Source organism: Dreissena polymorpha, chromosome 16, assembly GCF_020536995.1.
Source record: "Dreissena polymorpha isolate Duluth1 chromosome 16, UMN_Dpol_1.0, whole genome shotgun sequence".
NCBI lineage: Eukaryota > Metazoa > Mollusca > Bivalvia > Myida > Dreissenidae > Dreissena > Dreissena polymorpha.
The window spans coordinates 10201122-10273210 of NC_068370.1; the positions used below are offsets into that span (position 1 = coordinate 10201122).

At 34.9% G+C, this 72089-nt stretch overlaps 1 protein-coding gene and 1 long non-coding RNA gene across 3 annotated transcripts; one reads left to right on the top strand and one right to left on the bottom strand.

Moving 5' to 3' along the window:
- Positions 1 to 10322: 10322 nt before the first annotated feature.
- LOC127861881 (uncharacterized peptidase C1-like protein F26E4.3) lies at positions 10323 to 28561 on the bottom strand. The gene is made up of 11 exons (XM_052400595.1): positions 27832 to 28561; positions 18435 to 18501; positions 16683 to 16799; positions 16322 to 16436; positions 15427 to 15544; positions 14485 to 14635; positions 13839 to 14001; positions 13055 to 13100; positions 11927 to 12053; positions 11550 to 11592; positions 10323 to 11166 (listed from the first exon to the last, which is right to left on the bottom strand). The coding sequence occupies exons 1-11, from the start codon at positions 28148 to 28150 to the stop codon at positions 10906 to 10908; spliced, it is 1527 nt and encodes a 508-aa protein (XP_052256555.1). The 5' UTR covers positions 28151 to 28561; the 3' UTR covers positions 10323 to 10905.
- A 1830-nt stretch (positions 28562 to 30391) lies between these two features.
- Positions 30392 to 32742, top strand: LOC127861901 (uncharacterized). 2 transcript variants are annotated; one of them, XR_008040358.1, is made up of 2 exons: positions 30392 to 30441; positions 31722 to 32742. It is a non-coding gene; the product is annotated as an uncharacterized LOC127861901 (long non-coding RNA). The 2 variants fall into 2 exon arrangements; XR_008040359.1 differs by having other exon boundaries at positions 30416 to 30589.
- The last annotated feature ends 39347 nt before the right edge of the window (positions 32743 to 72089 follow it).

Consider the following 72089-nt stretch of genomic DNA (forward strand, 5'->3'; position numbering starts at 1 on the left):
ATTATAAGCTTGTTAGCTGAAACATGTTTATCAGAAACTATTATATGAGATATATTTAAAGGAACGGCTGCTCGATGTATGACTATGAGCATTTTTTAAAATCACTTTTCTTTTGTTTGTGAATATAACTTGTGTTCTGTTCGGAATAAATAGAATGAAGTTTTTGTAGATAGATCTTCCACCTTTTTTCGGGCAGTAAAACTTATAAAGATCCCTTTTTTCTATAATTGTCTTTCAAACTCCAAAACTATAAAACAGCTCTTAAATCGGATATGTATCTCTTTGATTTGTTCATATGAGAAAACACATAGAGGAACTATCTCTTTCAGGAGAAAGCTGCTTGTGTCATTCATGGAAGACGCTAGTTTTAAGTATTGTAATTGTATACTTATGTCCAATAAGTTGTACGCGTTCGATATTATGCATTGGCAACATAAACTTGTATTTTGACTGAATCACAAATATTAATTGTTTTGTTATCAATGTAATGAATTATAGTACTAAATATATACTTCACCCCCATCAATCTATTTGTTATTGCTTTAATTAAAATATTTCTGTTCGCTCTAATGTTCAGTGGTAGCCTTTTGCTGACGAATACAATATTGCATTTGCAAGGACCTTGCACTGTCAAATAAAGTTTCCAGTTACAATTATCCAGGTAATTAAATTCATTGGTTTTCTGACACCACAATTCACGACGTGAATTCCATACCCACACATATTTGTCAATGCAATACAGTTGATTAATTGGCTTTACACTATGAAATCTTTTGACAACATATAAGTTCTTAATTTATTTCTCTTATCGTACGTTTGACATACGATATATTGGATAATAGATGAGATCTAAATGACAAAGTATTTTGCAGATAGCATCACATTTAAATACCTTTTGCTAAGTATGAATGGCCAGATATTATTACCAATTTATTTCCCTAGATAAAACTATATTATATTATGCTGTATTATATGTTGACTTGTTCAGATACGGTGAAAGCTAAACCAGTTTGAAGTAGTGCGATTATACACTGAATTTTACCCATTAAAGGAAGAACAAAATCTAAACATGTATTGAATCATCTGAATACCCATTTGCAGAATAAATGTTAAATTGATATTTTGTAATGGCTTGGAAACATAGATTATACGAGCTATTTGCCACTTCAAACTATAGACAAGCTTCGTATGTTTTATTAAAATTACCTTGCTTTTATTATTAACACAAATAGTCATTTGGTAAGAATACATCAATGAGATAAAAACTATCGGTTGTAGTGGGTGAACTTCCGTTCCGACATTGATAGTTGGAGATGTTTCTATAAAAATGCGTCTGTTTCTAACCACGGGTTACGAACGAAGACGAAACTCGGGAAACAAACGACATTTTAGTGCAACTTAAAGAGTTGGAATGGGAAAACACCGTACCATCCTCGAGAGGTACCGAAAGACATTTGACACAGACAGTTTACAAACATCACATTCACAATCAGTGGTTCAATGAAATATAAATGGGCCGTGCTTTGTGAAAAGGGGGTTTAATGCATGTGCGGAAAGTGTCGTCCCAGATTAGCCTGTGGTTTCCGCACAGGCTAATCAGGGACGACACTTTCCGCTTGTGTGATATTTTTCGTTTACAGAGAGTCTCTTAATAGCAAAAATCCACTTTAGGCGGAAAGTGTCGTCCCTCTTTAGCCTGTGCGGACATCACAGGCTGATCTGGAACGAGACTTTACCAACATGCATTAAACCCCATTTTCACGGAGCGTGGCTCAAATATAACAGGATATTCTAATACCCATAATTTATTATGTTTGTAAGCTTAGATTTCAAATATAAACCCCTCGAAAAAAAAGTTGCAAAAGGCAAATGTAATGATTGTTTCATGAACTTCTTTATTTAGATCTACATCTAAAAACCTGTTTATTTGATATACAAAGGCCGATGAATAAATCTTTCGACATTGTATACCTGCGTTGTGTGTAACCTCAAAGTTTCATTTCCGTTTAAACGAATTCTATGAATTTAATTATTTTGATATGCGTCCAAATTAGATCGAAATATATTTAATTAAATATTAGATGATGATAATGAAGAGATGGGGAGAAAATAAACGTGGCGAATAGGTTTCTAAATTTATGTGTTACTTCGTTGACAAGTTCAATCTGTAAATAAGAAACCCAAATCTATGGAATAAAATACATTACAATAAATTAAACGAATACATGAAGTGTGAAATTATTTCACGCACTTATATGGCATATCAATAACCCGGCAAATACAAATCAAGGTAATAGTGTCATAGAATCCTGCAGAAACTTGGGACGAATATTCACTAGATGCCTAGTCTGGGTTTTCATAGCATATTACGTTTGTCATAGTTAATGCACACATGTACAATACATAATGTTTGGGGTTTCCCAGCAATATGCTGTGTATAGGAATCTACCACGAATTTAAGCATAACAAGAAACTGAAGTACCGGTATTATATCAAAACAATACATCGCATATAACGGCGACATAACAGCTTTAAATAAAACGCACCATACATAACCACGGAAGCAAAGTGTATTGAAGAATCGTTCGCCGCGCACAAGCTCGACTGGAGATTCCTTAAAGAACTTACCTCGTATCTGGGGCGGTGGTATAGTTGGCCGCCGGCGGCAGACGTATTGAAAGTCCGGGCAACAGTCGCTGCGTTCCCTGTCACAGAAGTCGTCGCAGTAACAAAGCGTATCCAAGATGGGCACCGAACACTCGTCCCGTCGGTGCGAGCAGCACTGCGGTGACCTCTTGGCGCAGTATGGACCGGCGATATCCGGTCCCCATTCAACGGCGCGCTTTTGGCGGTTCAACCGTCCTTCGTTTGTCAATCGTTCCGAAAACGCCACTGTTATCTTTAAAAAGATAAACACATATATAACTCCACAACGAGTTTTTAAAGCCATTTTCGTGTGTGCTTTTTTCAAAATTAAACTGCAGCAGACAGAATCGTTTAACGTTGTTTTTCCTATGTAAACTTCCACTTATGTTATCCGAACACGATCATCAATAATATAACTTGAGCGCGAACATATCCACACGCGACTTATAGACTCTATTAAAAAAAAAGCACTATTTAAACGAATTGTTTTCTGAACGTTTTGGTTTCGCTTCATATAATCTGGCCATCAGTCCATTATCGTTCCGTTATACTTCCGTTATCGCCTTTACGTCTGCTTAACGTCAAAACACTACTATGCACTGTTTTCGTTTTCTAACGTACTTGTTATTGTTGTTATAATTCACCTATTCAGGTCCTTATCATTGCAAATATAATCCCTCCGAAATTCTCTTTCCTACGTTAATTCTGTACCGCGCTACCGCCTACTCCTCCCGACAAGAATGCTGTCAACGGGCGATTACATACGCTTCCAGAAAAATAAAATCACGCCCGTACATTCAGATTTTTTAAACAGCAATTTTATGTCCATTCGTTATTAAACGACCATACGACATTTGAAAGAGGAGCGCAATTTCCCGCTGATTTAACGCTATTAAGAAGACAGGTTTTATAATCCTGTTATGTAAACGCTTTATACAAACATAATCGTATATGTAATGAACCACATTACCATTGACATGTTTAAACATTTATACAGCAGGCTCTTATAAAAACTATCAGACCATTTCAGTATATGAACACTTTTATCATTTATTGGATTTTACATTTTGCTACTGTATTGTACTTGACGATGATACCCGAATCGCTCCTAAGTCCTAATACGTATCTGTGTCATAGCAACAACTTTACACCACTTATCACATCGTTTATCAATTTCACAAAAGCTCGCAATTTATGTACAAGCGCCGTTAAATCGTTGAATGACCATTATCTAATTTTGATAATTTTTCTTAAAAGCACATTGCCACTCAAAATCAACGAATATTTCGTACAATTTTTCGATAATTTAAGTAAAAACATAAAAAAATCAATGTTTTTTTAAAACTGAGTTGCGTCTGAACTTATAACAGCGAACACCTACAGTGCCTTCAGCACTTTGATTAATACCCTGTTCTAAACCCTGTCGGCTTGCTCCAACAGCATTACGAAGTTCGCCGTGACGTCATGGATATGGTGTCCGCCGGCGATCGGGAGGTCATAGGTTCGATCTCTACTAGGGGAGTGTTTTCTTGACTCGAAAACGTTTCTATAAGCCTGAGGCTTTCGATGCAATCGATATTAAATAAATAGGTTAAAACTAACCGCAAAACATTTGTTTAGTATGTCAAGCTTGTGATCTTAACCAAGAAAGCTTAACCCGTATATGCAAGGGGAATCGTTCAATTAAAGTGTCATTATTCGCTTCCGGTTTATATATCTTTATGCGCTGTTGCCGTCGTAGCCGAATACAATATTGCACATTTCAGCAGCATTTTTGTACTTATATACTTCATCAGATTTAAGCTCTATTTATTCCAAATGGGGGATACATGCGTACACATCTTTTTCATTACAAGGCTGTGATATATTGGTTTACATGTTGGCATTTTTTCAAAGCGATTAAGTTGTTAATTTATTACCCGTATTGTATGACATACGAATCAGTTGATGAAACATGTTGGACTTTGCATATCGATTATAGGAGATGTTTTCCGCCATGGTCCGTTTACGACTTACGGGCAACAGACAGGTAACAGACGTTACTTATTGCAGAAAAGCATTAGTGTCCGAAGAAAACAAAAATAAGTACACATGAGCGAATTGCAAAGAAAAATGTTATGTATGATATAGTAAAGGGCTATTCAAGTTAAAAAAGAAATGGTTAGATATGTAATACTGTTCTTTGCTCGTGCCTTTGCATGCAAACGAAAGACTCATAAACTATCGAAAACGTACAAAAAAAGCAAAGGCATTACCTAATAAACTGCTTACTGGAAAAAATACGATAAAATGTACATATACATAAAGGAGATTGTACATATTTTAAACTGACATATTTCAAAATGTATAATTTGATTGACAACTATGGCAATCAGGTAAAGAATCGAAAGCGAAATCATAACTATTAAACCCCATGACCTTTCGAATCGACACGTGTATACCATGTTACGGATATCCACGTGTATACCATGTTACGGATATCCACGTGTATACCAGGTTGCTGTATACACGTGTATACCTTATTGCTGATACATGTATCCATACAAGAGATCATTATCATGTTTGTTATATACATTACTTTTAACCATCGTTTTAAGGTATTTTTGAAACGGGATATATTGCAGGAATGTATAAATGTGTCTTGTTGTGAGAAAACTGGGCTTAATGCTTGTGCGTAAAGTGCCGTCCCAGATTAGCCTGTGCAGTCCGCACAGGCTAATCAGGGACGACACTTTCCGCTTTAATGGTATTTTTAGTTTCAAGGAAGTCCCTCCTTACCGAAAATCAAGTTTAGGCGGAAAGTGTCGTCCCTGATTAGCCTGTGCGAACTGCATAGGCTAATCTGGGACGACACTTTACGCACATGTATTATGCCAAGTTTTATCAGAACAATACTCATATATGAGCCTCGTTCTGGGAAAACCGGAGTTAAATAGATGTGCGTTAAGGGTCGTCCAACACAAGCCTGTTCAGTCCGTGTATTTGTTAAGGTACTTATTAGCTGATGCGGACTGCATATGTTATTCCCAGAGCGAAGTTCATAAGTATTAACATTGCGTGTCTTAGTACAGCTACATCTTCTACAAAATATACTTTAGCAAGAAGGCAGTCTTATGGACGAATAAAATAACATACTAACAAGCAAACAGTCAGATGGATGGATTAAGCGATAAACTGACAGATATATAAATTGTTGCAATTTTTTTACCATTTCATTTCGTATTTACAGATAAAAATATTTTGTTGTAGCCGACATAATTATACATTCATACGTGTTGAACTTGTATTAACCTCTTATTGAAAAGAAATAATATTTTAATTGAACAGATTTGCGCGTTATCCGACTTCATTAATCTCTAAGTTTTAAAATCAACTGGCAGGTGTGCGTGAAAGTTTTTGTAATGTAACATTCAAAGCGAACCCCCGTCGTAACGTAGGTGGTTAATTTGTAAAACTATGTGTACAACGTTTGATTTTCTTGTAGATTCATCGTAATTCCTTTTAGATCTAATTAATGCGATATAATTGAATGTATATCCATTCATTATCATTATAAAAAGTTGCCTACGTCAGATCAGATTACATTAATACTTATTTAGGGAATACAGTTTGCGCATTGATCATCCTTGATCTAATTTTTGTCTGCTAAGCAAAGCTGGGATCAAGCGTTTTTCAAGTATATAAAACAAATTAAACAACATGAAAATGCACAAAAAGAGTGTCGGCATTTTTATGTACACGTACATCATAACAGATTCTGTGTTAGTTTCGAGTCTTATAATATTCATGCCCCTGCCCAATGGTTATTGTGTTGGTCCGAGTCATCATAGGCATGTCAATATCATATCGTACTTGTGGTTTTTAGCATTACCATTTGGGCACGATGCATATACGAAATTCTTTTAAGGGTCCAGCGAATAAGCGCATAAAGAAGCGTGTCTTTGAAAACGTAGTAAGCATGCCGGGGGAGTATTTCTTTCAAAATATAGGTCACCTACTGCATTCACGTCTGCTCGACGTCCAAAGACCACTTTACGGATAGATCGTTTAGTATTATTATTATGTCATTCCCGCCCTTTTCAAGCTCAAAACTTGCCCTCCGAAATTCTTCATTCCACACCTTATGTGTAAACATTTTGGTCAAAGGTATTTAAAACTTACAGGTACACACATACGCAAACAGACACACATTTGTGCCAACACGCATTGACTTAGGCATACACACATTTTGAAATATACTTACAGGTATAATTTAAGCATGTGCGTACATTTTAAGTCTTTTGACGTGAATTCATATAAACGGGAACAATATGTTTGAATGGGTTAAAATTAGTGTTCATCGTTATAATTTTAAATAATCATACCGGTAAATTATCAAATTATTTGAGACTATTTGTTTTTTTTCAAATAATGAAGCTTTTTCTTTATTATGAGTAAATATGAATATGAATGCTTAATATACAATTGACTCATTTTAAAATTGGTCAAACAGAGTTGTCAATTAAATGACGACAGACATACATCTATGCCTAAAGACGTAAAAGTGTGCCAGTAGAAATGATTGTATGCCTTAATATAATTATATATGTTCATTTTAAGGCAGCTGTGTGTATAGCTTCTTTTTACCTAAATGATAGTAAGCAGGCGATTACATTCGATTTAAGACAACCTACTGATTAAATTACGCCAGTGCATAACGATGTTTGAAAATAGATTTAAGACCGCTTCTCTCTTAATTAAGCAGACGACACTTGGGAGGTATGAGCGACTTCCCGTTTATTTAACGCTTTGTTTGGGAACTGGTTCGTATTCCTTCTATGTAAACGCTTTATACAAACAATATCGTATTTGCTATGTACGACGTTACCCTTGAGAAATGTGAAGTGTATACAAAGGGCTTTTGTAAAAAAATGATGGACCGCTTCAACCAATAAAACGTTTATCATTAATTTGTTTATAAAACTCGCTAGTGAATCCGATCTGCCGATGATACCCTGCCCAATCGGTAGGCCGTTATGATTATAATACGTTATCTGTGTCAAAGCAAACACCCTACTACATTTTTCAGATAGTTAATTAAAATTAAAAAAGCCCACATCTATTTAGTGAATAATTTCCGTTACAAAAGTGTATGAAAATGTATAGAAGTCTTTAGTATAACGTGGGCGCCATTCGTTTTTTTAAAAAGGTTAACTGCTGTATAAAACGAACCGTCGCTTAAATAGCTTAACATGTATGTATTAAATAGCTTAATTAATAATTGAACATCCACAAATCCGGAAAGGACTTACCGATGTACCGAATGTTCTATCACGCGCAAATGCACACCACAGTTATGCTGGTCACCGAAAAAGTCTTTGAAAAATAATAAAAGCTGCGCAGTTTCGTTCATGTCTACTTAAATATGTGCAAACCAAATACAATTCATGTAAGTGCCAATGTACACGTGCATTTATGAAGCTTATATATGTTTTTTGTAGCTAAAATATATTAATGTATTATGAATATCGAAATAACTGCGATTTAAACAATATAACATTATCTGGCTTTTTTTTGTTATTTTTTTTATCTAATTCTCTATAGAATTATTCTAATATCATCAATTAAAAAAATGAACACTTTTTATCTTACATTTCTACTGCATGTATAAGCTGTGTATGTCCATCTTTTATGTCTTACACTAATTTTAATATGCCCTTTTCCACTGAATAGAAACACATTCATTACTTTCTACTCCGTAACAACCATTTCTAATTAAGTTTTGTGTTTTAATATAACCATCTATCCTGAAATGTTTACAATCTCAAATATTTGTATTCAAACGTAATTAATTTTATGTCACTTCCCTTGTCATCTCACCACCGACATTTGAAATTGTTGTTTCTTGAAATAATATTTTTTCAACAAAAGATCACCATTGGCGACCATCATGTGACAATCACTCTTGACGACCATCATGTGACAGTCACTCTTGGCGACCATCATGTTGCAATCACTCTTGACGACCATCATGTGACAATCACTCTTGGCGACCATCATGTTGCAATTACTCTTGACGACCATCATGTGACAATCACTCTTGGCGACCATCATGTGACAATCACTCTTGGCGACCATCATATGACAATCACTCTTGGCGACCATCATGTGACAATCACTTTTGGCGACCATCATATGACAATCACTCTTGGAGACCATCATGTGACAATCACTCTTTGCGACCATCATATGACAATCACTCTTGGCGACCATCATGTGACAATCACTCTTGGCGACCATCATATGACAATCACTCTTGGCGACCATCATGTGACAATCTATTTAAATAAGTTTTGAGTCATCCTCCATAGGACTATGTCAGGTAATGCATTTAAAAGATATGTACGTTTTTGCTTATTTACAAAATAGTTACATACCTCCAATTATGTAAATGTTATTCAATGAAGGTCACTAACTTGACGCGGGATATCAGCGCCTTAAAATTGACCACAGAAAAAACAGGACATTTCAAATAAAATTATATCTCAACTGGTTAAAAGTGATATTAGAAAACGAAGTAACATTTAGGTGAGAAAAAAATATTTTAAACAAAGAATGTGGATTGTATTTAAAGGGACCGTCAACCGCGATTGACGAAAAAAAAAAGAAAAGTTATAAAATACCGCATTTTTTACAATTATTAGTTTATATTGATTAAAATATCACGACTGGTATATTACATTACTTGAAAAAAATGCATAGTTTCAGTATATTCGGTAATACAATTTCGCGATGTAAAATCGAAAGTACATCGCGAAAATAGGTGACATAACGATATACACACTATAAATAACATAAGTAGATTTATCAATCTATTCATAAAATATATACAATTTACAACGCATGCACAATTTGCATTCCTGGGTTTACCAAGTGACGATGATGATCAATCTACTTGCGTTATTTATAGTTAACTAGTAGTTACCTGGTACCTGTACCCAGTAAAATTAATTACGAAATACAGGGGCGGCTCAAGGATTTCTGGTTAGGGGGGGGGGCGGGATATTGAAAGATTTGCTGGGGGTCCAGCTAGGGTCCCTGGTGGGTGCAGGGCAAAGCCCTGCTAGGGGGTTCAGGGCGGCGAAGCCTCCCGTAAGCTCCACGATTTTAGTGATTTTGAAGGCTTTGACAACCACTTTTCGAGCATGTCACGCCTTATATACTTTCATCAAAATACCTTCTTATAATGCCAATATAGTTCATAGTTTATAATTTAGGGGGTCCAGGTGGGCAAAGCCCTGCAGAAGCTCCACGATTTTAGTGATATTGAAGGCTTTGACAAGTTCAAATAGGTGATTTAGAGCTAGTTAAGTGTGAAACATCAAATGAATTGACTTTACTTTGGCGATTTTAGGGTGGGGGGGGGGGTGCGTACGCCGCGTTCGCCCCCCCCCCCTTCCCCCCTGGAGCCGCCTAGGGAATATACTGAATATATTAAAACTTAAGAAGTAATGTAATATACCAGTCGTGATATTTTAATCAATATAAACTAATAATTGTAAAAAATATGATATTTTAGAACTGTTCTTTTTTCGTCAATCGCGGTTGACGGTCCCTTTAAAATAAAACAAGTATGTAAAAAGCATTATTGCCATATTGCCAGATAAGCGAGAATGGTCACACTTTTAACATGTGCAGTAACTTATCCGTATATTTGGTCTATTCACATTCAGCGCACATATGATACAGTTTCGAGAAAAGATAAACCAAGGTGCTTTTTTTAGTTGTTGATACCTTTACAAGGGAAACAAATTTAATACCACTTAAAACCGTCCACTCCTTATAATGACATTTCCATATGCTACGCCCTGCCGCAAATGTAAAGCCGATTTCATGGTTTCTTTAAGGCACCGAATTTGCATTATGTGTCGTCAAATATCAATCATTCTATATATGCTTAAATACATTTCTTGTGATGTAGCATATAATTGCTTACTGACCATACGTTGTGGTAAAATGGACGTTGAGCATTTAATACATGAATCGGCGTGGAAACAACTGAGTTCATTCATATGCATTTCATGCGACACACACATACGGGTAATCCAGAACCATCCGTTTACAAATTCTGAAGTTTTGTTTTCAACCATGTCATTTAATAGTATGTTCTTTCTCCCTAAATCGATACTTGATGTAGTATTTGGTGTAATTCTTCTTTTTTCGCATCAATTTTAAGGATTACAATTTTAAAAAGTTATCACAAAATAAAATGAACACAGATTATGACTTTTGCTTCTTGCGTTTGTTCTGTCGTCTGCGATGACGTCTCAAGTGTCGTCTGCCTCTACTTCTTTCCAGTTCAGTGCGCGCCTGCAGACGTTCCGCGCGGAATACGTTGAGTAGTTCCCTCAGCACCGTATCCGCCTCCACCTTGCCCCAGACACCGAGCACGAAGGACTCGATCTCGCACTCGTTTGACCCCCTCACGATCCGGAAGTAGCCACCTTCGCCCCAGGCTGTGCCCCACGAGTTTGCGCACAGCTACGGAGAAAGGGAAACTTACAAAAATCTGAATTCATACCTCAACGCATTTACTGTAACCAGTTTTTTACTACCGGTTAATCATTTGCGTCCATTTTATCAATTAAAAATGTGTTCATGTTCCCATTTGTATTACTTCTATTTTACTAAAGTCGAATTCAATTTTGCAATAATGAAGATATTAAAGACATGGAACAGTTCCATATATTATTAAATGACGGACAAAATATATACCGAGCGCAAGCTATCTTATTGATCTCTATATTATATTAAGTAACAAAAAGCGAAAATAACGGGTATGCAAACATGGAACTTAAGAAAACATATGCTAAAGAAACACGTCAAAACTTATTGTCTGCATGATTTGTATGCACACAACTTACCCAGTATCTCACCAGGCGTTGACTTATCACCTCCTCGCCCCAACTGAAAAATAAATCATTCAATGGCCTTGTTAAATTTAAACGTTCAACCCATTTATGCCTAGTAGACTCTCACATCCTTCTAAATTGGATCAATTTATTTCCAAAATTAGGGATGTCTAGTATATTTTTTCTATATTTAAAATATTTCTTACAGAAATTCCTTTAAGCAAACATGCGGCGTCTCATCTGGGTCAACGCTGTTTGCCAATGCCTTTTTTCTAGACGCTAGGCATAAATGGGTTAAGTATTTTATGTTCAACACGATTAGGGCGAAAACTAAATGCAAAAACAATTGGATGCAATTCAAATCAACCAGTTGAGACGACAGCACATACCCGATGATCCTGACGGAATGGTACAGCATTCTATCGTCCTCCTGGAAGGCGGAGACCGAGCCCGTGCGTGAGTACTTGTAGACCCCAGACCGGTACATGAAGAAGTCGTCCTGAACACGGAACGTCGCTGTGGCAAAACACAATCATAGCTGTTTGTGTGTACATTGCAGTGTTTTCGTGTAGATAATAATAACAAGGCAGTACAAGAGACACCTAAATATCCCGCCAATATTATTTCGCCTTTGAAGTGTTGACCATGACTTTGGGTAAGCGTGATTGACTGATGAATTTCGGTCGTCTACTAAAAGGCATTCATTTGTTATGAGTATCCTTCAATAGGTAAAGCAGATACGAAGCATATAGGAAAGATAGTCTATACAATAACCTTCAAGTTTTACGCCGGTGTGACATACTCATGCCTTCTGGGCATCGTCTAAATGACTTCAACATGTTGGCGAAGTTTCGTGGAAATCCTCTAATGGTTATTGGGGAAATAGAGCGGATACCATCCGGCAGGCTCCAACTTTCGACCTTGAGGTCTGGCATAACTGACTTTTGATCTGGCACAACTGTCTCATGTCGTGTGTACATTGTCTCGATGGCTTTATCATTATAGCAAATGTTTAAAAGAGAAATGAAGCGTGACTGACTAAGAGGTTTCAGACATCGTCTCAGTGACCATAACATTGAAGCCAATTGTCATTGATATCTTTCAAAGAGTATATGAGATACGAAGCAGGGAAGAAAATGGAGGTTCAAATTTGTCCTGAAGTATTACCTTAACATTGACCACGCATGAGCGACTCATACCATCTACACATCGCCCAAGTGTCATTATGGCCTTAACATTTCAGACAATTTCCATGGGTATGCTTCAAATGATATAGACCATAAGGAGCAGACATGAAAGTGTTACGAAGAGACCGATGGACGAACGGCATGTTTAAATCCACATCCGCTTTACGGTAGGGACGTTAAAATGACAAAGTTTAACCAACGATAACTGTTAATGTGGACACCAAACGGTATTAACAGGTATATTGTCTAATTGTTTTTCCGAAGTAGAGGCAGATCTTTTATGTTACGCATACAGTCATTTAAGACATTCATACAGAAAATTATGTATACCTTGCACTGGTCCATTCATTTCTATTTCTGCCATGATATCTTTTACCTGTAAAATAATGTATCCAAATACTTTCATCAGCTATAAAATTCGCTTTTGTTACGTTTAACGCATTTAAATTATAATAGTTTTGAATTCAGATGCAAATAACTTTGCTTTCTATGTCACTTAATGTAAACCCGAACAATTAAACACTTTACAGATTGAATAGTAATTCCATACTACATTGTATTTATTCAATTATCTCAGTTAATACATAAGTTAATCCAAGCTATTCCTTATATCATCTCACTTAATCAAAAGTTATCCATTAAAGCCTCTCAGTTCATGGAGTAGTAATATTAAGTTATTCCTTTAATTATCTCAGTTAATATAAGTAATTTCAAGATATTCATTTATTTATCTCAGTTCATACAGTAGTTCTACGATATTCCTTTTATTATATAAGTCATGCATAAACTGAGTACTCCACCTTTTGCAAGCGAACGCTGGTGTGACATTGAATGCATTCTGATCAGGAGGTAAATACCTGTACCTTTTAATTAATTATATCCACGAGTTTTATCTTTTTACTCATTCACACCTTTCAATTTTAAAAGCTGGTTTCTTGTTAGTGTATATAAGTTCTATAGATTTTGATAAAAACATTAATGATTTATTCATCAGTCTATTTTCCAGTTAAGTTAGTCATCATGTGGGTAAGTCAACCGCCTTGCTTTTTTATTTAGGTCGTTTCTGTATCTAAATATAATAACGTATTAAAGATTAATTACACGCCGCGATTACCGATGACGAGATCTTGTATGGGGGCGTGGCCTCGTATATCAGCTTGTCCCGGGTCTGTCGGCCGGCCGGGCACCAACGATCCCGCTGCAGGTCACGTGCCAGACATGTGCCGTTCTTGCCGTTGACCCCGCTGGTGTAGGGGTAGCAGGCCTCCGTCGTCACCCTGGGGCACAGAACTTCATTTTGCATTTGGTGGAATTTGTATTGGCAAGTATTGCACGCGTAACTTAGAGCGTGTTGGCCGGAAAATGTCCCGGTCGGATGAAACCACTTTTATGTTATTTGACAAGGCGGGATATTCCCCTTTCACAGTTTTGCAGGGTCAAACAAACCTAATCAGACCCGTGTAAATCCCACTGCGAGTTCTATTATATAATTAATCCAGAAAGGCCTACATTTTTGTAAAAAAAAACACACTTTTCCTAACGAGACAAAAACAAAGCTGACATATTGGACAAAAGATTAAACCCAATTAAATTGCATCACATCACAGCCCTGACCTCAAAGAAATGAAAAAAACATCTTACTTGCATCTGTTAATAGTAAATTCACATGTTTCACTACATTATTTGGCATAATAAATACGTAACGCCTTTGCTTCTCATCTTCGACGGATACAATTAACAAAACACTGTAATTACGTTACCCTCGATGTCTCAGGAACCACCAGGCGCTATCAAGGTTACCGCCCAGACAACCGCCCTGGTTGTTATCACTACATGAGAGCAGATTCTGTGGGGACAGGTCCAACACCATGGCGCCCCGGGACTCAATGGACAGTCGATCAGCTGCCAGCGCTGCAACGGTATAAGGATAAATACGTTGTAGTCATGATGTTCGATCACTTGTTAACGTTATTATCATTTAAGGATTAATAAGTTTGTATCTATTATCTTCGATCATGTGTAAACTCAATTGCAATTTTTATACTAAAAGAACGTAAGGTTGATACTAGAGTCACCTTTTTATGCAGAAAACCCCAGTTTCATACACTGTTGAAAATTAACATAGTGGTTCATTTTGCCCGAAACGGACATATTTTACTACAAGTCTAAGAGGGATTTTGATTTTAAAATAACTGGAATAAAACTCGTTAAAGGTACTTGTTCACAGACAGGCAATTTGATTTTAGTAAGAAAAGTCATAGATGCAAAAATGAATAAGGTCCAACCAAATGAAATATCGCTCATGGAAAAAATAATGCTTCGTTTATTGATAAACATAAATCGAAAAAGACAGAATATGAAAATTGTAACGTTGTAATTAATCCTTGTTCAATACGAGCATTACTTAAGCAGCCTTTAAACTACTTTGCGACTGCAAATGCTTGAAAGACAGGTCGTAGCGCGCTTTAGTTTGCTCAGAATGGTCTCGGGTTCCAATCTTAGAATGAGACAAACATAAGCATACATTATTCGACTTTTTCATGTTATTACATGTAGTTTCATAATAAGTTTATGATAATATTTTTCCAATATAACAGGTTTCTTAGTTTTCTTATTATAACATGTAAGACATTTTCAGAATAAGATAACATGTAAACACGTCTCTTTCAGCAAAAATGATCGTATTTCTGTTGTTTCCTGACCGGTTGTAGAGAATGCCCAAGATGCTGCACAGTTGCCCTGGTCACGGACCCCGTGTACCCAGCCAGGCCACTTCTTCCGGGAGTCAAACTCCCGCGGCAGACTTTTATCGTTCAGTACCTGAAATGTGGACACAACAGAACAGGTTTGATTAATTTTACTAAAGTGACAAAGTTGTGTATCTTTCAGAGCGTGTTTTGTACTCAAAATAGTTTACAAAAATTTACCTATTATTCGTAGACTCTATTTGCACAACTTACGCTCTGAAATCGTGTCCTATATTTGTTTTCAGTTTAAATTGTGCACATATTTCACAGGTTTACAGTAAACTTAAACGTTCGTGCTGTCGAGCCATACCCCACATTAAATATGATGTCTGCATTAAAGTAAATAAGGACATGATGTAAAGTACTGTATAATTATCATCACCAAAATACGACACAAATCAACATCGATGTTTCTCCTGTTATATGCTTTTTTGCATCGAGTCAAACCACCATATAATAAAGCGCGTAAACCTAAATATTTGAACAATTATTTAATTTAGTGCATAGATAACAATTTTTTATGCTTGCCCTTAAGCGGCCCATCCACACACAATATCATTGTCAATTTCACTGACTCAATAATATTGACAGAATATTTTTTGCCCTTTAGCCATGTTGACTGTATGGAAATTTTGACGAGACTACATATAGAAATGTATAAATATTGATTAAATATTATTGAAAGGTGCAAAACACTCGTCAATACAATTGACAATCAGTCAATAAATATTTGAGATCTCTGATTTTCTTCAATACATTGACTCAATCTTCAATAACATCCATTCACTATCAATTTTATTAAAAATTGACAATTATATTGATTGTGGATGGGCTGCTTTAATCATCTAACCTCAATGTTCGACATGTTTATTACAGGTTCATCCGGTTTGTTGGTTCCCAGCCGGTATCGACGCCCCTCCTCGAGCGTGAGGCCCCAAAACTGAGAGTAATTGCTCGCCTGCCATCTGCAAAAGCAAACACATTACAGCAGTCACCTCCAAGGGTACTGTAATCTTCACAAGAACAACATTGCATGAAAGTTACATAAACAGCAAACTAGGAGCAAAAACAGTATGAAGCATATCTTAGTCGATATTTGGAATTCAGAAAAGGATCAATTGATGCTTTTTTACCAGGGTTATAGAACGACTTGCATGTTACGTTCTAATATGTCGGATACCATTATTAAGGTAACATGACGTAATACCTACCCGTATTTGTTTGGGTACTTGTTGACGGTGTCTATAACATCCTCTTGTATGAGACACACATTGTTTCCACATTGAAACGAGTACCCGTTGGTACTGGTGATGTCTCTTACACATCGACTGAAACATAGACCATAGACCACTTGTAGTATGTGTGCTTTTGATCATTAATATTATATACATTTGGACTAGTTTTAATGGACCGTGCTCTGTGAAAAAGGGGGTTTAATGCATGTGCGTAAAGTGCAGTCCCAGATTAGCCTGTGCAGTCCGCACATGCTAATCTGGGATGACACTTTCCGTTTAAAGAAAGTCGCTTCTCAGCAAAATCAAGTTTGGGCGAAAAGTGTCGTCCCTGATTAGCCTCCTGTGTGAACTGCACAATCTAATCTGGGTTGAAACTTTACGCACATGCATTAAACCCATTTTTCACAGAGCGAGGCTCAAATGTATAGTGCGTAATTAGTAGCCCCCTAGTGTCCGGGAAGGTTTACCAGTTTACCAGTTTATTTTTACACTCAGCACATTTACAAATGCGATATGAGGTACAATAATACAAATACAAATACAAGATACAGGACAGACTGCGGGTATACACAATTATTATGATGTGTGTGAATATTTATAATATACACAAACATCAACAGTAAACAAGCTTATGAACATATTAGAAATAATCTAATGCGATAATTATGCAAACAAAATATCAACAAAACATAGACAATAACTTGTTGTGTGCCGGTTGGCTAATGCATTCTGTTCAAACCTTCATTTAAGAACTTACCTAGATTCAATAGTATGTGATTGTTCTTTACGTTCATTAAGGCGTCAACACTTAGGCAATTACTCTTTATTATATATTTTCGAGGCATAAGTTTTTTTTTCGTGATTCGTTGAATACAGTGCATTTAAAGAGGTAATGATATTTGTCACCAACTTCGCGAGCGTTACATAAAGTGCATAGTCTATTACAACGTTCTATGTTTGACCATCTAAGTTTTTCAATTGGAAGTTGGAATCAGAAGGAATCAGCTTCCCTTCATATTAAATACTTCTGAGGTAAAATCTTAAAGAGGGTGTGAGATTGTTTAGATAATTTCTAACGCATGCACTGTCAACTATTTAAGGGACATGGGTCCGTCTGGATAAATCTCTATTAGAGAGTTAAAATGTCATTGTTTAAATGCCGCCTTAAAAAAAACTATTTAGTATTTCAAATGTCCAGAACGACATAAGTCTGACAGGAAAATACACTTATTTACAGGTCAAATGTGCGGAGGGGCAGACGCCCACCTAAATTATACACTATTGGACAGTTCATATGTCCGGAGGAGATGGAATATTGTCAAAAACTCGTTTTTTATTCAATCAAATATTCGAATAATCGCATCATACGTATAACAAAAATTGAACTCTGTTGCCTGGAAGACAAAGCATTTAAGCACCTTAAATCCAATGCCGTCTTGTACTTTTCACAGTGTGCTTACTGATAAAAAATGCATTTGCTGAACTTATTGTAATTGTCATCAACACATTTCAACACGCCTTATGGCATGGTAACGGTGAGATACAATTTAATGTATTCATGAATTTTAGCAAAAGTTTGCATCAAATTTCCATAATGCTATAGACATGGCATTAAATGAATTTATATTTAACTAATGCATGTATTATCTCGTCATTCGTAAAGTGTGTGTACGAGGTAATATTGTTTTACACATTTAATATTTTTTCGGTTATTATTATATAGCTCACCACAGGTTACAGTTAATCTTCACTTGCTCATTTTGTCGGTAGTATCTACCATTGTACTCGCAGGGAGCTGAAACGATATAAATGATGGATGTATGATAAGATCCTGTTCAATACAATTTTTCGATAACATGCCATATTTCTAAAGCATTATTTATTATATAACAAGTATTATTCACGCTACTTTTTTATATTCGTTGGACGCAATCAAAATAGATCTACTCGTTTTATCTTGTCAGCGTGTCGGCAGATTGCATGATATAAGACACTATGTGTGACGTGAGATGCAAATAAATGGACAGATTCGCATTGAATGGATTTAATGAGAGTAAGTTTTCTATAAACTGTTAATAATACTTCGTGTTATCAATGCAAAATTTGGAAAGGAAAATACACGTGAAACAATAATTTGTCTCGGATAAATGTTAAACATTGAGGGGGAAAAAAGCTTAATGTAAATAGATATAGCGTGAAATGGTAGCACAGACCGGTCTTTTGACTAAAAGATCTTTTCACGGAGAATAAACACATGTAAAGGTCGGGTAAATGCGACGTTGAGTCACCAGGATATATAATACCCTCATACACTTTCGCGCGTATCAATCAAGAAAACTGTATTATTTACTTAAATGTCAAATATGTATTTGCATTGTTAAGTCCAGTCGAAGAGATTTTTTCTACAAAATAAAATCGTAAAAACGTAAGCAATGTAAACTAAATAATATAATTTCTGGTTACAAGTATTGAAAGTCACATTCATTGGATTTAATTTAATAACATTTCATAAATTGAAATAAATTCCCATACATCTTTTCTTTTTCAAAAAACATTAATTGCTGTTTAATTATGAAGTATTTTCACTGCACTTCAGTTGTTAAGTGAAAAGTCTGTATAGTATGACATACAATACAGTTTATGCAAAAATTTGATCCCATCATTAAATGTCATTTTGGATAGTATTACATAAAATAATGTATGATTAGTATAAATACCAGATTCTTATTTATGATACGAAATGCTTTTTTCGTCAATTAAAGTTATTTACCAACTTTAACCCAGAGACATTGCTTCGTGTGTTTTGATCATTATTATCTTATAAATAAGAATTACATTATCAACAATTTCATATAACAATGTTTATAAATATATGTAAAGAATATGTAAATGAAACCTTATAAGACTGGTCAAAACATTATAACATGATTATATTCCATATTAAATCGTAATATATTTCAAAACAATTTAACCGGATGAAAAGTATCTTAACAGTTTATAAATTGACCTTTCTTGATATGTTAAGAATGCAAATTGATTTGCTGTGGTTGCTGTTCTGAACGAGAAGGTTTACATACTGCATCCCAGATTTTCCAGCCACAGTAACATTTCTGTAGGTTTTTATCAAGGTTGGCGCTGATTTGGAATTGTTGTATCACAAAGGAAAGAAATCCGAGATTATCTACAGCAGTATGTCTAATATGATGTTTACTGATCCTCTTTACTATGCCATCAACTAATCCGTGTTATATATATTTATATATCTTCCAGAATCAGACTCGGAAAAAACAATATTTTCTCTTCATTTCTTAAAGAATTGAACTTTTCATATTAATCAACTTTATACGAGTTTGCAAATAAATCCTCATTCATGTAAATTGATTGTGAGAAGCCACGTATTGTTGTGTCTAATGATTGCTATGTTGAATTGTTTGTGTATCCTCTTTATTCATATTTGAGGTATTGTTCTCCAAATGACGAAGAAATCAAGGCTGTTTCGTCTGTTTTTCATGGAATACAGCTCACTTCCATTTACTTTTATTTGTTTAAACTTAAATAAATCCCTTAAGGTATTGAATGATAACAGTAACACATATTCATACACGAACTAAAAGAATTAAATGTGAACCAAAGTATTGCCAGGTCTTATTTTTTTAAGAGTAACCAATAAACTAATTGGCTGCATCATTCAAAATCTTTATTGAAATAAGTTAACTTAAAAGAGGCGCATGCTATGTATATTTCCTCCTTATATATTCGATTATTAAAACTACACATTTCCATACGCATATTTCTTTAGAAAAACAAGAAAATATTTAGATCTTTAGATTGCAAATAAACAGATTTTCAAAGCATGCATCCGGTTAGTTTAGAACTCGCGATTACACAGTTATAGAACCTCAATTGACGATTGTAAAACGCTTGAGTTCTGCTATCGATACTGTGTGCATACGAAAAGTGAATCTATATAAATTTGTACTAACATTCATAACGATACTGCTACAGACAATAACTGCAGTAGCCTGCATGGGTGAATTCACACTGGATGATAGAATTCCCCCCAAAACGTCAAGGTCTTTTATATGAAAAGGGATATAATATATTGACCTGTTCTGCATATCTGAGAAATGTTTAATTAAAAAATAATATATATGTCAATTTAAATTACCATATTATAACTGCATTAAGATTGTCAAATAATGTGTATGGGTTACCATTTATGATCAAATAAAACAATTGAAGAATATATTGTGTAATCATAAACATAGACATGTTTATTAGGTAATATAGGCCACTGTCCCAAAATACAGCATTTACATGAAAATATGTCAAACAGAGTGATACATAATCATACATTTAAGAACATTTAAGTGTGTTGTTATACACTTTATTTATGTAAAACATTTAATATACTAATGCTAGAATAGAAAAAGTTTCTCAAATGATAACTCTATACACATGATTAAAAAGTAAGAAAGAGCATTACAACAATCTATTTCAAGTATGTTAGTTTAAGGTTTCTTTTCTTGTGACAATCGAGTTATGCAAAAACTTAGCGATATTTATAATATTTTGTTCATCTTTTAAGCATAAGATAGTATAAAACATTTGATGAGATCGGTTTCTTAACTAGTCAGATTTGAAGAATGTTTGCCTAAATGTTTCGTATTCATTAAAAAAGAAATGGTATTCATCTTCAAATACGTTTATATTATTTTTTACACACATAAATGGACAAAATCTTAAATGGTATCTATTGATAAGTGGCGACCTTTCTCAATCATGAGATCCTGTGCTGAGCAACGCAAACCTGACAAAGTTTTCCTTAAAACAAAAGACAAATTAATATTTAGATATGGTTCACAGTACAAATCGGTTTTTAAAAATCTATAATGCAATGCTTTAGGAGAATTATCAATTTTTGATTTCTATACTTGAAGATAACAATCTTTTATTCGTGTTTTGAACAGATGTATAAAATTGTCTTCATGCCCAACACCTTGAGCAAACCAAACATAACCAAATCCGTAACTAAATAGTAATTCTCTGATATATATCTAGCTCCTTCTACCTGCATCATCTAACTCTTTTAACATTTTTACGTGGATATCGAAATATACAAGCAATTGATTTTATACCTTACAGTGCTAACATTTCTTGAGTTTTTGACCAAAGAAGTTTTGGCGTAAAATGAACACCAAGATATTTATAAGATGAGACAATATCAATATTTTCTCCACAATATGTCCATTTTTCAGTTTGTTTAACAACACCACCAATTCTAAACACGATGATTTTTGTTTTATCAAGATCAATTTCCAAATCAACAGATTAACATAATTGTTCAATGGAATGTATTTGCCTTTGCGGACGTATGATGTTATCAGAGAAAATGGAAACATCGTCAGTAAACATTAAAGCAATTAACTCATTTTTTTATATTCAGAAACATATATACCATGATCACATTTTGAGTGCAGATATGAAAATTGAAAAAATTATGGGACTTGTCATACAGCCCTGCCTCGTTCCAATATAACACGGGAAAAATTCCGTCAATCTGTTATTAACCTTAACACATGATTTTAACTTTTGCTATACATCGGTTGAAGAATAACCAAAAAATTACCATTAACATTTTTTCTTGCAAAAGCATTCCACAATTTTTGATGTTGTATGCTATCAAATGCTTTTGCAAAATCTAGAAAAATACAATAAAAACGACCTTTTTTCTTAGATAAATATTTTTGACAGAGCGCCATTACTGTAAAAATGTTATCTGATGTTGTATATTGTTTTCTAAATTCTACCTGTGACTCATCTATAACACCAAAAGTGTCACACCATATGGTCAATCTATTACTTAATATATGTCAAAAGATTTTACATATGTTGTCTATAAGTGAGATACCACGGTAATTATTAGGCTCGGTAATAGATCCTTTTTTATGTAGTGGAGTAATTATACTCTCGCTCCAATTATTATGAAAAATACATGAATAAAAAATCTCAATAAAAAGTGGATTTAAAAAGGCAATATATAATTAATATTAAATTTATACATTTCAATACAAATTCCGTCAGGTCCCCCTGAACGATTTGATTTTAGTGACGTATGCTATCAATGATTTCTTGGTTACAAATGAGTGCGTTTAAACTACTACAATCGTATTGAATATTTTCAAAACTGATGTCATCTTGCTCTTGGGAATTGCTTTCTTTATTTATAAATAAATTTTAAATAATCATGCAATTGCGTTAGGTCTATACTCTTTTCTTGATGTTTACGGTTTCCTTTTAAAGTTTTCCAAAACATTTTAGAATTTTTTTCCGGGAACTTACTAGGTCATTTCGCTTTTTTTCAGATTATATGTCTTGTTTGTTTAAACATATAGATTTGAAAATATTTTTAGCCTTTTATGTCATTAGATCTTGTCTATCATTTGTAATTCTAAAATATCGTAAAGCTCGTGACTTTTCAATTTTAGCAATATGACATGCATGATCCCACCATTCAGGTTGTGAGGTAGTAAAATAAAATTTAGAATTTGACTTCATATTTTCCCAGTTTGAAATATATTTATATACGAACTTAAAGTACGATCGTTACGATTTCTTAATTTTTCTTAAAAAAAAACGGAAATTAATACAAAATTTATTATAAAAATCGTCTTTAAAATCATCGTTCCAAATAAACTGCTGCCATAAACGCACATTTGAATGGCAAATATTGCTTGTTGAATAATTTGTTTGTGTTGATTCAAAACATAATTGGCAAATAAGTGGAAAATGATCAGAGTTATCTTTATCCCTGATTTTAAAGTCAGGATTTATCTATACAGACTTGATGACGCAATCATATATTCAACGACACTTGCACCATTATTAGCAAAACAAGTAAAATTACCATCTTTATCACCAAAAAGACGACCATTTAAAATATGGATATCAAATGTACAACATAATTCTATAAGTGATAAACCAAAATTATTATAATGTTCATCTTTAGAATTTCTTCGAATTGCAAAATCATCAGATGGGTAATCAAAATCATTCCCAAATTAAAGAGTTGTACATATGTATATGTTGCAGCGGCGTATATCATCAGGCAGAATATGACCGAACCGTAGCTACATTGACATTTCGTGACAGAGAGAAAGCTATTTATTGACTGTCTATGAACGTAACTGTAAATATCACGCTATGACATTTCCAAACACTTGAAAGTCAACCTGTCATTTGGAAATTTCGGGATATGATTTGTTTAAAAAATACTTGCCGTGGTGAATATGACCGAACAAAAGCGGTAAAATCAGCTAAAAAAAAGCCCTGTAACTTGAAATTGCATGTTTTGCAATTTAACAATCGTGCAAATAAACCGCCGCCATATATCAAAAAAATGTCAAACAGGTCATGCACCGATTCAAAGTTGTAGGTGTTTACTTCTTAATCTAAATCCTGCAAACGTGGCATGTTCAAGGCGCATAAGCTCTCGCTTAAATACTCACAAAGCACATGCAATACCTCATTAATTGCTAATAACAAATGCACGATAAGAATGTGCACACACATAGCACGGAGTGATCATATTTCAAACTGTATAAGGTGATTTACAGCGAAAGCAATCCAGTTGGGCTAAGTAATGGATGATAGTCTAGTACACCATACACCCATTTAAACAATTCTAGTTTACATGATTGTAAGTTACGTATATATGCCATCATTATATACTTTTTGCACACAATTTATATCGTAAATAAGCAAATGAGATATTCGTGAAACAAAGTAATTATTATATTGCATGACTGTATCGTCGATCCGTTCAAATAATTGCACATGTACAGCTATAATGATTTATCAAGTAGCAGACATAATGACAGACGGACGAATGAAAGGACAAACTGAACGAAAATTAAATTGCTTAACAACTCAGAAACAAACCCAGTCAACATGTGGTTTTGGAAATACTTTGTTTTGAATTCATCTAACACATGCATACAACACTTCTTACTTGAATCATGTTGATGCTTAGGCGTAAAAGAGATGTTTTTTTCACTTACCCGACAGATGCTCATGTTTTGCGCCAACCCTACACGTTTCTTGGTTGTCCAGGTTGAGCTTTCGAACATGTTTTTATTTCACGAAATAACTGTAAACTTTGCGATCATTTTTGCTACAATCGATAATAGTGGCTTGGTTAACTTGAAATTTACTGAACAAGAATGTTAAATAGAGATTTCGAATATGTGTGTGAGTTAAAATTGCAAGTTTTCTATTGTAACATAAAATGCGAATCCCCGCCGAAACGCATGTGTCTAATCTGTAAAACAATGTGGACATGATATCGTATCAAATTGCAGGTTCATAGTGACCCATTTACTGAATTGATTTGAACGTTGTTTAATTAAATGTACATGCACTCATTATAAAAGGTTTCATAAATCAGATAAGGTTACATTCAGAAATGTGTTGGGAATAGACATAATCGATATGATGTTTGCTTGTGTCATTACGTCGTTGATATGTTCATTTTTGTAATTTACAAAGTATTAAAGGGGCCTTTTAACGTTTTGGTAAATTGACAAAATTAAAACAAGTTGTTGCAGATTCGCAATTTTCGTTTTAGTTATGATATTTGTGAGGAAATAGTAATACTGAACATTTACCATGCTCTAAACTATCCATTGTATGCATCTTTTGACGATTTGAAAACCTGAAAATTATAAAGCGTTGCAACGCGAAACGATTGAATAATTTGGAAAATTCTCATGTTGTCGTTATATTTTGTGAAAATACGTGGATTGCTTATTTAAAGTAAAAAATGCTTCATAGCATGAACACGGATGGCCGAGTGGTCTATTAAGCGGCAGACATTTTTTATTCCAGGACATCAGGGGTCAGTGGTTCGAGCCCAGTTGGTGATTACTTTTTTTCTCTCTTTTTTTTATCGTATTATTGTTTTTTACTGGAGATTTTAGGTCCCATGTTTAAATTCATCAATATGAAGCATTTAACGACAAAATTCAATACGTGCCAAAATATGTGAAAAGGCCCCTTTATCTAACATTCATAAGAAACATTGTTTAATATTTACATTATTATAATGTAAATAGACGCACAGATAACTTACGTCACTTATAGCTGACAGCAGTTTACTTGCGCTTTTTTATACTGTTCAAACGGTTAAGGGGGAAACGTAAAGAAAAAAGTAATTTGTTGTAGGAATCTACCTATAATATTAAGTTTACATTAATACATTAGCTCTTCTTCTGAGGTTAAAGACAACTTTTAAAATGATTGTGTGTATTTAATTGCAAATAAAAACTCGTTTAGTCAATCGTAAACATTTGAGTTGAAAACCTATCACGTATAAACTTTCACTTGCCAATATCTCCATAGCGACTGACGAGTCTACTGGTTAGATGTTTATCACGTGACTATCACAGCGTCATGGTGGCCATTTTTGTTATTGAAAGTTGCGCAATCGTTGATTGTTATGATTGAAGTGGTCTTTGTTAGGTATCACAACGGACATTAAGGAATGTAAAATGGCGGTCATTGGTCTTTGTTCGCAGGTGGGCTTTATTCGCAGGTACAATATATAGTGAAATCGTTCGTGAGGAAATCGTTGTGGTCTTTATGAAGAGGTGGTCTCTATTAAAAGGTGGTCGCTTGGAGAGGTTGGACTGTACAAGCTAAAAATCTATTTCAAGACGTCTTGGTACGTGTGCTTCACTGATTTAATTCTTTAAAAAGTGACTTTTTACCACTATACTATAAAAAAGAAACTAATTGTAAAAGAGCTCGAGCAATAAACACATTTTCAATTACTTAATGTAATGTATGATAAAATATTTGCCTGCACACCCACGCTTATTAAATAAGTATATGCTCTTGCTAACGTACACAAAAAAACATGACAGTAACCGTGTTTTCCATTTACTATGCTACTTTTCTATACAGAAATTGTGTAACTACAAAAACAAGAGTAGAGATTTTTTTCTGTCAGCGATTAAAGCCCAACAACTCATTTGGCATAGTAAATTTAAGTATAAATAACAAACATATTTTATATATGCTAATAAGAATATATCTGGTGGTTACAATGTAGCAATTCGTCTTTTTGCGCTTTAAAACTTAAAAATAATCGCGTTTGTCGAAATGGACGAAACGTCTAGAATTCCTACTTGCGGTATTTAAAGCGTAACCGTTTGAAAAATAATAAATAACTTGCTAACTAGTCTATAGATTTAATTTTATCTATGCCAATTAGAATATATCTGGTAGTATCAAGGTAGAAATCCATTTTTTTGCGCTTTAAAACTTAAAACTAATCGCGTTTGTCGAAATGGACGTTTACGTATAGAAATCCTACTTTCGGGTTTACAATAAAAAAATAGCTTGCTGACTAGGCTATAGATTTAATGACAATTTTGCACACTTTCAAATTGCATCAATATGTATTGATTAACATGTATTTCATTTCAATGTGTGTGGCTTTAATTCAATTGCAAAATATGCAAAAAGACAACCGAATGATATCTGTATGGATCCATTTGTATTCAAAATTTTACATTCGGTAACGATTATGTTTTGCTGTTAAACTAGCTGACATATGTATGCATGCATTAAACTAAAGCTTGTATAACCTTATGTGAAAGAAATAGTACGTTAAATGAACGGATATACTTGCGTTTTTATCTGACTTCTAAACATTTTAAGCTTCAAATATATGTCATGAGTACGTGCATAGCGTTATTTATAGTAACAGTGAAAGTGAACCCCGTAGAGAGGTTTTATGGTTAATCAGTAAAACTATTTGGTCTATATAACATATCAAATATGTTGAGGTTCATCGCGACCCGAATCATCTAGATCGATTTAAATGTGATACATCCTATTATAATAAATACTCGTACATATGATATCAAATTAATGCATTCAGTTTTTAATTCCACGAATAGAAAATATAGGACATCAACTAACAAATAGAGAATTGCATTGCACTAAACTTTGTGGCGAAAAGGCGCGTCAGATGCGTGTCTTTGAAAACGTACGACCAATATGATTTTTTAGAACAGATGTCACGTATAAGTAAGACGAGAGTGCTCCTTCAAGAACTTACCTCGTATCGGAGGAGGTGGAGAAGGCCGGCGGCGGCATACGGATTGAAAGTCCGGGCAGCAGTCGCTACGTTCCCGGTCGCAGAAGTCGTCGCAGTAACAAAGCGTGTCCAAGATGGGCACCGAGCACTCGTCCAGTCGGTCCGGGCAGCACCGCGGCGCCCGCTTAGCGCAGAATGGACCGGCGATATCCGGTCCCCACTCTATGGCGCGCCTTGGGCGGTTTAAGGACCTTACGCCTGTTAATCGTTCCGAAAATGCCACAGTTATTTCCAACGCAATAAACACCATTATTATTCCACAACGTGTTGTATGCACCATTTTATTGATAAGCGTTTTTTAATATGCATTAAACAGAATCAATTGAATATGTAATCCATATGTATTTTTTATCATAGCAAACGCTAATAATAAGAACATGTGTTCAATTAACACTTTATCGCGAATCATAGCCGCACAATCAATGTCTAATTGACCCAGTTTATTTTAATCGAACATTGCACTCGCAACACAAAGTATGTCATTTATTTATAAACAGTAGGTAGCTAAAATAATTTTACAAACAAAACTTTCGTTATTGCCTCCACTTTTGCTAATAATTTCAAAACACCGTTCATCCATGCCGCCATTTACTATTTTTATTCAGCTGTCCCATCCCTTATCATTACCAATATAAACCCACTGAAATACGTAACGATGTCTGAAAAGCGACTTTATCTATGTCCCTTTTGTTTTAAATGAGCAGACTTGGTAGTACGGTGGCACGGAGGAGACATCCAAAAATAATTCTTAGGTTTACCTTAGGATCTCACGTGATTATGTGCATCTTTTCAATGAAATAAATAAAATAAACGGGTATGGCCTCAATCGGATATGATTTCGTTGCAGGGTAATTTCAATTAAAAGCTCAATTGGCTGAAAGCAATTGTTAAAAAAAATCCAGGCCAATATTTTGTTTATATCGGTGTACATGGTGTTTAAATGTAGCTGTGTTAATTTAATGATGTTGCGGACAAATAATGCCCATAGTTTATATTTTTATTTACAAAATAACGTTGTTAAATGCAATTAATCTGTACAAATAATTTTTCATAGAGAAATAATAGGGATTCATTTCCACCAATTTTGTATGGACGCAATAAAGCGAAAAATGAAGTGGTCCAAAATAGGGCGCGTAGTGAGAGGAGTTGCAGACTTGCACTTAAACACCTGAAGACATGAATGCGAACACGTTATAACTTCACGTGTCAACGTGCAGAAAAATATTCCGAATGTCAGCTCCGTGACATCGTATAATAGTGTATAGAAGTATAAAGCATAATACAGGCGCCATCTAACATCTTTGTAATACACAGCTTAGCTATTGATTCAACCCACCGCAGTATCGAACTATTATGGTCACTCAGTCTTTAAAAAAAATAAATCTGCATAGTACATTTTGTTCATGTTTACTTGATTTATTGAGAAAGATGTTCACATCATATTTGTGTAAGAACATACGTATACATGTATATGTAATTATTTTAAGGTATATATGCTGCTTAATTTCATATGATGTTAACTTTCCTGTCATTTTTATTTGTCATTTTATTTAGAAAATTATTATATAAGATGTTATAAAATGCACACATTCTGATATGACACTTCTTCAGCATGCATGCGTTTTGCATGTCAATCTTTTATGCCATAAATGTAATCGGTTCCAGCTGGGCGGGCGCGAAACGTTTCACGTTTTTCGGTTTTCTTCCTTGCCCAGCAGGGTAGAAGGGAACTTGTCATTTATCATTTAGATTAAATTAGATGTTTTTGTTCAAGTTTACGACATTTTGCAATAAATGTCCAATTCACTCCGATTGTTTTTTTGTACTTTCTTCGTCACTCCGTCCTAATCCCATGGTGGTGAAAGTCACTATGTTAGTGGAAAGGCGATTCATAGAGGAAATTGTATGCACACGTTAAAGGTTTTATGAATCGCACTTGTATCTAAGTTATGTAATAACGCGGGGCGGAAAGGAATTGTGCCCAGAGGTTACTTAATTAGCGTGGACATGTCTGAACAAAATGCATTTGTGTACACTATTCTGACGGCGAACGGATGGCATAATAGATGCCCTTCACTAGAAAGCCATGCTGATGATAGACAAGAACATTTACAAGTTATACTGTCTGAAATGAATAATATTATTAATCACCTTAAAATAGACGACAACTCTTTGTGTAAGTAGCCAATACCAAGAGTAAGTTCCTTTCTGAACTAATTGTGAGAAATATACTTTTATCGTGTTGGTGCTTCGCCCTGAACAAAACATTAAACTTTTAAATCGTAACACCGTTCATTAAATCTGACGGTTAACAAGTCCTACATAATATTCTGGTATATAATGACTTGTATGAGGCTGTAGCACACAGATGCAACCAAAGGATTAGTGTTTTAAACAATACACTGTGGCCTATATGTCACATTTGAATACCGTACTTTTACATAAGTTGGTATCAATTACCCGACACTATCCCACAGTGTACTTAATAATCGTGGGACTTACTTGAAACACTTGTTGTAATCTTTTAAGCATGTTTGGCAGACGACATGTCTATCAGACACTTACTGTAATGTGAGATATAACTATATGGATATCTTAGCATGTTACGATTGTGAACAATAATATTTCATTCTAACTCAATGTTTTCTATGTGTGTATTTGGAAATATTAGATGAGTATTGGATAAATATGAAGCTTATCATGTGAGGCTTCAGCAAAGGTTTTTAATCAAATAACTATGTTGACATTTCTTTTTGAATATGAAGGTTAACGTAAGCGTCAATGGACTGAAGAAATTGAAACTGTACAACCTTCATTGTAAAACGTCGTCAACACATAAATGCATGTTTACTACATACATCCATTATTTTTTCTGAATGAATTCCTCTGTCTGTCGTACTAGTACTGGTCTGTTGTCTAATGTGTGTTTGTAAGTTATTTCGCCATTTTATAGTCGGATCTGTTTCAACACAACCATCCAATATGGGATATATATGTTTTCATCTGTATTTCTCTATAATTTGAGTCGCGTTCTATGAAATCTGGGCATAATGCATGTGCGTAAAGTGTCGTCCCAGATTAGCCTGTGCAGTCCGCAAGGCTAATCAGGGACGACACTCTCCGCTTTTGTGACATTTTTCGTTAAAATGAAGTCTCTTCTTAGCAAACATCCAATTTTGGCGGACTGTACAGGCGCATGCATTAAGCTCAGTTTTCTCAGAACGCGACTCATTTGAAATACATGTATGTCTATGCGTTGTATGCTCTCGTTGTCGCTTTTCCCGCCGAACACAAGCATGCATGTGCAAGCAATATAGAGTTTCTAATGACAATTATCTATACATATAGCTTAATTAGTTTAATGTTACCGCATTTCTAAATGCAAGATAAGCAGGTGCACATTTAGTTTTTACTCTATTATCCACCCATATTGAAAAGCATACGATTATGTTGCTTAACTAATTAAATAAAGATATTGGAGAAATAATGTATTTGTATAAAACCCGCTATCTATTTGTTATTTCATTAAATTAAGAATGGCGGAAAATAATACATTGTGTATGTGTTGACGGGTATGATTTAAAAAAACACTGTGCCGACTCGCCAAGACATTAAAAGTTGCGAACAGTTGCAAGTTCGCACGCATAAAGACAAATGAACCCACGGGGTGGTCAATCATTATAGCATTTAAACAAATAGAACAATAAGTGTCGATTCATGCTTTTTGAATGGCTAATTTTCAGAAATAAAATTCTCAATGGGAACTTATACATGTATTGCATATGTTTTCGCTAATGTGCATTGCTTTGTGTGTTTCGATCAAAATAACCACGATTATTTTATTATTACAGCATTGGGCCATCTGCTATCGTTATGAAAGGGGACACTTCCGTTTGGATATTGATAATCAGAAGGCGTTTCTATTAAAACATGTCTGCTTCCCATCACGACACGCAGATTGCACAACTAACTGAGACACGCTACGTATATGTATGATGTCTTTTGTGTGCAATTTATGTTATTTGCAAATACACTTAACAGTTAAACTGTGAATCTAAGTAACGAACAGAAAGGAAAAGTAAACAAAAATATTGCGATTACTTTTCCGGTAAATTTCTCATGGAACGTGTGCACCTCTCTAGAATTTTTTTATATAACTATGTCCAAAATTTTAAAATGTCAACGGAGGAAACTAATGAAAAAATATTTCAGTAAAGTTTGTTAAAGCAATAAACGTCTTTTTAAAGGGCACGCTGTTTTTTATGTCTCTTATGCTTTAGCATAGGTTAAGACTTAAACTGGTTTATAAAAATTGTTATATATTATATTTAATGATACTTGTTTACCTTATTCTCGTAAAAAGTGGGCAGAACATTTATGTATTATTCTGAAGTTATATAAATGTTGACTTCAACTAGTCGGGGTAATATGTAAGGGCTCTACTACTCCGCCCCGCTATAAAGTCATGATATAAATAACCTTGCGCAATATTGTCCAAAATTGTTTTTGTACATCACGTGACCACTCTGCGCATTTTGTCCGGGGACCAAACAATGTCACAGTGCAGCATTTTGTTCTGTTACTTTTGCGTGGACACTAGAATAATTGAAAAACACAATTGATCGTATTTTAACCAAAGTATACTTTCACTCTTATCCAATGTTTTTGTCATATTTCAGCAACCGAGCAAACATGTGCCTATGGGTCCCATATGGGCTTCATACGGGCATCCCCATATGGTCTTGTCCATATTGATCCCGTATGGGCATCTATATGTGCAAACCAATATGGGCATGTTGAGATACTACCATGTTTACTGCAGCAGCACTGTTTTGAAAAATGACTTTAAATGAATAAATTTGTATAAACTTATTGTGTTTGCGATTGGTTGTGATAACATGGCTGGTTTAACAGAGCAGAACAGAACAGACAAGTAGTTATTCAGTAAGCAAACATGACTTGACTTTTATTCATTTAATTGCGTCCCATAAAGTATTCTTTGTATTACTTATACATTAACAATTAGTTATGTGTCGACATTTGGTAAAGAATGAAATAAAATATGCACAACAATCGGTATTAAAATAATGGTCGTTATAGGCGCAGTGCATAATAATAGTAAACTCACAGGTTTGGAACGGAGTGATTGGATATTGTAAGACATGTATTTCTATTCACATAGAATATAATAAACAAAAAAGCGTTCGAATAGGAACAACAACAAAAGACAATATTTAAATATTAAATATCATCATTCAAGGGGCTGCATCTAGATCAGCATTTAATGCGTGTTTAAACTAATATTACTTATGTGATTTTTGTCAATGTTTGCATTATGTAATTTTTATCCTATCAATTTAAATGTTTACAGCCGGATAAAGGGGTGTGGGATACACTAAGTGATATACGGTTAGTTGACACGTGACTTGTGTTTTGCCTATATAACATGCCGAAACTAACTAATGACGGCTGCTAGTGTGTTTAATCAACGTTATAATTTATATCAATGACAAGAAAAGCTCGAAATAAAAAAGTAAAATCACAAAATGGAAGCATCTGTATAAATTAACAGAAACAGAACAGATCTCCATTTGATTGGGGCTTAACAATTGCTGTCGCCAACTGAATATAATGTCGAAATAATTATATTCCTAGGTCGCCAATGATTATGAAGATACTGGTGTCATCCGCAAATAGACAGCTATCAGAATGTAGATTGTCAACGCTGTCATTGATATACACACACATATATATAAGAAAAAGAAGGGGACCCAATATGAAGCCTTCTGGGACGCCTGAAGCTACAGATGCTTAAGATGAAGAAGAACTACGATACATAGTTCGTTGTTTTCAACTAGATAAGTATGTTGAAGACCACCAAAGACGCGGCCCATCAATTCCTATGGAAGAGTTTCAGTAGCAGACATTGGTTCAAAACGCAATCAAGTTCTTTTAATATATCGCAAAAGATAGCCCGACTCTTTTCCTTCATGGCATGTTTATAAAATATCGTTGAATAGAAAGAAGAGTTTATTGATTGTGATGTCGTCTTTAATGAAATCAGACTGAAAGAAAGATAGAGGGTTGTTTGAGATAAGATATTTGTACACATATTTATAAACGTACCTTTTCCTGGGGTTTTGAGACAACTTTTACACAAAAAAGGTCTCATACGGTTCATAAGGTTTTAGTAAAACTGCTCGCCCTGGCGGTCATGTTTTTCAGCGGCCCGAAACCATTTTCAAACTCCATCAAAATATCAGTAGAACAAATGTTGTTTTTTTAGCAAATTCCATTAAGATTGGACTATGTGACTTACAAAATGTTAACAAGGTTTCACGACAGCCAGAAAGAAAAATGCCATGCCCACTGGAGGCCTTCTTTTGCCAAATATAATTAAAAACAAAAGGGCCAATATGGCTCTAGTTCGCTCACCTGGGAGGAGTCGGTTCATTCAATATTTACCTAATGTCAAACTTGACTTAGATATTGACCATACAAACATCCTGGTCAAGTTTCATCATTTAATATTGAACCAAAACTCTGGCGTAGGGAGTGTTTTTGTTTTTGTAAGATTTGAAATGGTGACCTATATTTTGAGTTGACCCCCCTCACCAAACATTAAACTTTGCTTACAAGGATTTTGTATAATAGAATGAAAATTTGGACAATCAAGGGGCAATAATTATGGCATTAATTATGTGATTTTGCTCATCGTCAAACTTGACTGAGATCTTTCAGCAACTTTGATAAAGAATGCTTGAGAATTGTGAATGCTAGAGTGTTAACAAACCAAATGTGGACGGACGGACAGCGGACAAAGACCAATCCTAAAACTTCACCTGAGCAATCAGGTGAGCTAAACAGTGTGTTTCACCGATCTGAGCCATTTTCCAACTTGTCCAAGAAATCAATAAAACCAATGTATTGACTAAGTTTCACGATGATTAGGCAAAATATGTGACTTCTAAAGTGTTCGATCACAAGGTTTCTCTCTATATAGTCATACATAAGGAAAACTGCCCCCCCCCCTGGCAGCCATGTTTATTGACCCATCGGGACCATTTGCAAACTCATCTGAGATATATATAAAACCAATCTGTTCACCAAGTTTCATGATGATTGGGCAAAAAATGTGATTTCTAGAGTGTTCACAAGCTTTTTTCTACTATATAAATATAAGAAAACTGCCCCCCCCCCCCCCCGGCAGCCATGTTATTCAACTGACCGGAACCATTTTCAAACTCAACTCTCGTATCACGGAAACAAATGTTCTGACCAAATTTCATGAAAATTGGGCCAAAAATGTGACTTCTAGAGTGTTCACATGTTTTCACTATATACATATAGAGAAAAATGCCACGCCCACTGGCGGCCATGTTTTTTCACCGATCTGGACCATTTTCGAACTCATCCGACATATCAATAAAACCAATGTTTTGATTTACTTTCATGATGATTTAGCAAAAATTGTCACTTCTAGAGTGTTTACAAGGTTTCTCTATAGCCATATAAGGAAAACTGCCCCGCCCACTGGCGGCCATGTTTTTCAACGGACCGGAACCACTTTTGAACTCAACCAACAAATCATTAAGACAGACATTTAGACAAAGTTACATGAAGATTGGGCATTAAATGTGACTTCTACAGTGTTTACAAGCTTTTTTTTTGACCTAGTGACCTAGTTTTTAACCCAGCATGACCCAGTTTCGAACTCGATCGAGATATAATTGGGACAAATCTTCTGACCAAGTTTCATGAAGATCGGACAATAAATGTGGCCTCTAGATTGTTTATCAAATGTGGACGGACGGACGGACGACGAACGGACGGACGGACAACGAACAAAGACAGGTCACAAAAGCTCACCTCGAAATCTAAACGCGAACCCTAAGTTCAAGGTCAATGTCACAGGGGTCAAAATTTATGTGCGTATGGAAAGGCCTTGTCCATATAAAAATGCATACCAAATATGAAGGTTATATCTCAAGGGACATAGAAGTTATGAGCATTTTTTGAAACCTAAACGCAGATTTCGAAACCTAAACGCGGACCCTAATTTCAATGTCAAGGTCACAGGGGTAAAAAATTGTGTGCGTATGGAAAGGCCTTGCCCATATACACATGCATACCAAATATGAAGGTTATATCTCAAAGGACATAGAAGTTATGAGCATTTTTCAAAACCTAAACGCAGATTTCGAAACCTAAACGCGGACCCTAAGTTCAAGGTCAAGGTCACAGGGGTAAAAAATTGTGTGCGTATGGAAAGGCCTTGTCCATATACACATGCATACCAAAAATGAAGGTTATATCTCAAGGGACATAGAAGTTATGAGCATTTTTCGAAACCTGAACACAGATTTCGAAACCTAAACGCGGACCCTAAGTTCAAGGTCAAGGTCACAGGTAAAAAAATGTGTGCGTATGGACAGGCCTTGTCCATATACACATGCATACCAAATATGAAGGTTATATCTCAAGGGAAATAGAATTAATGTGCATTTTTCGAAACCTAAACGCAAAGTGTTACGGAAAGACGGACAGACGGACAGTCCGATCACTATATGTCCCCATTTCTTCGACAGGGAGCATAAAAACATCCAACCTCGAATAAAAATTAACAAATTAATGATACACACAACTACACTGTATTATTATAAAAACATTACTAATCAAAGGGGAGTAACTACTGTAAACTTAAATGCAATATTTAGAAGAGTTGTCTCGCATGTTGCATGACATTAATTCATGATTGTTTACAAGCCTTTTTTACTATATAAATATAAGGAAAACTGCCCCGTCCCCCTTGCAACCATGTTTTTCAACGGACCGGAACCATTTTCAAACTTAACTCACGTATCTAGGAAACAAATGTTCTGACAAAATTTCATGAAAATTGGGCCAAAAATGTGACTTCTAGAGTATTGACATATTTTCACTATATACTTATAGAGAAAAATGCCCCGCCCACTGGCGGCCATGTTTTTTCACCGATCTGGACCATTTTCGAATTCGTCCGAGAAATCAATAAAACCAATGTTGACCAACTTTCATGATGATTGGGCAAAAATTGTGACTTCCAGAGTGTTTACAAGGTTTCTTTATAGCCAAATAAGGAAAACTGCCCCGCCCACTGGCGGCAATGTTTTTCAACGGACCGGAACCACTTTGGAATTCAACCAACATATCATTAAGACAAACATTTTGACAAAGTTACATGAAGATTGGGCATGAAATGTGACTTCTACTGTGTTTACAAGTTTGTTTGTTTTTTACCTAGTGACCTAGTTTTTGACCCGGCACGACCCAGATTCGAACTCGACCGAGATTTTATTGGGACGAAGCTTCTGGCCAAGTTTCATGAAGATCGGACAATAAATGTGGCCTCTAGAGTGTTTACGATCAAATGTTAACGGACGGACGGACGACGGACAAAGACCGGTCACAAAAGCTCACCTGAGCAATCATGCTTTTAATACAACACACACATTTACATACTGGACCGAGGGAGCATGAGAAACAATGTCCGCAGAAAGTCTCTGGAAGATTGGACTAAAAAATAACGTGGTTAACAAGGTTTCAATCTATCCATATAAGGTGAATTGGTCTTCCACTGGCGGTCATACTTTTTTAACGGACTGGATTCACATGTTCTAAGCAAGTTTTATGAAGAGTGAACACAAATTGACTTCTAGGGTGTTAAAAAGGTTTCCCTATATCTATATGAGGAAAACTGACTAGGCCGACCCATGTTAAATATATGTTACCAGACCACATCTCGCGTAGACATTATAAGGAACATTGAGTTTTTATGTGTTAACTTTATACATGTTTTTGGAAATATTGTTCGATATATGCGCAGATTAAGAGTGTATATGGGCTTTTAAAGGGACCTTTTCTAGATTTGTTAGATTGACAAAATAAAAAAAACAAATGTTTCAGATTCTCAAATTTTCGTTGTAGTTATGATATTTGTGAGAAAACAGTAACCCTGACCATTTACAATGCTCTAAAGTATCCATTATGTGCATCTCTTGACGATTTAAAAAGCTGAAAATTATAAAGCGTTACAGCGCGAAACGATTAAATAATTTGGAGAATTCTTTTGTTGTCGTTATATTTTTTCACACTACAAGGATTGCTGGTATAAAGTATAAAATACATCGTTCACTGAGTCAGCACGGATGGCCGAGTGGTCTATGTCAGCACGGATGATCGAGTGGTCTAAGACTTTTAGACTTTATACTTTTACTCCAGGGGTCATTGGTTTGAGCCCAGTTGAGGGTTACTTTTTTCTTTCTTTAATTTTATTCTTGTTACTTTACTGAATCTTTTTAGGTCCAATGTTTTAATTTATCAATTTAAAGCATATAATGACAAACTTCAATACATGCAGAAATGTGTTAAATGGTCCCTTTAATAAATTGTGTTATTGGCGTCGCACTGAAGTGCGGCGACTCGTATGTAATTCGTTTTTTTTCGCTTATGGGAGGAGAAGTTATTTTACGGATCAATGTATATATTTTTGTTGTCAGAATATCTTGCATAGTGGGGATTTTTGTGTAAATTAGTGTAAATAAGTACTGCATTTGTGCCTATTTTATTTACTACAACATTTATTGCCAATAATGCAAAGCTAATTCTTTTAATTAATAACTGATCACAGGGACTGGGCAATAATAAACGATCACTGGGACTGGGCAAATACGCGAACCGATGAAACTTTCTGGTTTTGTATAAAAACAAAACATAATCAAAATATATTTATTTGGTGGTTTTTCTAACAATAGCGCATACTTTTGCTGTATTTTCTTCAATTTTACAAGACGACAGCGATTACACGGTTTATTGCTTTATTTATAACCGTTACACTACAGTCACTTATTAATATCTTAGTTAGAAGGTGATTTTTCAACCGGTTTCGTAGTGTAGTGGTTACACGCTCGCTTCACATGTGAGAGGCCCAAGGTTCGAGCCCAAGTAGAATGAAATTATTTTATTTGTGTTCTATGTTTACTTTTTGTTTTGATGTAGACATTTTAGTTTAAATAAATATGGTGTTTTATTGTAACCATTTTTGTTGTTATTATGCCCATGAAATATATGTGTGAGAGGGTGGGGGGAAGGGCGGTTCGTAAACACATTAAAACTTTTACAGTGTTTTCAAATCAATGAGTACTCAACCCCTATCGTAAATGAGCAACGTAAGAAAAAGTTCAGAATAATCTCCCCTTGAAGTTGAGAAAAATATGAAATTACGCTTACAAGATGAAGCAGATTTTTTAAAACCTACACAATTCTGTTCCATTAATGAAAACTGCACAAGGATGCCAGTAAAAAAAGGAAACCAATGTAAATAAAATGAACTATGAAATATTTGGGGTTACAACACAAAATCATAGATTATGGTTATTTGGTGGTTATAACACAACATCATAGATAATGGTTATTTGGGGGTTATAACACAAAATCATAGATAATGGTTATACCAGTATCTTTTTTCTATTTTGTTTAAAATAATTGGCCAATATATTAATATTTACAGTAGACAAAAAATCGTTCCATGTAACTTCATTGAGTGTCTTTTACACGGAAATTCCCGACGCCCTTTGATGCTTTGCATCAATACTTATCATGTGCATTACTTGCTTTAAACCTTTGATGTGGAAAGCGGGATCGCTAATCTTTGATGATCGTCATCGCGGTATCTCAAGAATGTAAGAAATCCGGATAGTGCTATCTACAATCTCGCCCTTGTGTAGGTAGACTATAAGGCGATATATCGTGTTAAATGTTATCGTGCGTCGCCGCAACTGTCGCGCAAACTATCGTGCGTCGCCGCGACTGGCGCGCAAACTATTGTGCGTCGCCGCGACTGTCGCGAAAAATATCTTGCGTTGCCGCAATTGTCGCGCAAAATATCGTGCGTCGCCGCGTCTGTCGCAAAAAATATCGTGTATTGCTTCGTGTGTCGTGTCTCGCGGTCAAAAGGCGACGCACATAACACGAAGCGACGCACGATATTTTGCGCGACAGTCGCGGCGACGCACGATATTTTATTATTCAAATGTCGCGCATATTATCCGAATCTTGTGTTTCGCGGTCTAATTTCAGACCGCGACACTAGACACACGAAGCGATACTCGTTATTTTGCGCGACAGTCGCGGCGACGCACGATATTTGTACTGTTCAAATATCGCTGTAATAATATCGCCTGTCGAATGTCGACTTTCCAACGCGGTCAAAATTAGCTGTTGCCTCGCGAAACGATTGAATAATTTAAAGAGTTCTGTTGTTGTCGTTATATTTTGTGATACTACGAGGATTGCTTAAATAAACTATAAAATATATCACTCAAAGTATGAGCACGGATGGCCGAGTGGTTTAAGCGATATACTTTTACTCCAGGGGTCAGTGATTCGAGCCCAGTTAAGGGTTACATTTGTCTTTCTTTAATATTATTCTCGCATTTTACTGGAGTTTTTAAGATCTACTGTTTACATTTATCAATGTAAAGCATTTAATGAGAAACTTCAATACATGCCAAAATTTGTGAGAAGGTCCATTTAAAGCCTTATGTGTGGGGTGTTTCTATATATTTGTCTGCATTTGCTTAGATCAGAAGGTGCCACTGTTGCAGCAAATAATGGTATTAGAGGTATGCTTTTTCAAAAGACTTGGACGATGGGTTAGCGACAATGCTTAAGACGGTTATATAAACGATTATGTTCATGAACGCTTGTCTGTCATACGTATAGGGCTGTAATTATACGTATATATCTGTTTACCGTGACTGTGTTATGTATTGACATGTATGTATTACTGATGAAAATATTCGCGCCCAATGGTGGATAGTTGTTTACATTTTGCTGATACACTTTTGAAGTTTTTGCAGTGAAATTAACATTGTTTGAAAATTGTGATAGTGAATATTGTGATATAGTTTTTTGGGGGGGATTTATTTGGACTAGTCAGAGGTGAAAACTTTTTGTTTTTGTGACTTTGATAAAGGTTTATACAAGTTTACCTGTTGCATAGTTGTTGCTATTTTTAGTTACAGATTAGTAACTCAGTCGATTTTTACGTGCGTTGATAAAAAGGCTTAGTGTGAAAATCTGTTTAACAGGCGATTCGTCACGCTTGACTGGAGCGCAAGCGTATTGTTGATACAAGAGCGCTGTGTGGACCTTTTCGCACGATTGAAAGAGGCTTTGTGTGAGTTTGACAATTGACAAGTACATCTCCCGGAGAACAATGGGGATTTCGGTGCAGCAATTGCGTGCAAAAATCGGAACATTTAGCCAGCCTGTCAAATGTAAACAAACGTTTAAAACATTCAAACCAATGGGTCTGTCTTTGGCAATTAAGGCTGTGTTATTTTATTTGCTGTTAGCGCAGTGCGTTGAATCAAACCCAGGCCCTCCCAAAACAGGTCGTAACAGCGATACAATACGCGGACGCAGCGACGCAACCGCGTCCTCGTCATCCGGGCAGGAAGCAGAAGTCCCAGCGTCGTTGACACGGCCGCCACGCTCATGTTCATCAGGGCGGTCGACCAGCCAGATTTCTATTACAGACATGTTACACTTCCGGGACCCAAGGGTGATCTCGGAAACGGATACAGGGGATACAGGGGATACCGACATGGACGACGTCGATCAACTAGATTGCCAAAACCTTGACTTTGGTCTTATTATTCTGGAAATACGCAAGGATGTAAAAGGAATACACACAAAATTTGATATCATGGAACATACAGTAAATCAACTTAAAGTAGACAACGAAGAGCTGAAAAAACAAAATAAAAATCTCGTGCAAACAGTCAATGACTTATCAGAACGTCTGAAGCATGTTGAATCTGTCCCCGAAATTAGTCAAAACAAACATAAAAAAATGGAAACTCAAATGAAACGAAACAACCTTAAGTTTCATAATGTTCCCGAACAGCAAAATGAAACCTGATTGATGTTAATTAACACTATAAAACATCTACTAACGGAGAAACTTAGCATTAATTGTTATTCAATTCTGATCGACGATGTTTTCCGCCTACCGTCGCGAGCCGGCAACAGGACGATTCTTGTTCGATTCGCCCTTCTTCACAACCGGAACCGCATTCTGACGGCATTCCGAGGGAAGCGGAAGGAAGTCGATCCTGGATTCCGAATAGGAGAAGATCTTCCTCCGAGAATTGCGAGGGCGAGAGCGGGGTTATTTCCTCTATTTCAGCAGTGTATCGCCGAAAAGAAGCGTGTTCATTTAAAGCTCGACAAACTTATTGTTGAAAATACAACGTACGCATACGACGAACTCCAGAAAAAGCCCGTTCGCGTTGATGAATAGGGGTGTGGCCAAGGCTCGAAATACAAACTTGTTGAAACTAGTATAAAACTATGTTCCCTGAATGTTAGAGGGTTAGCGAAATTCACAAATGACATAGATTTTCTGAATTGTGTAAAACAATTTGATTTAATAGCTGTATATGAAACTTGGCAATCGCGTTTGTGTGAATATGGTGATGTTTTCAGTGATTATATTCCTTTTGAAAATATAAGATCCCAGAGAAAAAGCAGTATTCGTAATTCAGGCGGTGTATTAGTGTTAATAAGAGAATCTTTTTGTCGATACGGCATGATCACAATAATATATGATCAGTTTACGAATTGTATTGTATTATATGTAAAAAAGGAATTGCTTTCTTTACCAAAAGATCTGATTATGTATTTTACATATGTATCTCCAGAAGGGTCTGTTATATATGACGCGGAAGAAACCGATGACGTATGTCTATTAAATGACAAATTAACTATTATAAAGTCAGATTTCCCAGATACCTCGTTTTTCATCATAGCCGGGGACTTGAACGCTCGTGTGAAAGATATGCTTGACTACATCCCCCAAGACGATGTTGATTTTATTTATAGCACAGAAACCGACAACCCGGGTGATAATTTTTGCCTTCAGCGTAAATCGAAAGACTTACCGATAAATAAGTTTGGTTACTCTCTAATCGAACTATGTTGTATGCATGATATACATATGCTAAATGGTCGACTGCTCGATGATAAAGACGGCAATTTTACATGTGTAGCAAATGACGGCCATAGTACTGTTGATTATGTCTTAGCGTCAACTGATATTTTTCATAGTATTTCCTCATTTGGTGTTGATTGTATTGATTTCTCAGATCATTTTCCATTGTTCTGTACTTTGTATTGTAATGACAATGTTAATCATATGCATACTGAAAAGAATGATATGTCTGCTACACATGCATGCATAAAATATAAATGGCGGAAAGAGGGTAAAGAAGAATTTTTGAATAATTTTGAGAGATTATATAAAGCTTTCAGCAAAACAGTAACCACAACGAATACCCTCGAAAAACTGAATGACTTTATCACTGTATTCAAAACTGCGGGCTCAAAAATGCGTGTAAGTGGAATTATGTGTACAGCAAGGCAATCTGCGGGTAAACAGCCGGTTTGGTGGTGCCGCGAATGTGAGGTGGCAAAGCAACATAAATATAAACTATTACGTCGGTTTCGAATGATAGACACTCGAGAAGATTTACATGGATATATTCATGCCAGAAACGAGTTCAAAAACTTATGTAGAAAGAAAAAAGAAGGTTTAGAAAAAAGTAGAAGAGACGACCTGGTAAAGGCCCGTACTGGCCCAAAGGAATTTTGAAGGAAATAAAATATTCGAATGGTGATCATATTACACAAAAGGTATCGACAGTATTTCTGCAAGTTAATGGGTGGACTTCTTCGAAAACCTTTACTTGGCAGACAATACATCCGCTTCCGTCAACCAGAACGAGTTTGCAGAACTGGCCACCCACATAAACGCAGACGTACTGGACCGTGAGATATCTGCCGACGAAATTGAAGTGAGCATTCGTTCGTTGAAAGGTAACTGTAGCCCAGGAGTAGATGGATTATGTATTGAGATGTTTAAACATACCTACCAAATCAGTGTGTCTTATTTGAAAGACTTATTTAATGCTATTTACGACAAAGGTAGTTTTCCCGCGGAATGGAGCGAAAGTATTATAGTACCGTTGCACAATCAAAGTACTGACAGTACTGGTGTGACGATGCTTTTGAAGAGGATTGATATAAAAGCATCTATTTAATTTTATCTTCATCACCACAATTGTATATGAAGGTACGAACTTTTTGGGTAGGAAAAAAATTGTTACGAACATTTTGGGTACACAAATTATGCCAAAAAAAAAATGGGTTGAAAAAAGATTTGGTTGCGAAAAAAAAATGGGTAGGAAAAAAAATTGGGTACGACAAAAATTGGGTACGAGCAAAAATTAGGTACGAAAAAAATTGGGTACGAAAAATGTAGGGTACGAAAAAAAAATGGGGGTACAGAGAAGTAGTATCCGTGGGGAACTTGATCCATTCAGCGAAACTGGGGGGCGGGTTACATTCTCGATCAAATATAACAAGAAATATCTTTAAGATATTCGACGTGTATTTTCTGTACCACTTATCTTAAAAAAAAACGTTATGTTAAAGTAAAATGTTTGTGGGTTATAACATAACGTTTCAGCATATAAATTCAAAACTTGACATGCTCTTTAATTTCACCATGCTCTTTTTTAATTTCACATGTTTATCATACCAAACTTAATATTTCGTTCTTTCCTTTCCTAAGTTAATGATGCTGTACGGACGTTATATCACATGCCCATGTGCATGAACATATAATTTTTATCTTTTGATTATTTTTTTTCCTTTAATTCAATAAGCTTAGGCATGTTTGTTCGTTAAGTACAGCAATAATTTCATGATGATTCCGGAAAGTAGGTATGAGCACATAGTCGTAAGAGCACTTGAATACGTGAGTTCGCCTATGAACACATGGTAAGGTTAACTAAATCTCCGCGATATGACCTAATATGTGTTTAAAACAGCAAACAATATCCAACAAACGAATGAATAATCAAACATAGTATGTGTACTGATGTGGCTCTGTAATTTCTGTTTAAAAAGTTTATTAAATATGCAAAATGAGAAAGCACGCATAAGAGCGAGTTTCTCAGATGTCACATGGCTATTATGCTGTTTATATACCATAGTCGCTACAACGTTTACAATTGGCAGGTTCGAAATAATTTGTTTTCTTTACACTCATGATCGCGTTGAAAGTTAATTATACACGTTTTATTTCGCAATTTATTTACAGAATCACGACAAATGTCAAATACAATACAGAAAATGCATAGTTGTTTCATTGATCTACAAACATATAATGAATTGAATGTAACTGATTAAAAATTAACGTTTTCAAACTATTATAAAATCTTTTTCCCAGAATATGCTATCCTATTTATAGCTGAGCTTCCTAAAACTTTATCAATGATAATAAGCGAGGTATGCCGATTAGAAAAATCGAGCTATCTCAATCGGACTGGCTCGGTCTTTAACATAGGTCGCCATTGTGAAGATTTTTTTCATGGTATGATACCTTAGACGAGCTGCTTCGTAGCATCGTCAAAAATGATTTCAGTAAAGTATATCATTCATATGCATAAATTTTGTAAATATCAATATAAGTATACTACATAAAAACATTTTTGAAACAAGGGCTGTTTGTAAAACATGCATGCACCCCATATGGGCTGTCAGTTGTAGTGGCAGCCATTGTGTGAATACGTTTTTTGGAACTGAGACCTTGACCTTTGACCTAGTGACCTGAAAATCAATAGAGGTCATTTGCGAGTCATGATCAATGTACCTATGAAGTTTCATGATCCTAGGCGTAAGCTTTCTTGTGTAATCATCCGGAAAACATTTTACTCTGTCAAGTCACCGTGACCTTGACCTTTGACCTAGTGACCTGAAAGTCAATAGGGGTCATCTGCAAGTCATGATCAATGTACCTAAGAAGTTTCATTATCATAGGCGTAAGCACTCTTGAGTTATCATCCAGAAACCATTTTTCAAATTTGAGTCACTGTGACCATGACCTTTGACCTAGTGACCTGAAAATCATTAGGGGTCATCTGCGAGTCATGATCAATGTACCTATGAAGTTTCATGATCCTAGGCATAAACGTTGTTGAGTTATCATCCGGAAACCATTTACTATTTCGGGTCACAGTGACCTTGACCTTTGACATAGTGACCTGAAATTCAATAGGGATCATCTGCGAGTCATGATCAATGTATCTATGAAGTTTCATGATCCTAGGCATAAGTGTTCTTGAGTTATCATCCGGAAACCATTTTACTGTTTCGGGTCACCGTGACCTTTGACCTAGTGACCTCAAAAGGGGTCATCTGCGAGTCATGATCAATGTATCTATGAAGTTTCATGATCCTAGGCATAAGCGTTCTTGAGTTATCATCCGGAAACCATTTTACTATTTCGGGTCACCGTGACCTTGACCTCTGACCTAGTGACCTGAAAATCTATAGGGTTCATCTGCGAGTCATGATCAATGAACCTATGAAGTTTCATGATCCTAGGCATAAGCGTTCTTGAGTTATCATCCGGAAACCGTTTTACTATTTCGGGTCACCGTGACCTTGACCTTTGACCTAGTGACCTCAAAATCAATAGTGTTCATCTGCGAGTCATGATCAATGTACACATGAAGTTTCATGGTTTGTTGAACAAGGATCATAAAGGTCTATTTCAATTGTGTGTATGTATATGTATTTGTTGAAATAAAAGTTCATCATGATCCTAGGCATAAGCGTTCTTGAGTTATCATCAGGAAACCATTTTACTATTTCGGGTCACCGTGACCTTGCTCTTTGACCTAGTGACCTCAAAATCAATATGGGTCATCTGCGAGTCATGAACAATTTACCTATGAAGTTTCATGATCCTAGGCCTAAGCGTTCTTGAGTTATCATCCGGAAACCATCTGGTGGACGGACCAACTGACGGACTGAGCGACATGTGCTAAACAATATACCCCGAACAAGCCACATAAGAAATGCAGCATAACACATTCTAAAAGTAAAAGACATCTGTGCAATGATATCTTTTCTTCAAATGGTAAGATGAACAAACAAGAGGGCCTAAAAGGCCCAAAGTCGTTCACCTGAGATAACAAGATATTATTGGGACAAATATTGTGACCAAAATTCTTGAAGATCGGAAAATAAATGTGACCTCTCGGGTGTTAACAATGTTTTACTATAGCAATATAAGGAAAAATGCCCCACCTCCCGGCAGCCATGTTTTTCAACCAATTGTAACCATTTTCGAACTGATCCAAGATATCATTGAGACTTATATTCTGGCCAAATTTTATGAAGATTGGAATATAAACGTGACATCCAGCATTCTTGAGTTATCATCCGGAAACCATCTGGTTGACGGGCATACGGACCGACATGTGCAAAACAATATACCCTCTCTTCTTCGAAGGGGGGCATAATAATACAGTAGAATGAACCAACAAGGGAGGCAACTTGTTATGTCACAATTTGGCAGTGTATAAAAAGTGGTACTTAATTATCTCGCTAAACATGGGTCTAAATTACGTTTAAAAGCTATTTTCTGATTGGATGAAACAGTCCGAAATCATCCAATAAATAAAGTCGAGATATTTATCTTGCGGAACATGCAATGCCATGCCACATGCAAGCTATTTATAAAGTAAATATCGTAAATCAAAAAGTTTGTTATGTTTTTTTTCGCGGTCATAGACAATGTTCCTGGCTGAAAACGATGCAATATTACTTGTAAATCATTCATGCATTAGTTTTTAGCAAGAAAGAGGTAGACTATTAGTGTAAAATATATTTTTTTATTTAAACTTGTGTCTGCTACAATTTAACGAGTGGTTACGGAAATTACCGATTGTACAGATGTATCGACAGACATATGCAAAACGAAAGAATAGCTTGCATATTTCAAGTTTATCAGCCTTGAAATTACCTATTAATCAAATGAGAATCGAAATTATTAAAATATAAACCAGTAATGTTCATTTACACCAAAATCTTTGGGCACAACCATCATATTTTTGGAAACCGTGACGTATTGTTTTTCAGAAACCGACGATCGGTAATTTCCATAACCATATGGAAAATTTCATCACTGACAAGTTTCGTTTCTATTGTTTTTCTCAAATATTCTACCACAAAATTATAGTATACCATTACACAAATGAATGACAAGTAATAATTCCTTGATTTTGGGGAGGAACACTGTCTATAAATGCTAAAAAAAAGAGCATAAAGGCTAAACTTAAGTGCATACAATATTGAAAAATAAATCATAATTCAAGTGTAGACAAGTGTTCGTTTTATCCGATATATTCATTCATCCACATTGCTCAGACACTCAATTATAATGGAAATTATTACGAATATCTGACAAAAACTTGCATTATTTATTTTTATCTTTAAACTTCCATTTCATAAATGTTTTTTTTTTTTATAAACGTCGTCAATTATTAATTGTATATAGATTTCTCTATAGTTTGAAAAACATTTAAGCAAATATTTCTCATGTAAGATAAAATGCAAATAATTAATAAAATATTCTCTTTTAATCAGTATGTTGGTTTATCGGTCAATAACAATATCACTTTGAACATTGAATTATTTAAAAGTTATAACAAACATTAAATGTTCTCCGAACAAATGATTCATAACACATATAACAGATTGATAGGAAGATATGAACAAATCAAGGTTGCTAGGTTGCCCGCCTAGAATGGTCCTGTTAGTATGGAAGTACTTGATATATAAAAAATTTATTAGCCTGTCGGTGTTGTAAAGACATAAAATATTTTATGAATGTCTCAAAGCGTAGAATTATTTTGCATTTAGTAAAAGAAAGGCAACATATAACCCTTAAGTGGCTGACAAGAACTTGTGGCTGAATACGACTAAAAAGAGGCATTATGCTTCTTGAAAATAAAAGTAAACATCATTATATATGAATTTTCTTATCAAAAGTGTTATTTTTGTGAATAGGGGAAATACATTTTCAAGAATAAACAATATAATTATAAATGTTTTGGCGAAGTGCATTATAGTATTATCATAGTACCAGAATTTTAAGAGCAACCTATTAAAATAAAATAAAAAATGCTTTATTAGACCCTAGATATTATTTTTGCAATCATTTTTCATCAATTACAAATGTTTAAAAAAAAATGTTTCATGCTACTCATGGTACCAGTTTTTTGTCGAAAATTAATTACATTTTTTAAAAATGCGTTACCCCTTGTTGCCAAAAAATTCATAAAAAATATAATTTTCAAAGATATCCTTTAAAACAAAAATAAAATGCCTTCTTAAACCTTAAATATTATTCCTTCAAGCATTTTATATCAATAATTATTTATGTTTGAAAAAAATATTGGTTCATGCTAAATACTGTTTGATATACTGTAAATAATGTAACTACACATCCAAGTAGTGAGTCCATCAAACTATTGCAACCGAAACACCTGGTGTGCCAAGGCACCAGCCGAAGTCAAATGCCTTCTGACTGAGTGCATTTTACTATTTATATTTTTATGCATTTGTATATGTTTGAAAAAATGTATAATCTTAAATGACATCTTCTGACCATGCATGTCCTAGATTTCAAAATCCAGGCCCTAGTCTGACACATTGGTAACATTAACGTTAAACTGTTACCAGGCTTCTGAATTTAATTAGCCAGGTCACAGGAAAAGGGCAGTCTTATCAGTATCCAATTAAACTATTTGTCATTGTCAGAAAACCGCTCTTAAGCAAACAGCTTTCAAGCAACTGCAGGCTGAACTGGATGTAAACTGGCAACAATCGCCTTAATGTCTCTTTTACTGGGGTACAGTTAATTTAACTTTAAAAAGATCTTTTCACGTTTTGGTAAATTGACAAAAATTGAAAAAAGTTGTATCGGATTCGCAAATTTTTGTTTAAGTTATGTTATTTTTAGGAAACAGTATTACTGAACATTTACCATGGTCTAATATAGCGATTATATGCATCTTTTAACGATTTAAAAATTATAAAGCGTTGCAACGCGAAACGATTGAATAATTTGGAGAGTTATGTTGTTGTTGTTTAATTGTGCGAAACTACGAAAATTGCTGATATTAGGTATAAAATACGTCATCCATTTATACTTGGCAGAAAAGTCGAGCAGGCTAATGCGTTTTTACTCCAGGACTAAGGGGGTCACCGGTTCAAGCCCTGTGGCGGACTACTTTTTTTAAAAGAATTTTATTCTGGATTTTTAACTTGAGCTTTTAAGATCCAATGTTTACATTTATCAATATAAAGCATTTAATGACTAACTTCAAAACATGTTAAATCTGTGAAAAGGCCCCTTTAACATAATATCTACTCCTATAAATATGAGGTCGATATACATGGACTAAACGGTAAATTACGTCTAATTATTTGGACTATGATATCAACTACTTAAATAGAAAGAAGAAAGAATTCATACAAACCAGTAATTTGAGTTAAGAGTTTGTAATCAATGTTGTATTTCAGGACAGCTTGGTGATATGCAAATTCCATATGAGCTGTTAATATCGGGTATCATAGCTATTCAAATAGTCGCAAAATGCTCGAACAAAATTTATAAAGCAAAATGTGACTTAAACAGATAACTAAAAATACCAGTATCATCAGTATGCCAGTTTTGCCTTGTCAATCTGTCGAGATCCAGAAAGTGCTTCATTTCACATTGAATATATCCTTCGAATTCCATTTATTGTTGCATTACTAAATAGCGAAACAAGCCAATTTAAGCTGTAAGAAAGTTTTGACATGAGTGTTATCAAGTCTCTCATGGGCGAAGTCATTGTTGTAGAAAGTGATCCATTCACATCGAATATATCCTTCGAATTCCATCCATTGTCGTCATTAGCGGAGATTAAGTGAATAAATAATTCATATATCATAAATGACAGCTTCTAAATAGCGAAACAAGCCAATTTATGCAGTAAGAAAGTTTTGAATCGAGACTTTCATGGGGGCGACCATTGTTGAATGTTGAAACACGAACGACAACTCTGCTAGGAGAATCAACGAGCAATCTCCTACGCAGTGGCGTATGCCCAAGGGAAGTAACTGAAAAATCGAGTCATCTCAATCGGACTGGCTCGGTCTTTTACATAGGTCGCCATTGTGAATTTTTTTTTATGGTTATCATAACTTAGACGATGCTGTTTCAGCATCGTCAAAAAATACACATTATGGTGATGTAGATTAACTTAAATAGATGCTTTTATATTCATCCTCTTCAAAAGCATCGTCACACCAGTACTGTCAGTACTTTGATTAATATCTGCTAGCAATGTAATACGTATAAGGTCACAAATTAATGTAAAATCATTAAAGTAGCATTATCACTCTACAATAAAAGTTACATCATGGAAATATCTAAATTTGTGAGTGTAAATCATTTAACTGTTGATAAATATTGAACTTGCACAAAACAAGTATTTGTTAATGGTTTTCTCGCTGTGTCAACGTTTCGCTTCGATGACAAGATCGCGCATTCATCTCATCGAAAACAAAATATACCTGAAGAAACCCGTGGAATAATCATCCATTCCGGAATACGGATCTGCTCCCGTTTTCATAGGGTCCACTGGGCTACATGTTTGTAGCCAATCGCCACCTGTCACAAAACAATTCAATGATATAAGAATGGGTGATGCTGTTGGCAGACCAAATGTTTGTTATGTGTGTGCTGTGATATTTGTAAAATGAATGTTTTTTTGCCTTCGGTAATAGCTGGTGTTCAAACACATGGCTTTTTGAACGATAGCAAAGCCTGATAACGTCTTAATGCAAAACCGCTATTTTGGAAATGAATGTGTTAACAAACTTTTATAGGCGATAATTAATAGTATTCGCCTATTTTAATTTGCACATGTAGCACGAGGAAACCACTTCTATCAATGTACATTGATAGCTTGAGGCGTTTTGGAGAACAAAGAATTATTACACTGTTTTGTTATACGTGGCTTTTAGTATAGACGACTAATAGTTTTTTGACGTGTATTTGTAAGTTCGCGTATTTTGTTCGCAATATGTGTCACGATTTCGCACCAAAATAATTAATTCTTAGATCAACACCTTACAATTTACGAAGCAAACTCACATTGGTTGCTATATTTGGTCGGACAGCTTTACAAAGAAATACAGTTCTTACACTTTCTATCACATACGAATTGAAAAGATGTAAATTGTTTGACACGCAGAGTATTTTCACAGGAAAAGATATGTCACTTACAAATATACAATTAGCGCATATATTAATGACAAGTATTTCGTTGGAAAACAATTTTGCCTCTGAAAAACATCGTGTGCTTATTCCGTCTACTACGTGTATAAACTAATTCCTTATGTGCGAACCACACATTTTACGTGCGTCATACTATTGACACCTTTTATATAAAAATAATTTATGCACTTGTTTACATATATTGCAAAAATATTAATGTCGAAGGTAATTGTTAGTCACATTCTGTAAGATTAAATAAAAAAACTGCATTTTAAATATTAATTGACAATAAAAACGATCATAATCGTATAAAAGTTCAGTGATTAACAATAGGTCGAAGCCTTTTTATGTTTTGCGTTTAGACAACAATATCTTACGAGAATACCTAACCGTGAGCGTAATGGTTTTAATTAAAAGCGCCACCCGAGATGTAATACTATTATAGGTTTTAGTTATTGTTTTAAAATATATTAGGCTTTAAGCCCATGAGAACAGATACATCTAAAACACAATATAGTCAACAATGGTCAAGTACATACAGTCAAATAAATATACTATTTTAGGCAATATAGATTTAACATTTATAAGAAACGAATAGGCAACTCTAAAGACATGAATATTCAAAATAAACATCTATTTTATCCACCTCCCATGGTCCAACTTGTTGACGCTCTCAAATATTAGCTACTTTTTATATTAATAATATTTGGAGCGTACAACGGCGGAAAGATCAAAACAATGGTGGAAAGTTTTCCTTCTGGGTCTTTATTGTTGCGCAAGTATTTAGTGCGCAACATTCAAGCCCCAATATCAGACATTTAATATATCAACGGATTGCCATAACATGTACATACATGTGTAGATAATTCATTTCTCGATAATGTTCCGTGAGAATTATGTTATGATACTTTGAATTTTGCACAACTGAGCAATTTAATTCCAACCACTATTCAAATTTTCAATATCTCTCGATTCTCTCGCTGTGTAGATATTAATCGATAACACAGCCGCGATGTAAACCATGTGGTTTAAATGTGAAGAATAAACGGCGGAAAACACAGTTTGCGTTCGTCTGTTGTGAGCGCAGAGCGTTATATAGTAAAGCGATGTTATTATAATTTTCTGGATTAATTGAGCATTGTTGTTTTTTCTTAAGTGACAAATAAAAATTTGTAAGTTCTGAAATAAATAGCAGCTTTTATTTGTATACCGTACATAAATAATAGTGATACAGATCGTACAGTATACTGTCCTATGTAACGTAGAATGTAAGTACATACAACAACACAGACAGAGGTGTGAAAAAGACATGCATAAAAAGTTGCTGAAACGAAGAAGAGTGAAAAGAAACTGCACCATATCTGTTTTGAACAGATGCTTATTTAATCGACAAAGATGAGCATACTAGATCTACTTAGGTAGAAGTCGGTGTTAAAAGCGCATGTTAAATAAAAATTTACGCGTACACGTTATGCCGTAATGCCTTCTTCTGATTGGGTCATATTTAAATCTGTTTCATAGCATGGCGAGAGTCTCGACAGTGATTTTATTGCGATTTAAGCAGAAGTTTAACTGAAGAATTAAGGTCTTTCTAACTTCAATTCCACGATATTTGAGGTAAAATGGCATTCTCAACTAAAACTTTATGAGTTGGTTATGTTATTTTGCAATTTTACGCAACTTGATGAACATTTAAACTTTCTGGTTTCCACCACGTAATTGGTCCGTCGCCGATAAGACGTTCCAAAGAATTTAGCCCATATAAATAGTATCTCTAAATTCTTTGCGCGTCTTATAAATAAATAAATATATATATATATATATATATATATATATATATATATATATATATATATATATATATATATATATATCATATTTATATATATACAGTTTTTTTATTTTGATTAAAAATATGCGTAACAATGCCCTGCAGTACAAAAGTATTGTCAATGGTACCCATACCTTTTCGATATCCGGTTTGAGCTTCTATATGCACATTATATTTTTCCATCCCTATGTTCAATCGATTATTAATTATTTTACTAAATAATTTTGCTAGTACTTAACAGTGTTATTCCTCGATAATTGCTCGGGTCGTCGAAATCCCCCTTCTCATGCAGCGGAACAATAAATCCTTTTTCCAAGTCTCTGGAAAATAACCTTTATCAAACATTTGATTAACAAGTAAATATAACACCCTAAAAAGTGTTTATTTCTACATGCACGTGCAGAAACGACAACACCGAACCCCAAAAATGTGCTATGGTTGTACATTTTGCGTGATGGCCTCTTGTCTGTCATTCTATCAGGAATGAAGGTTGCTAAATCAACAACATACCTGAACGACAATAAGCGCGCCGATTCAACAAATATCTTCTATTTGTATTCGTTGTTAAATGGTTGGCCTTTTGAAAGGCATCACAATGACAACACGTCAGAACGAGAAATCATCGGGTTGGTACGACAACTCATATATCTTTCTTATTTGGGTGTAGGCTTGGGTGATGTGAATGCCTAGTTAACATGTGTTTTGGGTTGTTGAGGCGACTTTTTACATAATGAATCTTAATTTGTATGCGCAATGACATTTCCGTTCAATCTCATCATTTCGGCTGTTTGCGTTTTAACATTATCAGCATCCATGTATACACAAAACCTTCTGTACATGAGTTTGTTGAACTGCAGTGTCAAGAAGTTTCCTACGCCTTGTGCAATTGTTTTGTAAGGAAATGTTTCTAGTGTGTTTTGCGAACAAATGCAACACGACACAGGAGAATAAAGCCAGTTATTAAACTTAAATCATCATACCTCATTGCGATAAGACGCAGTTAATCAGTTATTGTTAATTGTGCTTTGTTAGTTCGTGACGAAGGATTAGAATTTAAAGTATGAGATATGAAATATGTTGCAAAAATTGCATATTGGACACGTTTTACTACTAGAAAGATAATTAATACTCAAATAAATAAAACATAATCCACTGAAATGAACAGTGATGCTTTGTCTTAATAATTTACAAATATCTATTTATCATTTGTGAAAGTTGCATTCATTAAAAAATTCACCCTTCACATGCAATCAATTGCAATCGTCCAGTCAGAAACGTTGTACAGCATATTTTAAATTGCCATAAGTTGACCAATTTAAATACATACACATAAAACTATTGAATATATGACTCTAGTGTATCATATAATAAAATGGGCTAGTCTAATAAGAATCACTATACGTATAACCCAATAAAGCTTTTTTAAGGTTTCATAATATAGCCGACTGATATTACCCTTCGTGTGCTACCAATCAATGTGTTAACCCTTAAATATCGTATTGTCTATATTCTTCGCAAAATCGTAATATATAAACCACATGCAAATTATAGATACCATTTGTTTTTTTGCCATAATCGACATTGGACACCTGCACACATTGGATCAAATTTGTCGAGCTCTGTGAAAGGGGAGTTAAATGCGTTTACGTAAAGTGTCGTCCAAGATTAGCCTATGCAGTCCGCACATGCTAATCAGACAGGACACTTCCCGCCCGAGGTGCAGGCCGCACATGCTAATCAGACAGGACACTTCCCGCCCGAGGTTACACTTCCCGCCCGAGGTGCAGTCCGCACATGCTAATCAGACAGGACACTTCCCGCCCGAGGTTACACTTCCCGCCCGAGGTTTTGGCTAAGAAGATACTTCCTTTAAACTAAAAATACAATAAAAGCGGAAAGCGTCGTCCCGGATTTCCCTGTGCGGACTGCACAGGCTAATCAAGGACGACACTTTACGAACATGCATTAACCCCCCCCCCCCCCCGATATGTTGCCAGCAAACCAGACACACATGAGCCGGATCTAAATGTACTCGGACAATTACGGAGCGATCAAATGTACCATTTGGGCGTGAGCTTGTAAAATAACGAAGGAGTACTCGTAAAACGTTGCGCTTTTCGTCAACCAATGCATGATGGCAAAACAAATACTGTCGGTTATAATCATAATAAATTTATTAAGTAAGCTTTATCTATGTTGTACCAACATATCTATACGTAACTCGGGAATATGAATAAGAACTTCTGCGAATATTCGTCCTGTTTTCTTAGTTGGAGATGTGTAATCACCTACATTTAATAACTGATGTAGTTGAAATCACAAACAAACTAAAGTGTTTGTCTAAAAATGCAATAAGTTTGTTAACAGATTTGTGTTCGTTCGTTGAACTTCAGATGGAATTATTTATCAACTTATGTATTTTCTTATATCTCCTTTTAACGGGACTTCTTTGCAAACAATCTCACATATACCACTGAATATTTACTTGCTGGAAGTTTAACTGTTTCAAATTACTGGAAAATAACAAATAAATATGACAAAGTTATTAAAGCGCTTCAAAAATCGCTTCAAACATTTTCAATCGAGTGTTGTATCAATGTGAGGAAAGTGCATTTGTTATTTAATGAACTCGCAGTTCAAAGAATACTTTTTGCTTAACAATATAGTATTCAACCCTTTTCGCGTTTATTTTTGTGTATCGACTTACGGTAAATGGTTTCGCAGAAACGTATCATACTCATATTTTTGAATCGGATTTTTCGCACAATCTCTACTTGATTTCCCTCCATCGTATCGCATTCTTTGGTGTAATCCAATCAAGTGGCATGTTAAATCATGCGGAATGGGGAGATCAGCATAAAACGTCGCGAGAATATGGGTGCAAGGTGGCACTTCAAATATTCCCAACTAAAATCAACAATATCAGAATGTGAAAACAAAATGCCAATTGGGTAGTTTACAGTACCACCCCAGGAAACCCGATACCTTGTGAGCAGCATAATACCATCCGAGCAGCTTTGTATATTTTAGCGTGAACTTACATAGGGTATGTAAATTGGAAAACTTAAAAATTTCAAAGTCCAATTTCAAACAACTGTGAATTAGCATTGTTAACAAAGGTATTGGCCTACATGTAGAAACAATCCTGACAAATTCTCTTAAACAATGAGCGAAATGTGGCTCCCTGAAGTAGAAGATCGGGCAAAATGGGCCATGTTCAGGCATTTAGGGGAGAAAAACTGCTTTAATTTGCAAGCCACTACAATAATTAAATGATTTATACAAACTTACACATGTATGCCATAACCTCTCAGCAGGGTTTCTCCAGAAAAAAAATTGCTTTTTTAATGACCATGTTCGGAAAACATGGATACCATCTGGGGAAGAATATGAAACCTTATGTGAGCAGCAACTTTATAATTCTTTTTCGTGACAAAAAAAAACCTAATTTCAAGCAATTCTGTTGCAATTTCTTTGCTTTGTAGAGGCCTATAGTAAGTGTTTGTGAGCACATATGCATACAAATGTACTTTTAATGCCTTATATATTACCAATAGTACCTTTTCAACGTGCGCCAGTTTTATTTCATTTTACCAACACTATTTTGGAAAATATAAAAAAAGACTTGACTACTTTGTCACATAAATTAATTGGTTACGTACATAAAATGGTGTTTTAATAAGTGTATGTGGGGGTTGTATGTAGAATATTTAATTGTGGCGTGTTCTGAGACTTTTGGTACTAATTCGGCAAGAGTCATAATGAGAAAAACTCATTTAAAATGACGTCGCAAACTTTGCGCTTAATTTTGTTTAGATTGCCTAATGTTTTCTGTAAATTAACTGTTTGGCGTATTTAAGGTTCATGGGGGGGGGGGGGGGGGGATAAAATTCATTAAAACTTCGCTTTGGTTTTTCTTCATTGAATGTGGTACAAATGGTCAAACTATATATCATTTTAAAGCTAAAGACGGATAGAATAACATAAACACATTTTTGACATTCAATAGTTGTGTGCTTTATTCATATTTTGGTTTATAACCAATACTTTTTTACACTAATTTACAAAATCTCAATCTAAAGTTAGGAAGGATATGCACTACCTTAAGGTGAATAAATACAAAGCTATATACATATACAAGGTCAAGCAACATTTCACAGAAAATTATTGTCATAAAACAACAAATGAGTTTTTATTCAACTGCCTTTTTTGGATAAATATCCTAAACATAGTTCTAACAAGGGACAAAATTGTCACAAAACCAGGTTTTCATTGTGAAAAAAAAATCTGATAAAGGGAGAAAACTCAAACTGAACTTTTGAAATGACCAAAAAAAATTAACCCCCTTTGTAAGTTTTTTTTTTTTAAATCTATTTTTAGTCGTGGCGACCTTGACATTGGAGATATTGACGTGATTCTTTCGTGGGACACACCGTCCCATGATGGTGAACGAATGTGCCAAATGATTTTAAAATCTCACAATGAATGACATAGTTATGGCCAGGACAAGCTCATTTATGGCCATTTTTGACCTTTGAACTCAAAGTGTGACCTTGACCTTGGAGATATCGACGTAATTATTTCGCGCGACACACCGTCCAATGATGGTGAACAAATGTGCCAAATGATTTTAAAATCTGACGATGAACGACATAGTTATGGCTCGGACAAGCTCATTTATGGCCATTTTTGACCTTTGAACTCAAAGTGTGACCTTGACCTTGGAGATATCGACGTAATTATTTCGCGCGACACACCGTCCAATGATGGTGAACAAATGTGCCAAATGATTTTAAAATCTGACAATGAACGACATAGTTATGGCCCGGACAAGCTTATTCCGCCAGCCCGCCAGCCCGCCAGCCAGCCAGCCCGCCAGCCAGCCAGCCAGCCCGCCCGCATTCGCCAATCTAATAACCAGTTTTTTCCTTCGGAAAACCTGGTTAAAAATAACTAAAACGTAACTACTTTATAAAAATCCAGGTATGGTGGATAATAAGATTCACAATTCTATTTCAAAGGCTTAACAATTTTGTTATTTACCTCTCAACCAAATTGAAAATTTTAAACCATCTCAAAATGAAATAGATTGCAGACGACATATACAATTGTAAAGGAATATAAAGAAATCGGCAAAACGATTGATTTTATATTTCGATTCCTTCTACCCATTTGAAAGCGTGGCCATCGCTGTGATCCGTAGAAAAACGTGCAAAACAAATCGGTCGAAACCACGTGCAGTGGTGAGAAAACCGGGTATGTGTATACACATACCTGAGATAACACATACTTATTTTGACAGTTGGGTGGCAACTAGTAAAACAACTATTAACATTAATCAGCAAGAGATCGCACTAAATAACAGAAATGACCACGTGGAGATATCATCACTTACCCTATTTCAAATATTTTCCAGCTGAAAATTGTCCCCCACACGTCTTTTTTAGTTAATTTGTATTGTTTTTCTGGAGCCGAAGTGCATCTCACAGAATATCCATCCAACTTCCGTTGTTTTCACTTTCGTTATTAAAAACTCCGTTTAAAGAATTATTTCTACTTTTAGATTGTTAAAGCGATGTATTATTATATATTATCAATAGAATAGTATACCGTGATGAATTGAACGGAGTAACGTATCGATCTTTCTGTCAGTCTGTAAGCGTACTATTTTATGCGCAATAATAAAGTTCATGTGATTCGATAACGATTGTAAACATTGGTGAAATGCTTCTTACATAGTTATTCTTTTGAGTGTTTATGAGGTCTTATAGTGCAGTTTGCAAACATCAACGGAAAGATTACAATCCAATGCATTTGTCATCGTCAACCGTTTGGAATGTCAATTAGGCGATGAGTGAGTTTTTAGCATGTTTCTTTCTATTTTATTAATTTAAAAATGGCTCGCCCCATGGTGATGAAATAACATGTGTTCGAGTTTTGATATTTCTAGATATGCAAACTTTTTTTACTATTTAAGCGTAACTTGCCCTCGTCAATGTCGATATTATTCACTAGTTATATAATTTTCCGCCGAAATACGTGGAATAAACATGATTCAGATTTTTGAAAATAATGTATATTTTAGTGTTAAAATCGCTTTGTATTTTGATTGATTTTGTGGATGTAATGATACGTTGATGTACAAAATTGGAAGCAGTTTGAAGGAAAAACATCCATTAAAGCATATATGTATACATTATCAATGTGGCACTCTTCCTTTAGTCAAAGTTGAGTTCAATGCTAGGGGTCCCACATTTTTCAAAATAAAGCCTCTACATGAACCTTAAGTAATATAAAAATCGGCACAGACTGGCCATGGAAGGAATTCATCACATCTACATCGTACGTCGCTGCCGTCAAGCTTGGCAATTATGCGACGGTTGGTGAGAAGATAAAGTAAGAATGAGAAAAAAATAAAGTGAGAAGAGTTGATAGTTAAAAGTCAGAAGGACATTACAGATGCGTCCCCAGCAAACAAATAGTTGATTTTGACCTTTTAATTTCAATGAGCTAACTTGCTACGTCCCTTTTAACGAATTTGGCCACGGCTGGTTTATAGACTCAAACACGACTTCAAAACATGTTGATACCGATTTTAGCTTGATGCTATTAATATTATTTGGATTTAACTTGCCTATGAGCAAGGAAAGTGTTATTCTCTTAATCAACTTTACTTTTTATGGTTAAACATGCGTTTTAGTATTATATTTACATGTTACTTTTAAATCACCTATATGGTAAAGACCTTTTATGAACACTATATTACTAAAGTTTCTTGATCGTGGTTTTATAACGTACTTTATTACCATCATGAAGTTGGTATTTGACAAACCTAGGGTTCAAAATGAACTATAACAATAACAAAGAACTGTCTAAAACCCCTTTCTTGACAAGGTCACGGCTCGAATTACCCGATAAACGTGAGTGTCTGGGGCGCCGCATCCGGCGAGATCTTGAGGCAGTTACTGTTCTCGGTGACAAAGATTGAATACAGACCGAGAGTTTTCTGCCCATGGTTACTGACCGATCCCTGAAATAAAATCTTCAGAGATGCTGTGCGCCAAACATTTTGCCCCATTTACATTTTCTTCAATCATACACGTGGGGCAAAAATTGCAACACCCCGAGGGTTACATGGTTTAAAAAAGACTTGCATAGCAAAATTTTTTTCGAAATTTCTCTAAATCGACAAGGCCCTGACGCCTATATTTATGCTAAGTTTGACAAAAAACAATTAGGTTGTTTGTTTTTGTTACTTGGCAAAACTTGAGTTATAGCCCTCATAAACAAAACATTTATTTGCGTGCCTTGTAACTCAAAACGCTTTGCTGCTTTAGTTATATACCTTTACAAACAGATTAAACAGCATGCTAGCATGCGCCTCTCCGTCTTTTCTTGTATTGCTTTGACGTAACCCTTTGTCATGGTCCTTTGCTGGTTTGTTAAACATATTTTAACTTATGTCGTGCAATTATCACAAAGTAGTGCTGCTAGAGAGATAAAACTGAAGAAAACACATGTTAACTAGCATTTTAACGTGCGAACATGTGTATTTTCTTCTTGTTTTAAAAATCTGTGTAGTTTTGAAACAGAAGTATAATTTGTGTGCATGCTTGTTCGACATACGTTTTGAAGTATTGGATACAGATACATCTTTTTCTCGGCACAAACGCGGTAACCACCCGTCAAAGACACGAGCGTTTGTATGCATTAATATTGAGTGCACACAGATTCGCTTCCAGATCAGTAACGGAAGATTGTATACCATGCAATTTATGGAAATATTGGATCTTAAATTTCCTGAAGCACATAATACACTTTTAACATCTCGGTTAAACGTATCTGAGTTGTAAAGAGGAACATGAAATATGATACCCAGATTGTCGAGTCAGTGCGTCTCCACTTGACCACGGATCCATTATTCAACAACTAACACTTACGTTAATTCAAGTTATTGTGGTACATATACATACAGAGTTTTACCATCTTAAATAATGTGATAAAATAAAGTGATATTAGTGACAGGTTTTTATTATAAATGTTATTATTTCTATTGCATCGATGTTTTTATTAATTTGATAAAGTCATTAAAACCTCAACCTGTTAATTATTCTGTTGTGTAATACATGTCGACTAGAATTTTCGTAATGTTACAATAATACGACTAAATTGATCATTCATATCAAATATCGACACGCCAAATAAAATCGCATTTATCTCTGACTTTGGTGTAAACATCGAAAAAAGTGATCCAGAGAGGAAATTTACAACAAAAATGTTATTTAAATTTTGGATTTGTTTCTGCTATGACAATGATTTGTTGAAAGTTTATTCAAACCGGATCTAACTATATATGTTCGTTAACTTGTCAAGTTTCTGTTTCGTATATTTGGACGCTATTGGTTGGAAGTTTAGGAAAGGCGTCGATACAGTACTCGTGCCCATTGATTCGTCAATGTGTTGTTGGCATAGCAGAAGGCTCCTCAGTATTGGACAAATGAGGAACCCATATATACTCTATCTCTTAACTGGAAACTGTTTTCTCGTTCTAACGTGCACCTGTTGAAGACGTTAACTTTCGTTTCAATGTTATTTTAATGTTTAGTTGCGCTAAAAACCTTTTTGACAGTGCTGATTTAGTCTTTCTATTTTGGCATGCTTGAAGTATCTCTAGAACAAAATTATGGCGAATTAATAGACGCGTTTGAATCAATTAATTATTAAGCGGAAGAACAGTGAATTACAGCGCATAGAACTGACGAATTGACTAACTTGATATAAATCAATGTTTATTTATTGGACTCGTCTGGAAGCATACCAATCACATTAATTTCATAAAAAGATGTAAAGATGTCAACGGCTCGAAGACCTGGCTATATAATGAAAGAGACATTTGCGTTTCTCATAGTACACCACGTACTGTCGTGTGTTTGCGGGATACTTTCAGAAGAATATATCCAAACATTTAAAGAAGTGTGCCCATACAACAATCTCTGCAATGAAAATGCAACAAAGGTGAGCTTTCACGTTGATCTATTTTTAATTTTAACGTTTGCAAAACATGTATACAAGATGTGTAATAAGTTTCGGTTTGTTGCCATACATACAGAAAAATGTGCCATACTTTCCTACTGCTGGTGCATGTGAAGATTCATTTTGTTTATATGAGTCTCGCTCTGTGAAAATGGGGTTTAAAGCATGTGCGTAAAGTGTTGTCCCAGATTAGCCTGTGCAGTCCGCAGTCAGGGACGACACTTTCCGCTTTTGTGGTATTTTTAGTTTCAAGGAAGTCCCTCCTTACCGAAAATCAAGTTTAGGCGGAAAGTGTCGCCCCTTATTAGCCTGTGCGGACTGCACAGGCTAATCTGGGACGACACTTTACGCACATGCATTAAGCCCTGTTTTCTAAGAACGCGACTCATATTATGACAAAGTGGCATATTTGTTTTTATTAATACGTTTTAAACAGACTTTTAAAAAGCTCGAAATGGTTTCATATTAGTTATAGCATAGTATCCCATTGACATATTTGAGATGACATTTTTAGAATAAAATGATTTACTCATGAGTGTTAATAGACCTTTTGAGTGCCTTTTTACATATGTACTTTTTTAGAAGTTATATTTTGAGATGGGATCAAAATCTATTATTTGATTTAATAAATACTGTATATTTATTTTTTATAAAGTAAAACTGAGAAACAACTTTAAAATGATTATTGTAGTCAACAGACTCAACACTATTTCATAAGCGATCATCATCGTTTCGATAAAATCAACAAAATTCGTTATTTTCTATATAACGGTCAGCAATCTCAACGATAAATATTTGAGTGAAAAATGTTCATTGACGGATATAAAGAACACTTAAAGTTTTCCTTAACGTACTTTTTTACTTTTTTTCAATGATTTTGAAATGGAAAAAAATCGCTTATTCTTTAAAATCTTTGTATCATTTTATAAGTTGATTGTTACCATTGAATACATAATAATTGGAATTCTACTTTTTAGTTTTTGGACATTAAAATGTTATTTATTGTTTTATGTTTGTAAAGTTTAATCAATTTTAGGTAAATACAAACCCGGATCTGACCCCGTGTTGTGAGGAGTGTTCCTGTGAAGCTGACTGTTACTCGTTTCAAAATTGCTGCCCCGATGCGGTTACATTTGACGTCACAGAACAACCGTCAGTTGTCCCATGTGTATCCTGGTATAAAGTCTACGACATAAAATTAAGCGTCGACGATACAACTAATATTTTTGGCTACAGAGTCATCTCATCATGTCCTCGTGGACTTTTTCAAAGATCAGAAATGTGCGAAAAGGCTTCGCGATCCCTCGACCATGTAGTTTCTGATTCCAAAGGGCGGGTGTACCGTAACGAGGACTGTGCGCTGTGTCATGGAGTAACCGCGTTTAAAAAGTGGGAAATACGTATAAGTATGTGTGATGGACTGTTTTCCCAAACGTTTGACACTCTGGAGGACCGGGACAACTACGTCCTCAACCATTGTTTGGCTTTGGCAATCCCACCAGATAAGAAAGTAAATCGATGCGCGCTAAGACCACTGACTCTCTCCAAATGGGTGCTTGTAATGATACAACTAATAATAACATAATAATATATGGGCCTACTCCAAAATCACTGATTGCGTATGCAAACCCGGATTGTTTCCTTTGTAATAATCTCTTAAATGGAAAAAGCAATACATACCCCTTATGTGACGTCAAACTCGATGGAAGAAATATTTTTGATTTTTTAAGAAACAAACATTCACTCTACACTCTTATTGATTTACCAAGATCGGTCAATACACACGTTCCGACTAATGGAATCCATTGCACCGTTACAGAAGTTTATGACCACATTACGGTTGGTATAGTATTTATGGACACTTAACCAATTTTATATGGACATTTTATCCACTGCATGTGTGCATCCCCATTTGTGTTAGAATCGTCACTGTATTGAACAGTTTGTCTGTCTATCCACTACAACGATAGGCGCGATGATTCAAATAGTGGCATTTATGACGAATATATCGTGGTAAACAAACATAAATCATCTTATCAGGTATTATTTGAAATTGATGTAAATCTGGTCGACCGTAAATCGAGGAATTTTTTTGATCGACTAAGAAAAAAATATTCGATAAGCACGATCAACTGTTGTTGATCGTTAAGATCGTATCAGATCGTAATGGAGTGTTAAAAAGCGCAGCAAATCTTATTTACGTTATTCGTATTTTCACATCGTGGTGATCGCATTCGATCTTATGAAACGTTCTGATACGATGTATTGCGATCTCGGAAATAGATAAAATCGATAGCCAAACGAGCTGTATTTATATAATTCGGGTACCGTTGTGGCAGTTATCATGAATGCCATTTATTAAATCGTGTTAGATATCGCACCGGAAATCATATCATATTGTCACGGAGCGCACTGATTCTTTAATAACGTAGTACAACGCATTAACTCGTACAAGAACGTGCTTTTTCTGGAAATCCTGTCGGATCGCGACCCAATCAACGACTTATTCGAAACAAACCCAATAGACAAAAGTGTGTGAATTCGAACTAAAGATCAAGCCGTTAATATAGTGGCGCCTGCAATAGTAAAATCATTAACAGATCGCAACCGAGCGTAAAGCAACGTATCATAACGCACGGACACGCATTGCATGAAATATTTCACAGAAAGACCTCTATCAATTACCTCTAGGCCAATATTGGCGTTCGTGGAAGATCGCACGACAGTGGAAACATAGTATTACTCAAGCTACTTAAGCCTATCTCAAACTTATCTCATTCATTTATTAGAAACAAAACTAGAAAGGTGCATTGCAGATATATTGTAAATATGATGGGGTTATTTTGTATTGCCTAAATATGTCATAATGTGAAAATATCGGACAAATATACGTTTTATATGACATTACATACCATAATAGTTCCACCGCACACAGGAATCAAGCATGATTATTTTTCGTGTTTGAAGAACGTGATTTAAAATCCAATTTCAATTAGGGCCTACTGAATGAGCCTGAGCGTCGAAAGTCTCGTTGTTTTGAAAATGATGATTATGACGTCACAACGCTTACAAAATTGTCTCGTTTTCAGTCCCTTACCGGTTAAACCTGAGGGGACTTATGGTTTTTGCTCTGTGAGTCTGTGAGTCTGTGCGTCTGTCACACTTTTCTGGATCCTGCGATAACTTTAAAAGTTCTTCATATTTTTCATGAAACTTGAAACATGGACAGATGGCATTAGGAGATTATGCATGTCATTTCATTTTGTTCCTACGTCAAGAGTTCTGGTTATTATGTCAACAAATCGACTAGAAATATTGCTGAAAAATGGTGGATCCTGCGATAACTTTAAAAGTTCTTCATATTTTTTCATGAAACTTCAAAAATGGATAGATGGCAATACGGAGATTATGCGCGTCATTTCATTTTGTTACTACGTCAAGAATTCTGGTTGCTATGGCAACCAAACGACTACAAATATTGCTGAAAATGGTAGAGTTTCACCGGTAGGGGACTTTTATTGCCTGGCAATAGTCGTGTATTGAATCTGGAATATTTTAAATACTTACTGCGTCCTTTGCAGTTTAATTTTATCGTTCATCGTTTAGTATTTATTGTGTATGTTGTTTAAAAGTCCTATCTTTTTAAAACTTACACAAAGAGCTATCACATATTATTAAGCAGACCAAACAACTCGTTTACACAAAGAAATAATGCTATTTTAAACTTAACCGCTTTTTATTCGACCCATACTAGATTGAAATTTACTTTATATGTCTACTATTTTATTGCATAGCATGCAATAAGTAATGTCTTGTAATTTCAGAAAAAAATGCGAAAACGCTCCTTTGTCCACGAGGATCAATGGCGATAGATGGTCAATGTGTGAACTTAGTTAAAATGCCTGGTATAGCAATTTTGTTTACATTACCTGCAGAATTCACACGTGTCAACTTAGGCATGAAGCTGTCGGGTGACTTTATTGAGTTAGCGGCAGTTCTTGAAGAGTACGTCCAAACGACATACGCCATTTCATGTGCAATATGTCGCACCAGTCGAACAAGGTCGGGCTACTTAATGATGCGTTTAGCGGTAAGTTCCACGTGTCCTATGGAAGCTTTACAACAAATTGCGAGGGGAATGTCAACGAGGCTGACCTATTTAAACGTGACTATCAACGGTCGTCTGATAACAGTGTCTGTGTTTGCCAACGTAGAAATGTTCGCGCCTCAAGACAAGCCGATTGTTACTGGTTGTGAACAGGTCTATTTGCTAGCCGGTTTGGCATTTTCCGTGCACGAATGTCCGAGTGTACTGCTGTCGTTTGCAGAGATGAAATACGCCGGAATTACAAACGCCAAATTTAGCAACTTAACGTTTAGCGGTTGTATTGGTATAAAGTCAAATGATCCGAACATGCTTAATATATCGTTCTTTGGAAACTTACAAGATAAATGTCCTCAATCAGATTATCAAACAAATTCATCCAGGGTATATACGGTCTGTATAGATTCATATTTAAGACTGCGAAGTTCTACCTCGTCATCAAAATGGGTTGATATGATTTGCTTCTCAATCACTGAATTCATTATGCTTATGCTTGGTTTGTTTATTCGAATATGTATGTTAAGTTGTTAAGGTGCGTAAGGACATGCCTTTAGATTGGGTTTAAATTCTAAACGCTTTGCAATGACCGATGGCGACCTCAGCTGATCTTATTGTTCTTGTTATGTCGTGTTATGTGCGTTGTCCTGTATTGTATAACATTCAATTAGTATTCTGTCTTATAGCCACACAATTTATTTGGCATAGTAAATGTAAGTATAAATAAGAAACATATTTTATCTATGCAAATTAGAATATATCTAGTGGTTACCAGGTACAAATCCGTCTTTTTTGCGCTTTAAAACTAAAAAAAATCGCGTTTGTCAAAATGAGCGTATACGTCTAGAAATTCTACTTTCGGTGTTAAAAGCGGTACCGTTTGAAAAAATAATAAATTACTTGATAACTAGGCTATAGATTTAATTTTATCTATGGCAATTAGAATATATCTGGTGGTTACAAAGTAGAAATCCGCCTTTTTGCGCTTTAAAACTTAAAAATAATTGCGTTTGTCGAAATGGACGTATACGTATAGAAATCCTACTTTCGGTTTTAAAATTAAAAAAAATTACTTGCGAACTAGGCTGTAGATTAAATGACAATTTTGCACACTTTCAAATTGCATCTATATGTATTGATTAACATGTATTTCATTTCAAGGTGTGTGGCTTTGAACAAGAGACGATTGGGAGGTATTATGAAATCATGGTTACGTTTTGGAATATGTATACCCCTATATATGTCCATCGCTTTGTTGATAATATAACAGTACTTATTGGAATTAAGCTATCGTTGAACACACGCTGTATGATTTAATTTAATTTCATTTTGCTCCTAATGTTGACCCGAAATATCAGAGGCATGCAGGTGAATATCTATGTGTGCCGGTTTGTTCGACATACAAGCTGCACATATTCATTATTATGTAATTTGTTATTCCCTTATTTATGTTCGTGTCGATAATTCTCTGATTAAGTAATTAATAGATTGCAAACTGCTGTCGCATATTATTGACTTACACTTCAATGTAGAATATTTAGCACTGTTGCATATTGTCTTTCTTTGTGTCTACAATTGCATCCGACTTTACGTATTTATCTTTGAAATAACACTCCACATGTCCTGTTGTTATTTTCTTCCGAATGCGGTTTTGAAGAATCTTTCACAGACATGACTTAATGAAATTCGGTACTTTCTTGTGGTCCTCACAGTTTCAGCTCCGTTTAGATAGATACATTGCTGTAACACACACATTTGAAGAAATCAATTATCATTCTGTAAATTTTATGTTTACATGTTTACATTCACAGTTAATAAAGCAATCATAGGTGATTTACTAACATGACGTGTAGAAGCTGGTGAGTTCTGAATAATGGGGAAGTTGCAAGTATTTACCCCAGGAATATAATCTGAATAAACTCAGCAGAGGATCTGAAGATAAAACTGAATGCCGAACATTCGCGGTTTTATAAAGACGATTTTTAACCCATTTATGCCTAGCGTCTAGAAAAAAGGCCTTGGCAAACAGCGTAGACCCAGATGAGAGGCCACATGATGCGGCGTCTCATCTGGGTCTGCGCTGTTTGCTTAAAGGAATTTCTGTAAGAAATATTCTAAATATAGAAATAAGTATACTTTAAATCCCTAATTTTGGAAATGATTTGATCAAATTCAGAAGGATTGGAGAGTCCACTAGGCACATAATAATATACCAATTAGGAAATTGAACTTTGGATTAGTTCCAAAATTACACATTGACACGACAGGTATACTGTTTGAAAATACTTCTGGGAAAATTGTTATGAAGATTCCTTCTGCCCTGAACTTGAATTTTCATCAATATTATAATCTTAGATTGTTGATGAAAGGAGACTATCATACTGAATTGTATTTAACACATAATGGCATAAAAGAGTACCTATAAGTACACAAAGGACGTGTTAACCAAAAAAAAAATTAGTCTATATTGATTGTATGTACAGTGGAGACTTAATTAATATTGATTGTTTTATTGTTGCTTCACCACGTATGATGTAAATAATTGATTGTTGGTGTATAAACAAAAATATGTATAGATATATAAAAAAAAAAATTGTTTTTAATTATTCTTCTTGTTCATACTTTTCAGAAGTCTGATTTCGTATGGATGGTTTTACTGTTGTTTCACCATTTATGATGTATATAATTGGCTATTGATGTATAAATAAAAATCTGTATACTCATATTTTACCATAAAAATAAATATCATCATATCTTGTCAGGTGATGTGGATATAATTTCACAAAACATCATTATCATACATTATCATATTTGTAAGTTTGTAAATCATTGTTTTCATTTTTAGTGTTACCATGTTTATTGATATAGAAATGAAACTCGGTTTTCTCATTCATATTTCTATCTTTTTTGAAAATTTATTTTAATTTACTAATAATAGAGCTACTCCATAAAAAATCCCAATTTCTCTCCAAATAAAAATAACAGAGACTTATTTGAAATAACGTACTTTCTGAAAACTTTAAATTCATTAGGAAAAAGAATAAATAAAAAGAAACTGTCAGTTTTACATTCATTTTATTATCAGACATCATTTCAATAAAAAAAATATTATTCTGTATTAATTATTTTGATATTCCGGTACTTAGGGAACAAATGCTTGCTTATTTATTGAAAGTGAACAATATTATAAATTACAAACTTATAATAGGAATAACTAAAACATTTGAAATTGACTCCGACATTACAAAAAAAGCATACCACCGTTTTCAACATTCTAATTCAGTACCACGCGTATATCGAGACATGCCGATAGAAGATTTTTACTTGATAAATGAGGACGCACATTTCATTATTTTTCGACAACATTTTAAACATTTCAACCAAAATAATAGCAAAAGTTATTGGGATGAAACCAAATTGTGTCACATATGCTTTTAAATGTTGTCGACTAAATGGGATCAGTACGATTATAACGAGTGTTGTGGGCTTTGGTGTCATGGTTGATGTGGAGATTCTTACAATTACAGGGGTTTAATAAGAATTTGTAAATTTTGCGACACCACAAGCCTGAAAACAACAACCGTTAATAGTCAACCATCAAATTACGTTATAGTACCATCCACAGAAAATTGCGATCTTGCTTAATTCATATCGTGATAAAAAAATGATGTCATGTTTAGTTTTCTTTTTTCAGGACGACATCGGTCAACATGTTTATGTTTATAAAATCATTATGTTTCTGGCTATTACGGTAGCGTATATGGTACACCCCAAAAATATGGTCATGCCGGATTAATTTATATCGACTTACTGTGAAATAACATGGTATGTAAACATAGTTTTCTAGCTTTTTCCCACTTAATTTTACTCGCCAAAACGACATTAAGTTTAAGTCTAACGTAAATGTTTCCGGCTTTTTCCGAAAAAATATTTGGTCGACATGATCTAAGTTGACAAATCAACATAATTTTTGGCGTCATGCTCTAATGAATGACTTGCAATCATAGTTTTAGTCGACACGATGAGTTATTTTTTACGCCATGACACCTTTTACATATCATGCCGTCATAAAATGTTGACATCATCACAGCATCAGAGTGTACCATATACGCTTCCATACATTCCTCACTTCTTCAAAATCTTGTTAAGGCATGCCTTAAATTTGAATTTAAAAAACAGATCACTTTGAAACTACCACCGGGAGACGATAGGTTGGAAGAGTTGAACTATGGTTGTACTACATTTGAGAACCATAATAAATTACAAAGCCAATATAACATGTCAATTTTTAAAATAATGTTAAAATCTGGAAAAATTAGCATGGAAACACATTCTAAAAAATATTTAGGAATTTCACTTTTGGAGCGTCAAATGATAAACCATTTTTAGTTTAAAGGGGAACATGGCGATATAATAAATTACAAATTATGTAGAATCCTAATAAATAATTATGGTATCGATTCAAGAATTTCAACCTTAGTTTTTCTTAGTTCATTATACCCGGATGCCTGAAAACACTCATCGGATGACTATCAGACAATTTTGTAATATAGACATCATCTATTTTGAAAGTAAATACTCTAGTATCCAACCTGTACTCTGGCCCAGATGTCATATCTGTTTAAAGAGGTTTTATACTGAAGAATCTATAATGACAAAATGTTGTTAGATAGCTTGTCATATTCCTTGTGGACCCCATTATATAATCACATATAGTAATCAAATGTGTTTGTTTTGCGATTCAAAATTATATACCTAAAAAAAGCATCATAAACAGGTATGACTATTATAGTTTAAAAATGCATGTACGAAATTTATTTTACAATAGTTTCCATCATTTATATTCATCCCTCTGAATTGTAAAAAAATAGTATAGTTTTGATGTATAAATTTTAAATTTTGAGATTGTATATATATATATATATATATATATATATATATATATATATATATATATATATATATATATATATATATATATATATATATATATATATATATATATATATATATATACCACGTGT

Bases quoted from the DNA above. Each gene is read 5' to 3' on its own strand.
- LOC127861881 (XM_052400595.1), bottom strand. From the start codon at position 28,150: ATGGTGCATACAACACGTTGTGGAATAATAATGGTGTTTATTGCGTTG. The intron at 16,437-16,682 runs GTAGGTATTACG...TTGCTTTTGCAG, and splicing joins AAGTACCCAAACAAATACGG to ATGGCAGGCGAGCAATTACT. The intron at 15,545-16,321 runs GTTAGATGATTA...TCCACATTTCAG, and splicing joins TAAACATGTCGAACATTGAG to GTACTGAACGATAAAAGTCT.